Source organism: Panicum virgatum, chromosome 1K, assembly GCF_016808335.1.
Source record: "Panicum virgatum strain AP13 chromosome 1K, P.virgatum_v5, whole genome shotgun sequence".
NCBI classification, from domain to species: Eukaryota; Viridiplantae; Streptophyta; class Magnoliopsida; order Poales; family Poaceae; genus Panicum; species Panicum virgatum.
This window is the reverse complement of record NC_053136.1, coordinates 363,503-433,282: the sequence shown is the minus strand read 5'-3', so window position 1 is coordinate 433,282 and position 69,780 is coordinate 363,503. Positions and strand designations below refer to the sequence as shown.

The following is a 69,780-nucleotide window of genomic DNA, read 5'->3' as shown; positions in this document are numbered from 1 at the left end:
GACGGGGCCCACTCGACGGTCCACCCAGGAGGAAGCGGCTGTCCAATCCAGGATGCACAAACCTCCTCGAAGTCAGCGGGAACGCAACCTGCTTAGAAGGGTTACAGCAACAACCCTGAGTATACTAATACTCAACAAGGCTTACCCGACTTTGGGTATACTTAGCCCATTACCTAGACATGCAAAGCTTTTTGGCTCTGGAGTTCTTTTGCTGAAAGGCTGCTAGAAGTGAATCCTTACTTTCAATATTTTAGCTCCATTTAGTATACCAAGTATTAACTAAATTCGCCTAATCATCTAGAGCACACATGGTGGAACAGATTATCTTTCAGTAACTCCCAAACCAGCCTTTTCCATTCCGTTTTCATTCCACTTTCTTACTACGATGTGACAAAGTGACCAAGGCTCTCATATCCGCGAGTCACGGCGAATCGATCCGATTTAACCTTGCAAGGTGGACCTAACTCACACGACACGTGAAAACCCCGTCGGGCCACACACGTCAACTGTTCCCATCATCACCCCGACGTCTGAATCACGCCTGCCAAAACCCGGGTGAAGGGTCCCTCACGACGAACTCCCAGAGAACCCGAAGGCGACATGCTCTCCAACACCCGCCATCATTCCACTCCCAGAGTAGCAGGTCGCGATTCAAAGTATCGTTGCAAATCAGGTAATTAGCTTACCGGTTTCGACTACCTCCTACTTCCGGCATGTGGTTAGTACTGTTCAATCCTCGATCAACACTGCCAACAATGGAACGGTCCTCAATCGACACAGGCGGAGAATTCTTTTCATCCCTTCCATACCATTAATCCAACTCATTTCCGCCCGGTCTCCATTTCTCTTTACTCAACAATTCATTTCAAGCCATTACTAAGGAAATCAAGGTCCTAAAACTCGCGAGTAACAGTAATCACTCGACTTTTACCGAGATCCTACTTAGTAAAGCATTGCTAACGATACCTGCACACTAGTATGGACTCACAGGTACCTAGGGAGAACATGCATACTAGGGTTTCAAAATAACTCCTAAAACTTAAATGCACAAATATATAAATAAACATTGAATAATTTAAATTATGGTTATGCTCCGGGGCTTGCCTTGCAGGTCAGCGGGGTTAACGAGGTCTCCTGGAGCGTGCTCAACGGTGTCCTCCTGTTGCTCTCCTGCTTGCAGTTCCTGGATCGGCTCGGCGATCAGCTCGTAGGCGGCTTCGTTCGCGGCGTCTACACGAATATAAATATGCCATGCAACAGTTAGGACACAGTGCAATGCATGAGTGCTTATGATGCGATTCCAAAGATCAACTCATTTTAGCCTGAAGTGTTTCCTTCAAAATAATAACTACTAAACTTGCTTAGGGTAGCAGGGATTAAAACAGAGGCTTGTTTTGCATGCATGAAACAATTAACTAACAACATTTAAAAAGAAAAGAGCATGGCTAGGAATAAGTTATAAGCAAAACCCTAACTTGCATACATGATCTAGCAACAAGAATTGCCAACTTAACGTGATAGCAGTAAAGCATGCCACCCAAATTTTTCCAACATTTATTGCTGCTAACAAAGCATTTAAATAACCCTAGCAAGGTAAGCGAAACATAAATAGATCTACACAAAAGTGCACAACACCAGCACATGAAATTTTTACAGTGGATTACACATGTAAGGAGTAAGCCACTGCGAATTTTTCATAATTTTTAGAGCAACAGAACAACTGGTATTAATTAAACTAGCTTAAACACAAACTGAATTTTCATCAGGGCAAAAGTGATATTTCACAAGAACAAGTATTTTTCCTCTGAATATCTTGATTTTATAAACCTAACAAAATTTGTTTGGTATTTTTCGCATTTTTCTGTGAATTTCTATGCAATTAAGAAGTTTCAGCCGAGATAATTAAAAGAAAACAAAAAAAAGATAAAGGGGGGGGGGGGCGCTGACAGCCGGGCCCCACTTGTCAGTGGGCACCGGCCCGGCTGCTTTCCCCCTCCCCTGCTTTGCGCTCGCTCGCGCGGCCGGCCGGCGGCGCTGCGGCGGGGCCCCACGGCCAGGACAGCAGGCGGGGTCGGGGGTGCGCGCGCGGGGCGGGGAACAGGGGCGCGCACGGTAGGGCGGCGGCGGCTTGCGGCGGCGGCGTTCCGGCCGCTGCGAGGCAAGGCAGCGGCGGGAGCGGGCGGCGCGAGCATCAGCATGGCCGGACGGCCACAGGGCGCGCGCGGGTTGGCGCAGTGAGGGCCGGCGGCGTGCGCAGTGGGGGCGGCGCACGGTCACGGCGACGCGGCGGCGATTCGGCAGTGGCGGCCGCTGATTCGGGTGGGGAAGAGGTCGGGGAGTAGGAGTAGGTCGCGATTGAGCTCACCGTGGGTCGATTTGGGGTGGAGGATGGCCGGGAAAGGTCGTCGGCGGAGAGGGGCGGAGCTCGGCGATGGCGGCGATGGCAGACGGCGTATGGGGCTTGATTTCGGCCGGGTTTGGGCACGGTTGCGCTCGTGGATGGTCGGAGTGGGTGGACGGCGAGTCTGCGCGGCTCCGGGCGCGACGAATTGAGGCGGGGTGGTGAGGGTTGGCCGGTGCGACGAGCGGCGGTGGCTCGAGCTCGACCTAGCTCTGCGCGAGCCCGAGGATGGGGATGGAAGGGAAGGACGGGACAGGACAGAAAGGTTCGAGGGCGTCCGCGAGGAGAAGAGCGGCGCCGGGGCGCGATTGCCGACGCGTGGCGTCGCTCACCGGCGGCCACAGCGGCGGTATGGCGTCGCGCGAGCACAGTAGAAGAACAGGAGAAGCACAGTGAACACGGTTGACGATTTTTGGCTCGAGTTTGACCAGTTGAAACTCCAAATTTCATGTAGGAACTTGAAATTTGGCCAAAATAAAAATTGTAGAGGAAGGAAAGATCTACAACTTTTGTTTTGGGCGAAAATTGATTTGAAGCTCGGATCGGTGACAAAAACGAGATCGAAAACGGCTAAGTAGATGTTTACTAAGCGAATGTGATTAGCACTAACGGCGAATTGAGTCCATGATTAGCGAGCATGATTAACACAAGGGTGTTACAGCCTTCCCCCCTTTAAAGAATCTCGTCCCGAGATTCAGGCATGAGAGAAATAAAAGGTGAGAAGGTTCGAAGATGAAGTACCTGGATGAGCGTTTAAAAAGTCCGGATACTTGGATCTCAGAAATTCTTCCTTTTCCCAAGTCGCTTCTTCTTCGGAGTGATTACTCCATTGTACTTTGTAGAATTGGTTGGTTGTGCGACGAGTAACTCGATCCTTGTGATCAATAATCTTGATAGGATGCTCAGGATAGGTGAGATCAGACTCTAATTGAATCGAGTCACTTTCAACAGCTTCCGTCGGAACTCTAAGGCACATTCTGAGTTGTGATACATGAAAGATGTTATGAACTGCAGAAAGATTTACTGGAAGATTCAACCGATAAGCCACAGGACCGCATCGTTCCACAATTGGATATGGACCGATGTAGCGGGGAGCTAGCTTTCCTTTTATTCCAAACCTTTGCACACCTTTCCAAGGTGAGACTTTCAGATAGACGTGGTCACCGACCTTAAAGACGAGTGGATCTCTTCTTTTATCCGCATAGCTCTTCTGCCGAGACTGTGCAATCTTTAAGTTGGCTTGGATAAGACGAACTTGTTCCTCGGCCTCTTGAACCATGTTGGGTCCAAAAATAGTTCTTTCCCCGGTTTCAGACCAATTGAGAGGTGTACGGCATCGACGACCGTATAATGCTTCAAATGGTGCCATTTTGATGCTTTCTTGATAACTATTGTTATAAGAAAATTCAGCTAATGACAAACATTGATCCCATTTCTGTGGATAGGTTAAGACACAAGCACGGAGCATATCCCCCAAAATTTGATTTATCCTCTTAGTTTGGCCGTATGTCTGAGGGTGATATGTAGAGCTACGAATAAGATGGGTTCCCAAGCAAGCATGCAATTGCTCCCAAAAACGAGCAATGAATTGAGTTCCAAGATCAGAAATGATGGTCTTTGGCACACCATGCAAACAAAGTATGCGATTAATGTACAATTCCGCATAATGCTTGGTCAAGTATGTTGTCTTAACTGGGAGGAAATGTGCCGACTTGGTCAGTCTATCCACTACAACCCAAATAGAGTCGTAACCCTTTTGAGTTCGAGGTAAGCCGACGATGAAATCCATACTTATATCTTCCCATTTCCATTCAGGAATACTCAAAGGTTGAAGAGTCCCAGCTGGTCTGAGATGACTGGCTTTAACCCTTCGACAGATATCACACTCTGACACATACTTGGCTATTTCCCTTTTCATCCGAGTCCACCAAAATCATTGCTTCAGGTCTTGGTACATTTTGTTGCTACCCGGATGAATTGATAACCGTGAAGTATGGGCTTCGTCAAGAATTTGTTTTCTGAGCTCAAAATTCTTAGGCACCACTAATCAGTTCTTGAACCATAACACATTCTCAGTATCCTGGTGGAAGCAATTCACTTTAGGATCTCCTTCTGATAGTCTTCTCTAAATTTCCTTCACCCCTTTATCTTGCTTTTGTGCCGTGATGATGAGATCACGAAGAGTAGGAGTAAGCTCTATATGAGCCAATGTGCCATGTGGTACAATACTTAAGTTCAGTTTTTCCATTTCAAAGCAAAGAGACTCGCTTAATGGTATAGCTGAAATGCAATGACAATGAACTTTGCGACTTAGCGCATCGGCAACCACATTTGCCTTTCCCGGATGATAATGTACTTCGAGCTCATAATCTTTAATCAACTCAAGCCATCTCCTTTGACGCATGTTCAAATCAGCTTGAGTGAAAAGGTATTTGAGACTCTTGTGATCAGTATAGATGTTGCACAATGAACCTAAAAGATAGTGTCGCCAGATCTTCAGCGCATGGACCACAGCTGCTAGTTCAAGATCATGAGTGGGATAGTTTTCTTTGTGCCGCTTGAGTGATCGAGAAGCATAAGCAATCACTCGGTTCTCCTGCATCAAGACACAACCAAGTCCTGTGCCTGAGGCATCATAGTAGACATCAAAAGGTTTTGTAGTGTCCGGCTGGGCCAAGATTGGAGCTGTAGTGAGAAGTGTTTTCAATTTCTGGAAAGCTTCCTCACATTGGGCACTCCAATAGAATTTTACACCCTTCTTAAGAAGTTCAGTCATTGGCTTCGCAATTTTGGAGAATTCTGGGATGAACCGACGATAATACCCAGCTAAACCCAAGAAACTGTGGATTTCAGGAACTGAAGTTGGAGCTTCCCAATCGAGTACATCCTATACTTTACTGGGATCCACAGAGATGCCCTCAGCAGATATAACATGACCGAGGAATGGTACTTCCTTTAGCCAGAAGTCACACTTGCTGAATTTGGCATAAAACTGGTGCTCTCTCAGACGCTGAAGTACTATGTGAAGATGATGAGTATGTTCTTCCTCATTATTGGAGTAGATCAAGATATCATCAATGAAGACCACGACGAACTTGTCTAACTCCGGCATGAATACCGAATTCATGAGATACATAAAGTAAGTGGGAGCATTGGTTAATCCAAAGGACATCACCAAATACTCGTAGAGACCATAACGAGTAGAGAAAGCTGTTTTTGGTATATCTGCCGGTCTGATTTTGATTTGATGATAACCAGATCGAAGATCTATTTTTGAGAATACCTTAGCTCCAGCTAGTTGATCAAAAAGAATATCTATACGAGGAAGTAGATATTTATTTTTGATGGTGACTGCATTCAGAGGTCAATAATCCACACATAGCCTCAGCCCGTGATATTTCTTCTTTACGAACAGAGCCGGGCAACCCCAAGGTGAGGTGCTCGGTCGAATAAAGCCTTTATCCAGCAACTCTTGCAACTGGATTTTTAATTCAGCTAACTCACTGGGAGTCATTCTATATGGCCTTCGAGATATGGGCGCTGTGCCAGGTTGTAACTCAATGACAAACTCAATATCCCGATCGGGAGGCATGCCTGGCAAGTCCTCCGGAAACACATCGGGGTATTCACAAACCTACCGGAATTACTTCTAGAATTTTTCCCTCAAGATGGTATATGACAGTGGCTGGAATTGCATGCTGGGAAAGATGAATATCCGTAGAACCATATGTGGGGGAGTTAATCCAGATGACACGAGAGGAAGTATCGAGGATAACACAGTGTTCCTTCATCCAATTCATTCCAAGTATGATATCTATCCCTTGGCTTGGAAGGACAATGGGCTTGGTTTGGAAGATTTTTCCACCCAATTCAAGGGACACACTCGGAATTATTCGATGGGTGTGCAATCGTGCACCCGGTGTACAAATAGCATAAGGTCTTTTTATTTGAATTTCTTGCAAGTTGAGTCGTTCTACGCATGCTTGACTGATAAAGGTATGGGATGCTCCCGAATCAAATAGCACAGTAACAGGGCAGTGATCAACGGAGAACGTACCCGCCATCACTTGGGTGCCCTCCGGAACTTCTTCCAGGGTGGTGTAGTTTACGCGACCAGTCTTGGTAGGTACAATCTTCTTTTTCTGATCCTTCTGGCTGGAACCTTGACTCAGCGCAGGAGTCTTGTAGTTATTCTGCCGAGGTGGCAGACGACAGTCACGTGCAAAGTGCCCCAGGTTACCACAATTGTAACGTGGGTAGTTGTTGGGGTGAGGACCTTGTAACATTAAAGGCCTCTGCTGCTGTGTCGGAAAACGGGGTGCCCACTGCTGCTGTTGCTGTGGTGGTCTAGCGACCCAACGGCCCTGCTGCGGAGGACGGTTTGAAGCCTGCTGATTCCCTGTCTGAACCAGCTTGTACCTCTGGGGTGCATTGCTAGAGGATCCAGCAGGTGCCTTTCTCTTCTTGTCAGCTTTGTGAGCCAGCGTGGCATCTTCCTGAGTAATGGTTTTATTAACTAGCTCGCTAAAGTTGTTGCAAGTAGTGAGAGCCAGTTTGTCCTGAAGCTTTGTGCTGAGTCCCCTCCTGAAGCAATCCTGCTTCTTTTCATCCGTATCCACATGAAAACCGCCATACTGGGATAACTGATTGAAAGTCTGAGCATACTGTAGAACAGTGTTGTTCCCTTGCTTCAGGGCTAGGAACTCTGCCATCTTTCTCCTCATTAAGCTTGTAGGGATGTGGTGGGCTTTAAAAGCTGCCACAAATTCATTCCAAGTGAGACGCGTATTGGCGGGAAGTAAAGCCTTGTGATGGACCCACCATATTTTTGCCGGTCCTCGCAGCTGTTGCGCTGCAAAGGCGGTTTTGTCCATATTTGCGCAATTGAGGATGCTGAACTTATCCTCAATGGTGCGAATCCAAGCATCAGCCTCAAGGGGATCATCGGCCTTATGGAACAAAGGAGGCTGGGTGGCCAGAAAACCGACGTAGTCAGTTTCTGCTGGTGGTGGCGGGGGAGCGTGTCGACCTCTGCCAACATTGGCTTGAGCTTGCACCAATTGCCTTATCAATTCCGTCTGCTCGTTGCGGTCCGCGATAAGAGCCGCAACAGCTTGAGCCAAAGAGGGAGGTTGTTGGGGCAGTGCTTCGTGATTCTCATTGTTATGGTTATCGCCCATCTGCAAAAATAACCATTCCCCTGGTTGGCCATTTCGCTATCAGGACTAATCCATGCAATTAAAGACTGTGCATATATAATATGAACACACGACATGAATCATTTCCCCCGCGATCTGGTTCACCAAGGGAAATAAAATGGCTTGCTTCGGTTGAAACCGCCTCAACAAGATTTCAACTTTGAAGATAACCAAAACACAGCTCATCGGTGAAATTTCACACTACCGGCATTAACGAACTAAAGCAGCAACTAGGAAGATCATTAACATAAACAAATTACATTATGCAGCCACGCTGCTTAAGCTGGTTCAAGGTTCATTACATTACCACAACTCTACTGCGAAAAACAAACTAACACTAGAGAAGGGTTCACAAACGACCCGACAATACACACTACGAAAGGAGGGGTCTTACACGACCCGGCTACACACCACACTAGCGAGGGGTTATCCTACATGACTCGAACTACCGATCCACAAAAGAATTCTCAACCCAAGGTTAGCCTAGAGCACTATGTTGGTCATCCTACCCAACTATCCTACGGTTAGGCTACACTGCAAGGGGAGAATCAACACTATCCAGCTACGTCCTCACGGAGTCCCAGGTCCCGACTCGACTCCAGACACTCCCTCGATCTCCTCAGGGTCTTCTTCTTCTTCCTCTTCTTCTAGCTCCTCCTCGTATGCCTCAGCCTTCATGTCTGCTGCTGCCTGCACCTGAGCCTGGACGTCCTCCATCCACTCCTGGGCCTGCTGAAGCTGCCCCTCAAGATGCTGCACCATCTGAGTCCTGTTCTCCAGCTCCTCCTGCAACTCTTGAATCCTTATCTTTCTAGCTCTGGACTTGGCCTTCAGAGTCTTGATCTTGTCTTGAGTACCAATCATGTGCTGCTCATGGAGGTGAGCCTCTCGAGCTTTGCTCCTGCATATCGCATTTTCCTCGCGAAGCTGCTCATACATGTTAACCATAGCTGAGGAGTAGCTGAACGAGAGGGCTGTCCTGACGTTGTAGTCGGGCATCATGTAGTTCATGTTGCGGTTCACCCGATCTGCATAGGCCTGAGTGGTCTCATCCTTCAAAGAAAACACACTGTAAGGAGTATCCATGATCTCAGCACTATGCTTCTCTGAGAACTCCTCAATGGCCTTCCTAGTAGCGATCTCCCAGGAGTCTGCTAGCTTCCTACCATAGACTGTGAGCTGCCACGAGTCCCATTCCAAGCGAGCGGGGCAAGCAGGAATCTTCATGATCATCTGACAGCGCTCGGTGCCCAGCAAGCTAGACTCGTGTCCTGAGTACTGTGGGGGCTCAGTGTAGTCAAACGCCCTGAGCATCTGCCACAGCAGACGAGGAAAGTGGCCGGTGTGGAGGGCATTGGAGTACGCCCAACCCACAGCGTCCACGATCACGTGCGTGAAGCTAGCCATCTGTAAGAACACATAGCGCTAACGTAAGCCACAATTTTCAAAAGAAAAGAATTTAACTGGCAACGCAACATAAATAAATTTTTGAAGAAGGCCTAGTAAAAACATAGCGGTCCAATAAATTTCTATGAAGCGCAACCGTAAGCAACAAAACAATCAATCAACTCGGTTATGCAAGATGCAAGATGAATGCACATTCTAGCGTTTCTCACCCAAACAAGTACCAAAATATGGTATACGAGGGCAATCGGTGGCACATTAATGTACTCTCCCTATATATAGACTAGTCGTTCCTACGATCAAGGATTTTATAACGCACTTAACGTGGTTAGTTTCCTACAGAAGAACACAGAGACAGATATATAACCACTTCTGGACCCTTCGTGCCTAGCACTCACGAACGGCCCCCATGTGTCCTACGCCACACGGGTAACGCATATGCAGTTTCCCACATATTCACACATACATTACCATCCACTATAGAGATGGCACCCTAGACGTTCGACGCTGAATGGGCAGCGCTGCATATGTCATAACAACGTATTCACTTCCCGTACACTCGCCTTACGGGACATCCAAGGGTAGACGTGTCCCAAGGCTCACGGTCATGGCCAACCGCATGACAGGTTTACATCTCGTAACATTGCCTTACGAAATGACCGTGATCACAATCACACGGTATGAAATCCGCACTCCATATCAGGCAGGCAGATAGCGACAGGCTCGTTTGAATTGAGCCTTATCACCTCCTCGTATGCTCATCATACAGGGACCCGCGCACGTATGAAACACATGGGCTATTCTAAAGGACTACCAAGAATGCTTACCTTGCTTACCTTAGCGGAGGTGCGTCGTTACAGAAGTAAGGTTTAACAAAAAGTAAAAGCTGGAAGTGCTGAAATAAAATAGATACTTAGATGCCACCTAACTTATGTAACATAATTAGGGCATACGAACTATCTATCCTATTCCTTAGCGCATCTAGCGTCAACTTTTCGAAAAACCCGAAATCGTCACAAGGTAAGAGTTACTTAACGTAATTAAGCACGCCAGTAATCACCCCAGTGCAATTTAGAGCTCTGATGCCAGCTGTAGCAGCACCGTCCAAATTAAACCGGCTTAAATGCACTAACCATCATCTTAATACTTAATCAAGTTACTGTGCACTTAAAACGGTGTAACCTGACATGCTGTCGGGTAAAATCCCGATTAAACTAATGTACTCCAGGATAACAATTGCACTTAGACCCGTACGAAGACGAGCACAAGGTGATACCAGCATACAGAAGTCTTCAAATTGATTTACAACACAGGTTTTACATAAAAGTCTTAATACAAGCGACAGAGTTTAAAACACAGCGGAAGTTTAAAACTGAGTTCGAAATACAATACGGTAACCACGACGATGATATAAGGTGAGCTCCACATCCTGCCCACCGATGTGATGCCAACCTGCCCAATCTTCACGGGGAAGACGGGGCCCACTCGACGGTCCACCCAGGAGGAAGCGGCTGTCCAATCCAGGATGCACATACCTCCTCGAAGTCAGCGGGAACGCAACCTGCTTAGAAGGGTTACAGCAACAACCCTGAGTATACTAATACTCAGCAAGGCTTACCCGACTTTGGGTATACTTAGCCCATTACCTAGACATGCAAAGCTTTTTGGCTCTGGAGTTCTTTTGCTGAAAGGCTGCTAGAAGTGAATCCTTACTTTCAATATTTTAGCTCCATTTAGTATACCAAGTATTAACTAAATTCGCCTAATCATCTAGAGCACACATGGTGGAACAGATTATCTTTCAGTAACTCCCAAACCAGCCTTTTCCATTCCGTTTTCATTCCACTTTCTTACTACGATGTGACAAAGTGACCAAGGCTCTCATATCCGCGAGTCACGGCGAATCGATCCGATTTAACCTTGCAAGGTGGACCTAACTCACACGACACGTGAAAACCCCGTCGGGCCACACACGTCAACTGTTCCCATCATCACCCCGACGTCTGAATCACGCCTGCCAAAACCCGGGTGAAGGGTCCCTCACGACGAACTCCCAGAGAACCCGAAGGCGACATGCTCTCCAACACCCGCCATCATTCCACTCCCAGAGTAGCAGGTCGCGATTCAAAGTATCGTTGCAAATCAGGTAATTAGCTTACCGGTTTCGACTACCTCCTACTTCCGGCATGTGGTTAGTACTGTTCAATCCTCGATCAACACTGCCAACAATGGAACGGTCCTCAATCGACACAGGCGGAGAATTCTTTTCATCCCTTCCATACCATTAATCCAACTCATTTCCGCCCGGTCTCCATTTCTCTTTACTCAACAATTCATTTCAAGCCATAACTAAGGAAATCAAGGTCCTAAAACTCGCGAGTGACAGTAATCACTCGACTTTTACCGAGATCCTACTTAGCAAAGCATTGCTAACGATACCTGCACACTAGTATGGACTCACAGGTACCTAGGGAGAACATGCATACTAGGGTTTCAAAATAACTCCTAAAACTTAAATGCACAAATATATAAATAAACATTGAATAATTTAAATTATGGTCATGCTCCGGGGCTTGCCTTGCAGGTCAGCGGGGTTAACGAGGTCTCCTGGAGTGTGCTCAACGGCGTCCTCCTGCTGCTCTCCCGCTTGCGGTTCCTGGATCGGCTCGGCGATCAGCTCGTAGGCGGCTTCGTTCGCGGCGTCTACACGAATATAAATATGCCATGCAACAGTTAGGACACAGTGCAATGTATGAGTGCTTATGATGCGATTCCAAAGATCAACTCATTTTAGCCTGAAGTGTTTCCTTCAAAATAATAACTACTAAACTTGCTTAGGGTAGCAGGGATTAAAACAGAGGCTTGTTTTGCATGCATGAAACAATGAACTAACAACATTTAAAAAGAAAAGAGCATGGCTAGGAATAAGTTATAAGCAAAACCCTAACTTGCATACATGATCTAGCAACAAAAATTGCCAACTTAACGTGATAGCAGTAAAGCATGCCACCCAAATTTTTCCAACATTTATTGCTGCTAACAAAGCATTTAAATAACCCTAGCAAGGTAAGCAAAACATAAATAGATCTACACAAAAGTGCACAACACCAGCACATGAAATTTTTACAGTGGATTACACATGTAAGGAGTAAGCCACTGCAAATTTTTCATAATTTTTAGAGCAACAGAACAACTGGTATTAATTAAACTAGCTTAAACACAAACTGAATTTTCATCAGGGCAAAAGTGACATTTCACATGAACAAGTATTTTTCCTCTGAAGATCTTGATTTTATAAACCTAACAAAATTTGTTTGGCATTTTTCGCATTTTTTTGTGAATTTCTATGCAATTAAGAAGTTTCAGCCGAGATAATTAAAAGAAAACAAAAAAAAAGATAAGGGGGGGGGCGCTTACAGCCGGGCCCCACTTGCCAGTGGGCGCCGGCCCAGCTGCTTTCCCCCTCCCCTGCTTCGCGCTCGCTTGCGCGGCCAAGGCCGACGCGGCACTGGCGGGCCGGCCGGCGGCGCTGCGGCGGGCCCCACGGCCAGGACAGCAGGCGGGGTCGGGGGTGCGCGCACGGGGCGGGGAACAGGGGCGCGCACGGTAGGGCGGCGGCGGCTTGCGGTGGCGGCGTTCCGGCCGCTGCGAGGCAAGGCGGCGGCGTGAGCGGGCGGCGCGAGCATCAGCATGGCCGGGCGGCCTCGGGGCGCGCGACGGCGGCGCGCGGGCTGGCGCAGTGAGGGCCGGCGGCGTGCGCAGTGGGGGCAGTGCACGGTCACGGCGGCGCGGCGGCGATTCGGCGGTGGCGGCCGCTGATTCGGATGGGGAAGAGGTCGGGGAGTAGGAGTAGGTCGCGATTGAGCTCGCCGTGGGTCGATTTGGGGTGGAGGATGGCCGGGGAAAGGTCATCAGCGGAGAGGGGCAGAGCTCGGTGATGGCGGCGATGGCGGACGGCGTCTGGGCTTGATTTCGGCCGGGTTTGGGCACGGCCGCGCATGTGGATGATCGGAGTGGGTGGACGGCGAGTCTGCGCGGCTCCAGGCACGACGAATCGTGGCGGGGTGATGAGGGTTGGCCGGTGCGACGAGCGGCGGTGGCTCGAGCTCGACCTAGCTCTACGCGAGCCCGAGGATGGGGATGGAAGGGAAGGACGGGACAGGACGGGAAGGTTCGAGGGCGTCCGCGAGGAGAAGAGCGGCGCCGGGGCGTGATTGCCGACGCGTGGCGTCGCTCGCCGGTGGCCACAGCGGCGGTATGGCGTCGCGCGAGCACAGTAGAAGAACAGGAGAAGCACAGTGAACACGGTTGACGATTTTTGGCTCGAGTTTGACCAGTTGATACTCCAAATTTCATGTAGGAACTTGAAATTTGGCCAAAATAAAAATTGTAGAGGAAGGAAAGATCTACAACTTTCGTTTTGGGCGAAAATTGATTTGAAGCTCGGATCGGTGACAAAAACGAGATCAAAAACGGCTAAGTAGATGTTTACTAAGCGAACGTGATTAGCACTAATGGCGAATTGAGTCCATGATTAGCGAGCATGATTAACACAAGGGTGTTACAGCAACAGAGAAGTATTCATAAACATAGTCATCCATGTGGATCTCTCTACTAAGTTTTGCAATGAAGGCTAAAGCATGTCTACAAGGTTTTCCACTAACTTTCCAAGCCCTGCAGCTGCATGTTTTCCACTCCAAGTTTACTGCATACCTGAAAAGTGCTCCTGATTTGGTAGGTACACTTACTTCAGCAGTGCCATGTCCACACCTTAATACTTCACAGTCCTTGATAGCTTTTCTTTGAGCCGTAAGAGCCTTAGTAATAGATGGAATTATTTTGCCCTCTATTAACTCAGCAATCTTACTCCTCAGTTCAAACTTGGTTATGATCATTCGTCTTATATTGTCATGCATCTCCAGAATCTGCAAGTCTTTTACTTCTTTGACCCAGTTGTTGAAAGATTTAGAGAGGTTGTTATTGATGTAATCAACCTTGCAATGATCAGAAAATTTGCTTCTACTCCATAAGTAGGGATGTTCTCATCTAAGTATGCAATGGCATAATGACATTTTTCTTGTATCCTAGCCATGTGCCAGTTGAACTTTTCAATGGTGTAACTCTTGGCTGCTGGCCACATATTATAATTGAGCAACTCCCCATAGTAGAACTTTTTAAAATTCTTCCACAAATGCCTCACACATTCTCTATGCTCCACACCTGGATACACATCATCCACAACCCCCTCAATTCCTTTGCATGTACCAATAGCAATCTTCAAGTGCTGGATGAACCATGTCCAACTCTCCTTTGACTCAGTCTCAATCACTCCATAAGCAACAGGAAATAACCAATTATGTCCATCTATTGCAACAGCAGCCGCCAATTGGCCTCTTGACCTCCCTGTCAAGTGGGTGGCATCTATTGCAATGTAGGGCCTGCATCCTTGCAAAAAACCATCAATGTATGGCTTGAGAGCCACAAAAAATCTCCTAAAACACACATCCCCTTGGTGCTCTTCTGTGTCCAACTCAACAACGCTTCATGGCACTGATTTGAGTAGTTCAGCTCTATATGTGGGCAGCAGGTCGTAACTGTCATCCCACTTTCCATATATCATGTCAAGTGCCTTCTCTTTGCCCCTGAAAACCTTATCATATGGAATATCCATTGAATATCTCTTCTTCAATGCAGCTTGTAACTCCTTTGGTCCCTTTTTTGGATCCTCCTTCAACCAATCAACCACCCTTTCAGCTACCCAATTATTTGTGGCCATTGTATCACCACAGTTATTGACTGAACCACAATTGTGAGTTGGCCCATTCTTCTTAACCTACAACAAAATAAAGGATCTCTGTGTAAATATACAAGATGAAATAGAGCAACTTTATGTGATGCATAAATATACAAGATGAAATAGAGCGAGTGTTAGTGTACCTTGCATCCAATGTATTTCTTCTTGCTGGTAGATGCAAAAAAATCCAGTTGCAGCCCTTATCTGCTCTCACGCATTTGGCTCGAAAACGCTCATGGTCTTTCTTCACAGTGCGAAAAGTATAATCATTCAATATTGCATGCTGGGTTAATGCTGATTTGCATTGTTTCACATCAGGAAAGACCACACCAATATCAACACATGGATTATCAACATCATAAGAAAAGACAGAAATATCATCATCTTCATCATCATCAAATATTTCAACATCAGGTTCATACTCAGTGTAAGAGAAATCAGATTCAGAAGATGTAGCCATGTCAGAATCATAACTACTATCACTTCGTGCAGCAAGTGATTCAGTGTCAGAGTAGTTGCCCTCCTCATCAACTCCAACTGGCTCTTCATCATCATCTGCACGTTTTCTCTTGTTCTTACTCCCTTTCCTAGTGGGTTTATAAGCTGTGGGTGTCTCATATGTGTTTGTGGCTATATCAGTTATGGGCTCCCTAACATCTTGAGTGGATTGTGTTGGAGCAAGAGGAAGATCCAAAATAGTAGGTGGACTATTAGGAGATTGAACTAGTTTGTTTCTCACTGTAGGGTGACACCTTCGTTTTGTGGGTGAGAACTGTATTGGCCCTTGAAAGACATCGATCTGGGCATCAATGTGCACAACCCTTCTCTCTTGGTTGAGTTCAAACCACTGTAACAGTTCTTCGTCACTTTTAATCTCGATAGATGCATTTTCTAGAGATCGCCAAAAAGAAATGTACTGCTTCGAACCCCACACACAACGCTCACCTACGAAATCTACTAACTGAAGAAAGCCATAGCTATGTCTATCAACAATTGCAGTCACCGATTCCTTCCTTTTAAATGTCTTTGGTCCACTGTCAGGTAAGCTCCAGTGTGACCGGATGTTAACAACAAGTTCTAATTCACTGTGATTCAGCCTACAAATCATAGCATTCAATTTATGGTAAGCACAATGCTCATCTAATTACCATTCCTTCCAGCCTAATTGGAGGAGAAATTACAGAGATTGAGTTTGGGGGGAGAAATTACCCATCATGTCGAGCAATGGATTCCATGGCCACCGAGTCCCCGTGCTGCACGCCACCTGCGAGGCGCGCTGCAGCCCCAGCCCCATGCGCCGACCGGCCGCGAGGCGAGGTGCAGCCCCAGCCCCACACGCTGTCCCCCGCGAGGGCACCCGCGCCGGCCTCCCCTGCCGCCCCCGCAGTGCTGGCCGGCCCTGCTACGCTGATCGCCGGTGCGCGGCCGCGAGGGACCGCGCCGGCCTCCCTACCGGCCCCCCGCAGTGCTGGCCGGCCTGCAGAGCGCTGGTGCACGGCCGCGAGGGGACCCGTGCCAAACTCCCCCTGCCGACCCCCGCGGTGCTGCCTTGCGTCGGCACGCCGCCCTCTGCTAGCCGCCGACCTGCCGATCTGCAAGCTGCCGCCGCCAGGGAGGGAGTAGATGGAGGTCACGGGAGTCTGGGAGACTCTAGGGTGGGGGGGGGGCTCTTTAGATAAGGCAGGGGCAATATGGTCATTGCATATCCTTTTCTTTTTTTGAAAATCTTTTTTTTTTCTTCCAAACAAACAGACTAACGGGGGCAAATATGCAAAGTCTAAAAAAGAGGGGTAATTGTGCAGTTGGAGTTAGAAACGTGGGCAGTTTTGTAATTTACCCAAAAGAACAAACGCCTAGAGAAAATGACAATAATGCCCCTAGCCTTGTCTCCTTGCACCATGGATCTCAGAGACAATCGATCGCTCACATTCCTTATCTGATACGGCGGTTTGCTAGGTTTGGAGGGCGGCTGCACTCGGCGTGTGGACCTGGTGTTGGCGAGGACCTGGCGCGCACCCGCCCGGCGGCTGCACTCGGCACGCGGAGCCCGGCGCACCACCGAGTTCCTTCAGCACGAGGAGGAAGAATGCGGTAGGGCACAACACGAGAAGCAGGAGAAGCGGTGACTGGCGCTGCGCCTCGGCCTCCAACGTGCAACAAGTTGCCAGGGATACCCACCACCCTTACCCAAATCTATACCCGTTGTATTTGGATAGGATATAGATTATCCATCTCAATTTGGATATGGGTAGAATATATATGAATAATACATGTTTTACCCACGTACCCGTTAGTTAGTTCTTTTCTATTCTCTCATATTCCGTAGCTCCGCTCTTTGACGTGGGGCCCACATATATGTGTAGCCACACTGCTTTGCACAGAGTTGTTGCCGGTTAAACTAAGTCATCTACAACAAATTTCAGTCAATTTTGATAAAATTTTATAGTGTGAAGGCGAGGTTTTATTTTCAGGGTCCGGCTCTTGACGTGGGACCCACGTGTAGGTCTAGCCACACTGCTTTGCACAGAGTAGCTGTCGATCATACTGAATCATTTCCAACAAATTTCAGTCAATTTTGATAAAATTTTATAGTGTGAATGCGTGGTTTTATTTTTAGAGTCCGGCTCTTGACGTGGGGTCCACGTGTAGGTCTAGCCATACTGCTTTACACAGAGTGGCTGTCGATCATACTGAGTCATTTCCAATAAATTTCAGTCAATTTTGATAAAATTTTATAGTGTGAATGTGAGGTTTTATTTTTAGGGTCCGGCTCTTGACGTGCGGCCCACGTGTAGGTTTAGACACACTGTTTTGCACAGAGTAACTATCGATCATACTGAGTCATTTCCAACAAATTTCAGTCAAATTTGATTAAATTTTATAGTGTGAACGCGATGTTTTATTTTCAGGGTCCGGCTCTTGCCATGGGGTTCATGTGTAAGTCTACTCATACTGCTTTGCACAGAGTAGCTCCCGATCATATTGAGTTATCTCCAACAAATTTCAGTCAATTTTGATAAATTTTATAGTGTGAACACGAGGTTTTATTTTTAGAGTCCGGCTCTTGATGTGGGATGCATTTCATCCAACTTCACTTGCAGGTCTATTGTCTACCCATTAGATTATCTGTACCGTTGGGTAATTATCCACTCATTTGAATTTAAATTAATTGGAGATGGGTAATATATAGGTATGGGCGTGGATAATCCACTCCCTCCCCAACGGCAACGTGAAACCTGCTGCCCTCAGCCTCCGATTCCTTCTCATGACGTCCCCTCCGCCTGGTCCGGTCGTTGGGCCTCGATGAGATCCCATGCTTCTCTTACGGTACTTAAAAAACCAAATGAGACTTAATAAGTTACCTGACTTGTGAAAATCATATAGGGCCTTAGACTTAATAGATTCATATCACAAAGTAGCTTTCATTTATATAATTGGTTTTATAAATAGTCTATATTTAATACTTTTTATTGGTGTCCAAACATTCAATGTGATAGAAACTAATTAAAGTTTAATCCCTCCATCCAAACAGAGCCTGACACTGTAGCTAGTAGTTCCTCTTGTCTCTACCTTCTCGAGCCAAAGCATGCATCATACCCAATTATTATTACATCTCTATATTACGTACTACGGACATATTAAACAAAAATGATTAATTAGCTAGCTGGATTTTACTATTCCTTGTCCCTACTTTATATTTGTGCCACGTCGCACTGCATAATTAGTAGCTCATCTAGAAAAAAAACTTTTTAGCCCGCTTTAAGGCCTTATGGCGTGTTTGGTTCTCTTAGGCTAAACTTTAGTCCAAAATTAGCCTCTTGAAAGAAGAGCTAAAGTTTAGCACCTTTTGTTGTAAGTTTTTATGGACTAAAGTTTAGCCCAAAGTTATACAAAAAGATCTCTATAGCCCTCGTTAATGATGACTTCCCCTCGTTAACAGGTGGGGAGGAGAGACCATAGTCACAAAAATCGGGTTTGAGGGTACCATTCCTTGACCCGGAAACATCGATCCCGTTCCGAAAACATGGGGTCATTTTCGTCTCCGCCTTGTAAAAACTTCTCACAAAGACCGTATCCTGTTCCTCGACCCCGTCCCTTGATCCCATCGACCCCGAATCTTTGTGACTATGGAAGAGACAGAGAATGGGGTAGTAACTGTCTTTTGGAGGGGCAAGACCAATTTTAGTCCTCTCTCGCCCATCATGGAGGAGTTAAAGGGCTAATGGGTGCTAAACTTTAACAGTCCCCTTTTAGTAACTTTAACAGTCCCCTTTTAGTCTATCTGTTTGGATCACCAATGGCTAAAAAAATGCTAAAAGATGAGATCTATACTTCATAAATAGTAGGAGTCATACGTATGACTAGCGCGGTCAAGCCATCACATAAGGAGGAATATTTGTTTATATTGCTGAAACAAATATTCCAAATTTTAAAAAATGTTCCACAATAAAATCATGTAAGTGTGATTTTATTTTGAAGATTTCGTCGCAAGAAATATAGTAGTGCAGTTAGATTTTAATTTAAATATACGATTTTGAAAAATATGACTGTAGTGTTAGTTACACGTGATTTCTAACGGCTCCCGCTAAACTATAGAATTCCACACATTGCGTTGCAAGGACGTACAAGTCAGCGGCTCAAAAGAAACATGACTAGCTATTTGCTAGCTATATTTGAAAACGATACGAGAGTTTCAAAATAATGTACGATTGCTATATTTCATGAATGAATATCTATACCTGGCGGGCCCAGGATTTCAAACCCGGGTATTCAAAATCTTGAAGAGCAATTTTTCTACAACCTAAATTCTAGTTTTTTTTGCGAAAAAGGATGCAACCATGTATTAGATGAAAGTAAGCATAGTACACCCCTTTCTTGTGGAAAGGACCCTGATGAAACACAAAATTACAACAAGGCCCAACCAACCGCTACTGTTCTTCTTCTTCGTCGAAACTGGGAGCCGTCGGTCTTCCGAACGCAGCGAAGCGCACCACAGCAACCAACCACCATCCGCAGCCATCCAGAACGAGGAACGGACACCAAATAAAAGACTGCAAGAGATCCTCGGTAGTAGCCCATCAGTTGTCGGAACCATCGAACTGGAGCAACCCCTCGCCTCCTCGTGCCTAGTCGCCGCAGACCGCCGCACCAGCAACACAGAAGTGCCCGAAAGCAAACCCAACAAAGACAAAGATGGAAGAACCAAAACCACCACCGACAACGGTCAGCGGTGAACTCCTGTACAAGGCGAACTCCTAGACCCGACGCCAGCACCAGAGCACATACCGGCGAAGGAGAGAGAAGTCTGGAGTACCTTATTCCACAGAAACGACGCCAACTCCCACATCCAAGCGCCGCCGGGAAACCCTAGCTCCACCACCATCGCCGGCGACGAGCGAACCCTAGGACTAGAAACTAGCTATCCTATACTAGTCCGCGCGTCGATTCCCCCGTCCCCCTTCCTCTCCGACGGCGTAAGCCACCGGAGAGGAGGAGGGACGGCGGAACCGCGCCGGAAGAAGCTCCGCCTCGCGCTTCGCCTTTGTCGCCCACACAGCACTGTTGGGGAAATAAGGACGGACGCGAGAGGAATGCTGCCCTCATTGGTAACCTAAATTCTAGTTTTTAGCATGTCAAATTGATTATAGCATAGCTTATGCAACTGACATACAAGTTAGGTTAAGAAGCATAACTAAATTTTTGAACAACCACAAACTTAGAGCATCTCTCCAGCAGTCCCCCAATAATCCTTTCCCGATAACTGGTATCGGGAGATGTCCCTATACAAGTTTTAAGATTATTGAGGGACTTGTTTTTGCAGTCTCCCAATAACTTTCTCCCAATCCAACTATTTTATTGGGAGAGTCACAACTCTCTCTTTATTTAGGGAGAGTTGGGGTGAATTATTGAGTTGTTCCAATAATTATTGGAAAAAGAGAAAGATTTTGGAGACTACTGGAGAACTATTTTTTTATCTAGTCTCCTAATATGGTAGTTGGATTGAGGATTGAAAGACTACTGGGGATGCTCTTAGAAAAAAGAAAAAGAAGGAAGAAGAGCAAACCACTCGCTGATGCCCTGTCGCTGTGCGCTTGTCGATGAGCTGCTCCTCACCGCCGCGGAGGCGCAGCGCCCCTGCAGGCCCTCGCCCTGCACGCACACGTGCTGGCGCGCTCAGCCGCCACCGGACATTGTGGAGGCGCGGCACCCTTGCATGGATGCGCGGCTGCCGCAGAGGTGCGGACTCAGCCACCGCAGGCCGCTGTGAAGGTGCGGACTCAGCCGCCGCCGACCAACGTGGAGGCGTGGCGCACCTGCAGGCCAACGTGTGCACGCGCGGCTGCCGCCGGCCGCCGCGGAGGCGGACTTGGCCACCGCTGGCTGCCATTCACTGCTCGGTAATGCCTGCGCGCCGCCGTGTATTCAACGATGGGAGCTGGGGGCAGGGGCATGGCCGCATGGGGAGCAGCTGGGCTCTTGGTGGACCTGGTGCAAAATTGAGCCATTCTGGGCAGTCGTGTAGGAGAGGAGGGAGATGGAGACAGTACTCCCTCCGTCCCAAAATATAAGCATTTATCGACTTCCGTGATTCACCTTTGACCATTCGTCTTATTCGAAAAATTTGTGAAAATATTATTTATTTTGTTATGACATGTTTTATCATCGTATATATTTTAAGTATATCATAATTATTTTTACATTTTCATAAATTTTTTTGAATAAGACGAATGATCAAACGTGATCAGCAAAAGTCAACAAATGCTTATATTCTGGGACGGAGGGAGTACTATTTTAGGGCCGGAATAGAGGAGGTTGACAATCTGTTACGTATCTTTTTCATATTTTGAATACCTAGAAATGTATATACTATCTATATATAAAAAATTGCTCAAAATAAAGGGTATTCAACTGAATACCCTTGAATTAAGGTAGGCCCGCCCTAACCAAGTCAAGTTTGTAAAACAAAATAATAGATATTGGAATGCGGGAATGCCATGTGCTGGGCCATGCAGAAACGGGTGCATGCCGCGGTTTTTTTTTTTACAAAAATATATTTTCGATTTGGAAATTTACAGAAATATACACCGGCCGCCCCGCTGCCGGGCGGCCGGGACCTGGCCGCCCGGCAGCGGGGCGGCAGGGGCATTTCTGAAAAAAAATTCGCAGAGAAAATTGTGCGCAAGTCCCTGGGGGCCGGTCGCCCGGCAGCGGGGCGGCCGGCCCTAGCCGTCCAGCCGTGGGGCGACCGGTCGTAATTTTTGCAATTTAGCCCTTTTCGCGAAAGAATTTCACATATATGCCCTTTTTGTAACTTTTTGCAGAAATAGACCCTGGGGGTCAGCGCCGAGATAACACGTCTTGGCACCACAGATCACGGCGCCGAGGTGCCACGCACGCACAAGCAATCTAGTGAATCTTCGAACTTGCCTTTAATATTTTCGGACATTTTCAGGAGACTAGAATACTGTGAACCACACATCAAATATAACGGTAAGAATTAAGAACTAAAAACTGCATTACACAATGTAAACTATAAGAATTACATCATAATACAACGTTAATGAAACACACATCAGACATGCAGTGGTATGGCAGAACCCATTGCAACTACGGTGGAAATAAACAAAGCCTCATATACAGGGGTTGCATTTGCATTTCGCAGAGCTGTGATACTGAAACAGCCGGAGAGAGAGAAGCGGTCCTGCTCGTGGTTGGTGTGTTAGAAATTCAGCATCACAGCTTCACCTTCACAAGTTGAGATCTCCAGCTCCGATGGACCGAAGAAGGGTAACTGATGATGGATCGGACCGGACGATGAGCAGGGAATAAATGAGAGATCCAAGGCACACCAACCTACCTGCTCTGGTTGAAACGGAGTACGTGGTGGGGTCGACCAAATCAAGCCCACGCGGCGCTACTCTCAAGTCTCAACACATCGCGCCACGCAATGCACGCAGGCAGCAGGACGACGACTATTCAGCGTTTCAGCACAGGGTCACCATCCATTCGTGAATCTCAAGGCCTGCGCCGCCCTGCCCCTGCAGCTGCGAGGCCGGTCGGCCTGCAGGCGGGCGGCCAGGTGCCCCGCTGCCGGGGGGCCGGTCCTTCAGGGATCTCGGCGTAATTTTTTGTCGATTTTTTTTGCAGATAAACCCCTGCCAACCGGCTGCCGAGCGGCCAGGTCCCGGCCGCCCGGCAGCGGGGCGACCGGGGTATATTCATGTAAATTTCAAACACGAAAATATATTTTTGTAAAAAACGAAAATAAAAAATAAAAAATAAAAAAAAAACCGCGTGCATGCCTCCTGGAGCGCCCAAAGCCCACTGCGGCCTAGGTAGGAAATCTGGCCCAGCAGTCAGAGTGCATGCATGGAATATGATTTGCCTGTTGCTGCTGAATGCCATGTGCAGTGCAGCCAGCAGCATACTTGCCATTTACTGTAGGATCCAAGCCTAGCAAGAAAGACAAATTCCACTCCCTAACCAGTTTGGATCTAGTAGTGGACTGGAAGAAGAAGAAGCAGCAGCAGTAAATCTGAATCTGATATGCAATGGCCGACCTCACCTTTCAGCCCAGCCCAGCCGGATCCATATTTTTGTTCAGGGATGGGACGGGGTGGAATCAGATCGGAGTCTGTTTAGTTCATTTTGCAAAAAAATTTCAAAAGAATCTTGGTCATTTGAAGTACTAAATAAAGTCTATTTGCAAAACTTTTTGCATAGATGTGTCGTAAATCGCCAAACGAATCTAATGATGCTAATTAATCCATGTTTAATCAATATTTAGCGGATGGTTACTGTAGCATTACTGTTGCAAATCATGGATTAAGTAGGCTCATTAGATTCGTTTCGCGATTTACAGCCCAACCATACAAAAAGTTTTATAAATAGACTTTATTTAGTACTTCAAATTAGCAAGATTCCTTTTCACTTTAATGCATTTACGGGTTTTTTGCGTTTACATGTAAAGAACTAAACAGCGCCTATATGAGATGAGATCGCGCGCAGGTTGCAGTCATGGCCTGCCCTGCCCCCGGTGAATGGAATGGCCATCAGCTGCAGCTCCAAGTGGGTTATTTTAAGGGTCAGAGCAACCAGCCAGCTTAGCTTCCGGAGGGAGGGGAGTGGTTCCCACGCAGACGCAGACGAGGGGGATCAGTCAGAGCACACAAGATGAGGAGCTCGGTGTCGGAGCGCAGCCTCATCATCGAGAGCGACGACGACGACCACCCCCAATCCCAGCAACCATCCGCCGCCGCCGGCTCCGACTCCGGCTCCGACTCGTCCTCCCCCTGCGCCACCCCGCGCGTCCCGCCCACCGCCTCCTCCTACACCCAGCAATGGCCGCAGAGCTACAGGTCCGCAATAATCTTTCCTTGCTTCTAAAATCTCTATTATGCTTTCTTGGTATATACTGTACTATGACGCCACTTGAATCACGCATTCCATCTCCTTTTGACTGACGTGACAGGCAATCCATCGACATCCTTAGTAGCGTGCAGTGCAATCTCCAAATCTCAGCTTCTTAGGGACCCCAACTCTAAGCAGGCTCTCCAACTCCTTCATCACCAACTCTTTCCGGGGTAAAACCCCTGAAATCATCTCTAATCTTGTCAAGCCACTCCTGCGCCCCACCGCAAGTGATGATCGCCTGCAGCAGCAGCAGCAGGAAGAAACGCAAAAGAGTTCCCTGTACCTTCTGCCCTCGAGGAAACCGTCCTTGCAACAAATCCCTGAGGATCAAAAGCCACTGCTGGTTGCTCATGAGGTGTCTCCTTATCAAAAGTGCTCTTACACCCAGGCAGTGGTCAACGGTGAGCACCTATATTTATTTATCATTTCCTTGCATTGTTTTCTGAACCCAGCATCAGAATTATTCTTGTCATGTGCCATCGTTCCGTACTGGATTTACTGAACCTCTACTCACAGTTCCCACAGACCAAACGAATGCACTGATGCTGCATCCAAACGTTTGTACTTTCCTGATAGCTAGCTTCTGATGTGCCCGTAGCTTACACATGCACAAGTTCAAGGCCCTGCAATTATTATCTTCTTTTTATTATCCGAAAGCTCTAATTTTTTCAGATAGTTGAGGCTTCACATTCTGTACCATTTCGTTTCATATTAAGTACTGAAGCATGATGGGATCACCTAAACAATTGTTTACTTCAGCATATGTTTGCATCAGCTCTACTTAGCCATGTGGTTCGCGGTCTTAAGTGCAAAGCATAAAGACTTGTCAATTGTTTCCCCCTTAAAAAATGAGTTGTCGATTAACTTTTATTTGAAATGTCTAGACTAAAAGTTTGGTCGGTCTTTTATCAATAATGCCATTTTGTACTTTATGTCCAATAGTTTGTTTGGGCTATTTCTTTCTGGTGATGGTTCATGTTGGGTTTCACCTCCACCCTACCCCAATACGCTTGGGACTCAAAGGCCTTCTTGTTGTTTGAATTTTTGGTAATAAATGCATATTTATCCTGAATGCTGCAATAGATATGTCCTACATCTCTGAATGAGAAATTCCTCTTGTTCTTTTCATGGAGTTCGTACCATGCTTTTATGCAGGAATAAATGTTCTTTGTGGAGTGGGAATCCTATCAACGCCTTATGCCATCAAGCAAGGTGGCTGGGTAGGACTGGTGATACTCTGTTTATTTGCTCTTCTAGCATGGTATACTGGTGTGCTCCTGCGCCGTTGCCTGGACAGCAAGGAGGGCCTAGAGACATACCCAGATATTGGCCATGCCGCCTTTGGCACCACCGGCCGTATACTTATCTCGGTATAACATCATTCAGATTATAAATAATGGCCGTGATTCAATTTCTGCGCATTTTCAATATGCTGTGCAGTTGGGGAATGTTTTTTTGTGTGCTAATTTACCTTTTTCCTTGTTTGTTGCTTCGCTGTTGCAGATAATCCTGTATGTGGAACTATATGTAAGTGCTTATTGCCAACCATCTATCTCAATCAGAACTAGCCAATGCAAGTATGAACACTAAAGGCTACCACAGCACAAGGAAAAATAAATAAGAACTCCCTTCAGAAGAAACCAAAAAGATCAGCCTGGTTCAACATGAGGATTAGGTTATATTCATGCTAGTTTACATGCTGTGATAATTCAAGTTCAAATGCTAGGGTTAGACAAGAACCAAAACAATGCCAAATTCTTATACACTTTTTTAGAGTTCCAGGGACAGACCTCTTAGACACTTATAAGACCATGCAATGTAATACTGACATAATAAGTTGGGACCAGCCTCTGAAGGGCACAACGGTGTTCACAGTTCGCACACCTGAAACTTTTTATTATTTCAGTAAAATAGAATACACAGAATATGTATAGGGTTTTATGGAGGTTGCAAGTAAAACATAGTGTTTTTTTGCTTTCTAAAGACTAACAATCCAAATCTTTTGTGCAGGCCTGTTGCATCGAGTATCTGATATTGGAGAGCGACAATTTATCAAAATTATTCCCCAATGCACACCTGACCATTGGGAACTTGACACTGAACTCCCATGTATTTTTCGCAATCTTGACTACCATCATAGTCATGTCGACCACTTGGCTCCGTGACCTTAGCTGCCTGAGCTACCTTTCAGGTATCCATTTGCGTGTTGCTTTGCCTTTTGTTTGGCTATTGCATGCCACACAGTCAGTGTGTATGCTCTGCATTTATTTCAGTATGCACTCTACATTCTCTATGTACCACATGTTGCTCCTCATAACATTGATGTGTCTGTAGCTGGAGGTGTCATTGCATCAATCCTTGGAGTCATCTGCCTGTTCTGGGTAGGTGCTGTTGACAATGTTGGCTTTGAGAACAAAGGAACTGCGCTGAACCTCCCTGGAATCCCTATTGCAATTGGATTGTATGGTTATTGCTACTCAGGGCATGGGGTGTTTCCGAATATCTATTCTTCTCTGAAGAATCGCAACCAATTCCCTTCAATCCTTTTCACTTGGTAATTAGCTTATCGATATCCCATATCTTTATTTGAAATGTAGCACTCATATTTGGTTTATTTTCTTGTCAGCATTGGGCTTTCTACCATTTTGTTTGCTGGTGCTGCAGTGATGGGATACAAAATGTTTGGTGAAGCCACAAAGTCCCCAGTTCACACTCAACTTACCAGAGAATTTAGTGGTTTCAAAGGTTGCTGTTTGGACCACGGTATTATTGCTGCCTAAACCATTTAAATTCCCTTTCTAAAAAGTCAAAAGTCCTTAAACCTTTGGTATGCTTAGTGTATGGGATATTAGGTCCTTATCTGATATTCGGATTTGAGCCGTTTTATTGAAACGTTTGATACCATCTTGCTGAACCCTGACAATAATACCACCTCTCGATTCTTATTGCAGGTGGCAAATCCAATAACCAAATATCCTTGGTGTGTCAATTATTTTATTGAAAGTTGTGTAGTCGCAAAAAGGAGCAGAGGAAGTGTGTTTCTGTAACTATTTGCTCAGTATATTTCAGAGCATTCTTTTAGGCATATATATTTAGCTAGCTCAAAACAAGGATTCTCCAAAATACATGTTTTTTTATGATATGAATATGATACATGATTTATTATGTTCTCAAACTACAGCTGTCCTTAACGAATAACCACATATGCATTAACCATAATCCCCCTGGCTATGAGTTTGGAGGAGTTGCTGCCACCAAATCAACAGAAGTACTCAAACATAATCATGGTTAGATCATCCCTGGTGGTGTCAACCCTCCTCATTGCTCTATCTGTACCCTTCTTTGGTAAGTTCATGGACATATTTGGTAGAACCATAAGGCTCAATCTGTACCCTTCTTTGGTAAGTAACCTCTGTTTTTTGAGCTTTGACAGGACTCGTGATGGCCTTGGTTGGTTCTTTGCTCACGATGCTTGTGGTAAGGGATCTGTATATATATGTTAACTCAAGAGATGTTTGAATGATTCCTTGCTCATCAATCAGTGAGGCTAAAATTCTTTTTCATTGTATAGACCTATATCCTACCCTGCGCTTGCTTTTTGGCAATCCTTAAGAGAAAGGCGACTTGGCACCAGGTACGAGCATATGCAAATATTACTTACCATTTCATGATGATATGAGCAGAATTGTCAGTATCCTTAGTGAAGTAGCATAAAAATCAAGTAGAGGATATGAATATGATTTGCCTTGCTTTGAAACAGGGTAGAATAAGACATTGTAATCCAAGTCCCTCCTTAAGTATCTTACTATTACTAATTGGAGGCTCCTTTTGAAGCCTACAAGTGAAGCCACCTAGGATCCTAGGTGGGTAGTCTAAAAAAATAGAGAAATTCTACAAATTCTCACAAAAATCAGAAACATCCGGCCATCAATTCGGCAACTCTAATCATAATAGCCATTGGATCTGTTATTTTTTTTAATAAATTACTCACCTTTGCCATTATAAAAATAAACTAAAGTAACCCCTAAACATATATCAAAATTACCCACATCTGCCATTATAAAAAATAATCTAAAATAACCCTCTAAACATATATCAAAATTACCCACCTCTGCTATTATAAAAAATAATCTAAAGTGATCCCCCTAATCTTCATATAAATTACCCACTTATGCCATTATAAAATAATATCATATAACCCCTTAAATTACCCACTTATGAAATATAATAAAAGTTAAAATAAACCCAAAATCTGAATCAAAATTATATTATTATAATAAAATCTTAACGTGCATCAATATAAAATTCTAAATTACTATTTCTATCATTATTAATATATTATTTATGCTATTATTTATATAAAATATTAACCATAATGTGTGTCACCATATATTCATGTATAAGAGAAGAGATAAGAATACCAATTTTCATGCTGTTCACATAGCTCGAACAAAGTGTTCAATTGAATATATATCAAACACATATGGATGTGTGATGCAACGTGAGAAAAAAAATGTTAGTAACTAAATCTATCACATTTATTATAATTACATAATAATAAATATGTATCTTTACAGTACTAAATTAGTATATTTAATTGGTTAAAAAGAGCGTGAAATAGATAATTATTAGATATCTCTAACTAGCCCGTGCGGAAGCACAGGTTGATAGACTAGTGTATAATAATCAGATCTATTTTGGTTCACAGGTAGCAGCTTGCTCATTCATCATCGTGGTCGGGGTTTCCTGCGCGTGTGTGGGGACATACTCGTCCCTGTCCAGGATAATCCAGAACTACACCTGACTGTACATGATGCAGTTGTTCCTGTCATCCTCCATATGCAGCTCATGCACGCGCGACATATACGAGCCAAGCACATACAAGACAAAATTTTGCCCAGCAATTTATAGTAAAGCTGATGCATAATAAATTTGTAACATGTCAATGCTTGCATCTTGGTGGACCAACAAATATATACCAAGGCTTTTAGGTTGTATGATGCATAAATAACGATAGTGTTTATGAATTGATACGCAAAAGATCAAGTTGATTCAGTGTTTTTCATTTTTAGTCATCGACATGTGGACCTTGGTCCATCCTGTATGCGAGTCAGATTAGCTCTCTGTCGACGACTCGATCACTTAGACGCCTAGAAATTAATGCACGGGCATCTATATATATTTGTTAGTTATACAATCTTTGTCCATAGTAACGCACGAATATATTTGCATATATATATATATATATATATATATATATATATATATATATATATATATATCTCTTGGTAGTAGGGGCTGTTTAAACCTTTGCCATGAGCATGAAAATTGAGGGTTTTGAAAGGTGACGAGGTGCCTTACAACGATGAAGGAGGAGGCTGCCAAAGGAGAGCGGAGGTGGCGGCCGAAAAGGAGAGCGATCGGGGAGGCGGCAAGAGGCGTGCGGGAGCGGCCGAGCGGGGATCCGGCCAGCGGTTTTCCATGGACAAAAAAACTACCGGTGAAAGAAACAACTCAGTAGTTGGAAAGACAAAAATTTCTCATTAGGTGGAAGACTGATCTTAATTGATTCAGTTCTTAGTAGTCTGCCTATGTATATGATGTCTTTTTCGCAATTCCGAAAGGCATCCTCAAAAAACTTGATTACTTCAGATTTCGTTTCTTTCGGCAAAGCAATGAACATAAAAAGAGGTACCGTTTGGCCAAATGGGATATCCTGTGTCAGCCTAAAGAACAAGGAGGCTAGGAATTCATAATCTGGAGACAAAAAAATACAGCCTTGCTTAGAAATGGTTGTGCCGTTAGCTAACCACAGATGGGATCTAGCGACAAATCCTAAGGAACAAATACTTGGGAACAAAACCACTTGTGCAAGTACAATGGAAAAAGTGGTGACTCCCATATGAAGGTCAAACGGGAATTTCTACAGTTTGGGACATTTATCATTAACGATGGTTCATAAATTAGATATTAGGAGGACAAGTGGTTAGGCAACAGGACACCGCGAGAGCAATATCCTGGGTTATACAATATCGCCCGTTGAAAGCAGGATATAGTGGCAAATGGTTTATCTACTAACCCACCAAATATCTCCTGGCAAAGAAATATAATTGATAATAATTTATTGATGTGGAGTAATCTACTTCCACGCATCACTAATGCCACTAAAGACCGGTGAGGTAGCCGCATAAGGAGAAGGGATCCACATAAGGAGTTTCGTGCACATAATTAACATGCCACTGCAATTTTGCTGATTTAGCAGTATCTTTATGAGGAGAGATGATTGAGAGTTTTATGGAATAAGAGAGGAGTTTTATCCAATCATCCCCATGAAATCCAGCCGGTATACTTACTAAGTTTATAGTCTTAGTCACAGTGCAATAAAACTATGCATTGAGACTGGCATAATCTAGAGAAAATTCTAGGAGGAAAATTAAAAGGACCGTAGAATCCGGCAGCGCAAACCACTCGTATATTATCCCATAGAAAATCACTAATGAGTTATTAGTTTTTTTCAAAACTCTAGTCGAATTCGACACGAAATCTTCAAAATAGTTGAATAGCTCCATAGAGCTAGAAGCCCATAACCAAGATGGTCATGCTTCAGGAGGTGCGAAAAGTCCAGCCAGCAGCCATACTACTACTGGGCTACTGGCACATGAACACCACAGACACACACACATTTTGGGTGGTGCATCGTTGTCCCATACCTCCATGACCAGGTTTGGGTTTCACAGGCTGTGTTTAGATCAAGGATTACATCAGACATTGTGGTATATTGTAGTATTTTTCGTTTATTTGTGGTAATTGTTGTCCTATCATGACCTAACTAGTCTCAAAAGATTCGTTTCGTCGTGTACATCAAAACTATACAATTAGTTTTTTTATTTATCTATATTTAATACTCCATACATGAGGCAAAAGATTTAATGTGATAGATGAATAGTAAAATTTGGAGACAGAAATTTTGGAACTAAAGTTTGGCCAGTTGCTTTGGCTGCTGCTGGACGTCACGTCGGCCGACCCGGAGGAAATGAAAAGCCTCTGCACGCGTTGCCCCTATACGTCAATCAGGAATTGCCGGCAATGGGGGGTCATCCTACTGTTCCTGTCCTCACAGAATCTTGGGCCGTGTATGGTTACTACAGCAGATTTTACGTGCACGTTTTACGAGAAGAAAATCTTGTATGCATGGAGTATTAAACGAAGTTTACTTGCAAAAACTTTTCAGGGACGGGTGTAACTTTTCGCGACGAATCTAATGACGGTAATTAATTGATGATTTGCTACAGTGATGCTACCGTAATTATTCTCTAATCATGCGGTCAAAAATCTCATTAGATTCGTCTCGCGATTTACACGAGGGGTTGTGGAGGTTGTTTTGTAATTAAAGTTTATTTAATACTCTAAATTAGTTGGTCAAAGATGTAAAAAGTTTCCATGAAATTTTTTACTCCCCCAACCAAACACAGCCTTGGATGTGCCATCAATCTTTGACGATCGACCACAGGACCGGCCGGCCATCAGATGTCAGTGCAATGTTTGACTGGATCATCAGTTCCATTTGGGAATCGGGATGAGCATTCGTTTTCAGTTTTCACGCATCGGTCGAGCTCGAGCAGAGGTGCTGCAGTTTGTTATCCAGGGAAAAGATTAGATTTCCACGGCTCACCTTTGACAAACGAGAGTCGAGGATACCGAGGATGAACGAAACATGATCCATCCGGTCTACAGTATCACATGAATGAATGCATGATCTTGTCTACAGTGCCGTCATCTGTTCGATCCCGGCCCGGACTCCCTCGCACTCTGCCTGCCTGTGTCTGTATACTGTGTGTGTGAGAGAGGGAGACAGTCCAGTCAATGCAGGTCCAACAACGCCATGATAGCAGTGCTGCTCGATCAGTGTGTAACAATTCATGCATCTCTGACGAATGAATGCCATAAACGTCGTAAACGCAGAAAAAAAAAAACATCACATCGAATATTTCGATACATGTATGAGATACTAAATGAAATCTATTTACAAAATTTTTTATATGGATGGGCTGTAAATCCCGAGACGAATCTAATGAGGCTACTTAATCCATGATTTGCAACAGTGATGCTACAGTAACCATCTGTGCAAAAAGTTTTGTAAATATGATTCATTTAGTACTTCAAATTAGTAAGATTTCATCACAAATTTTTTTTTGCAAAACATCTAAACACGGCCTATATATATGCACGAAACCACCAGAGCAAGACTGCAGTACAAATAGCTAGCTACCACGCACACGCACCACAATTTCATTCGTTTCACATCACTCACAACACCACCAAGCTAGCTAGCAGCCATGGAGAGGGAGAGCAATAAGCAGCAGCAGCAAGCAGCCATGGAGCTACACCAGCTGCGGCTTCATGGCCAGCAGCAGCAGCAGCTTCACTTGGCCGCCGAGATCCTACCCCTGCAGCTTCTGCAAGAGGGAGTTCAGGTCGGCGCAGGCCCTCGGGGGCCACATGAATGTCCACAGGAGGGACAGGGCCAGGCTCAGGCACGGCTCCCCTCCTCCGGCCGCTTGCCGCCCTAGCAGGGCACCGACGCCGGCGGCGGCGGTGATTCCCAACCTCAACTATCCGCCACCGCCGCCGCAGTACGACCATCGCCATGGCCCCGCCGCCAGCACATCAATAGCGGCGGAGGTGAGCTTGGAGCTAGGTGTTGGAGTGGTGCGCAGCTGCAGCACTGCTGCGACTCCAATAACTCCAGGCGGCGGTCCGGAAGAGGACGACGGCGGTCTGGACCTTGAGCTTAGGCTCGGCGTCTCTTAGTCTTAGCTTGCTTCGACAAATTTATGCGATCAGGATGGATATGATGCATTGGATCATGTAAACCTGCATGCATGCTATTTTAATTAGTTTTCTTGTACCGTATTTATTAGTTCTCTAGTAATGTAACCTGCTAGATGGCTTGCTAGGGTTAGTTAGCCCACGCAGCGCAAGGAGCATGTAGGCATCTCTCTTTGTTCATGTACAAAACTTTGGCTAGCTATTTAATTTGTGGCTTATTGCTATATTATGTTATATTATTGTTATGTCAATTTTGAAGTGGTCTAAAGGTACCGTCATTGACCTGATCCTATCTACAATCACTAGCAGTTACTTAGACGCTCTCCACAATATGTGCAGAGAGTGATGCTTAAATACTCTCTTTCCATTTTAAACACCGCTCTACGCACCGGAGGAGCATGCAAGTTGAGGCTCCGGTGCCCTGTTAATAAAAAATTTATTTTTTAGCATGTCAATAAAAAATACCTTGCGCAGCCCTATGAGAGCATATAAACTTCTTTAGAACGTCAATAAAAAAATACCTTGTGCAGCTCAACCAGACACAAGGGCGGCGGTCGGGCATCGTGGCAAGCAGGGTGGCGAGGATGCAGGCGCAGGCGGGCGAATGAGGAGCCTATCACCGTGGGCGGGTCAAGCACAATAGATGAAGAAGGAGAGGGTTAATTGAAGAAGATCTGACAAGTGGGTCCGTGCCCGCAATTCCTCTTCAAGGACACATTTAGATCCTCTTCTACTATACTAGATAAAATATTTTTGTAAAAAATTTATTGAAAGAGGGAGAGAGATGAGAATAAGATGTGGGCCAGGAGCGAGAGAGGGAGGGAGGGAGGGAAGGGAATAGACTAATCTTATCTTATTCTGTTTCGCAAAATATTCGGCATCCGTACGGCAGGCGAGCTGAGCGGAGAGAACTGTGAGTGTTGATCGCTCCGGACTTGTAGCCTGGCTCCGAGGCCCACCTGCTAAGCTATCTTTCCAACCACGGCAAGGCAAAAAAGGAACAATATTGCAAGCAAGGATTAGGCTAATTTTACTGGATGATTTTTGTTGTTGTTTTTAAGAGTGTCACATCAAAGAAACACAAATGAAATTATAGAAGAAACTCATTCGGCAATGTATTGATTCATATTTATTATTTCATATACTCTCATTGTCTCATCACATTTAATTCTAAAATTCATCAAAAGTTGGCAACCGTATGTACATAGTTTCATCTAGATGAAATCTATTTCATGTCTCTCCTTATTAATCCAGCATTACATCATTTAAAATGATCATATCATTCTATTTTTTTATGTGCATGAAACTCATATAAAACCTCCACTGGAAATAGCCTTAGTTTCAGCAACAGAATTCCCATGCCTGCGACGTCTTTGTATTTGCATGTTTGTGATGCCATTTCTCATCCGTCCATAGAATTTTTGAGTGAAGGAAAAGGCTCGATGAAATTTTGACCATCGGGTCAAATTTACGGATCCGTCCGGAGGCGGACCCGGCCAGACTGGGGCAGCTGGAGTGGGCGGGCCGGAGGGGTCCGGCCGGATGGAGGCCGGCCGGAGGGGGAGTGGGCCGGAGGGGGGAGCGGGCCGGAGGGGGGCGGCCGGCGGCAGGGCCGGCCGGAGGGCGCGGCCAGCGGCGGCAGGGGGGGTGGCGCGTGGCTCTCCTTATCCGATCCGATCAGGGGGAAGGGGGAGGCTGTTTTTTTACTTGGGAATATGAGTAAAGAGGTACCTAGGGGCAATGGGGTCATTTTCATTGTTGAGTCCCACCTGTCAGCGCTTTGCTCCCATTATCTTCTAATGGCACATGGACGAAGGGTATAAGGGTAAAGATAAGTTGGCGGTAAAACATACATGTGCGACTAAAAGAAATAGGGATATGACGAGGTCAAGAGCACTTAACATAAAGGTATACAGGTTAAAGTCTCAAAAAAAAGAAGAGGATGAGATAGATCGAGAGATGAGAGAGAGATAAGTAGTGGGGAGGCGTGCGCGGAGAAAGAAAAAAAATGTATCCCATTTTGAGTCCCGTGTATGCCTCAGACCGGGACTAAGGCCTTGTTTAGTTGGTGAAAAGTGGTTGGTTTTGGTACTGTAGCACATTTTATTGTTACTTGACAGATAATGTCTAATTATGAACTAATTATACTTAAAAGATTTATCTCGTGCTAATTAGTTAGACTGTGTAATTAGTTATTTTTTGAACTACATTTAATGCTCCATGCATGTGTCTGAACATTCGATGTGACGGGTACTGTAAATTTTTTTTTGAAAACTAAACAGGGCCTAATACTCCCATTTCAATCCCGGTGCATGGCTAGAACCTGGACTAAAAGTTCCGCATTTTATTGATCCCGGATGGGACCTCCAGCCGGGACCAATGAGTATCCTTTAGTCCCGGTTAGAATCACCAACCGAGACTAAAGTTCCTTCCCAATCTCTTTCTGTCCTCTAACTGTTGGACCCGGGACTAAATCTTTCATTGGTCCCGGGTCCAATAGTGGCCGGGACAAATGAGCAGGACCAAAGACATGTTATGTAGTAGTGACTCGCCATGGTTCTAACCGCGGTTGGGGTTTCATGCAGCTCAACGACGAGCGGGCAGATGTGAGCAAGCTGCTTGCGAATAATTTCATAGCAAGCTTTTTGCACGAGTCTAAAGAGGTTCATGTCCTGCACGCACGACGAGGACAAAGTAGGCGACTCGACGAGTTCCGTATGTACTTCCTTGTCATTACCGAGCAACATGTTGTCGCCCACGTAGATCTCAACTCTCGAGTTGCTCCATAGCTATGGGGCTAAGTGGCAGGTCATCAACTGATGGTCCCTCTAGTAAGGTTTAGCCAAAGGCTGTGGTGTTTGATATATATTGAGCCCCTTGGGTATATCATGTGTTGGGGATAAGGATAACGGGTACCCCAAACATAGTCCATTAGAATAATCAGGCCGAATAATAATAATAATAATAATAATAATAAAGGCAATATAAAGCAACCAGAGCCCAGCATAACGTTCGACGGGCCAGAAGACCCAGCATGGAGGGAACGGCCCACTCCCCTCGGGAGGGTGCCGTCTCGCCCGATGCCCGACCCCCAAAGGAGGGGGCCCATCATGGCTGATCTCTGCGGGAGGGTTCCGCCTTACCCGACCCTCACGCAAGGGGTTCCACCTCGCCCGATCCTCACGCAAGGAGTTCCGCCTCGCCCGACCTCCGCAGAAGGGCCTGCATGACCCATGGTCGTGGGTCTCTAGGAAACCGGAAGTCCCTCGGTCAAAAGCTGGTAGCCGGTGTGGCCCTGGGAAGTCAGGGACGTGACCGTCCTCCACTCTTGTACGGAAACAGAGTGGGCGGCGGGTCAGCCCGCGCCGTCTGGGCGGAGACACGGTCTTGCCGCTCCGACTGACGCCATCAACAGTGACAAAGGGACGTGCGCCACGTCAGGTTGGGATGGAATGCCAGCCCCGCAATGGGGGACGCGGCTACTAGGCGGGAATCCGGCTGGCAGGCGGAAATCCCGTCTCCCACGACGCTACAGTGGATACTGTGTCAGAATGTATGGACAAGACACCCCCAACAGCTCAAGTCAAGATAAGTCAACAGAACCCACCATTGAGTTAGCAAGCGAGGGTCGGGAGTCACCCGAACCCACGTGTCGGGTACCACGATTAGGGACACCCTAATCGGGGTACTAAGATCTTCTTAAAACGCAAACACATGCTAAGGCAACTGGGCCCACGGAGGCCCACGATCTGCTTCCCATTCGGAAGAAAGGAAAGGACTCAAAGAAGCCCAGCGTGCGGCCCATTCACATCCCCCTCGAACCCGCGGAACGATCTCCGCCTCGCTCGTGGGTCCCTCTCGGGCCCGCTGGACAGTCTCATCCTCGCTCGAGGGTAGCGGATCTACCCTCGAGCGGGTAAGCAATCTCCGCCTCGCTCGAGGATAGCGGATCTACCCTCGAGCGGGTAAGCCATCTCCGCCTCGCTCGAGGCCACCCCTCGGCACAAGGGACAAACGGCCCTGCCGCCCAACCACTCGCCGTACGAAGGCATTAAAAGCCAGCTACTCCGCCACGGCGCCCAGGACAGGCGGCGTCAAGCCGCCACTCCAACAGTTGATGTGATCGGGGTCCCATCCGCCGACTTCGGTCACCGCTCCGCCATCCCGGAGGCTGTAGCAGCACTGTGGGACATGCGACGCGGGACAAGACAGGCTCGGCACTGCTCCCGTTACTGTTCTGCCGACACCGACCATCCGGACTCGCCTCCCACTGGGGAAGGGGTCCGGCGACATCACGTGTCCTTCCGAGAGGGGCGCTCAGCACGCACGGACGGAGCCCCGGCCCTCCCCCCTAGAGGAGCCCGGGACCTCCACGCGTCCCCCGGACCTCCTAGTGTGCACGCCCGCACTCCGACCAGGGGGTCCGGGGCCGCCGCGCACCCCGCTGTCGCTGGCACATGCAGGACCCTAGTCCGCAGGGCCCACCGAACGCCACTACGCCGTATATAGAAGACCATACATCAGCAACAACCACGCCGCCTGCACGTACACTGCAGGACGACCGGCGCGATCTTCGCACGACCAAGGACGATATCCAGGACGACTGCGACGCACGCCGCCTTCCCACAGTGTACTTTCTACAGTGTCCGACCACTGTACCCCCGCGATTCAGGGGAAAACAACGACTTCCATGCCCCACTCATGTGCACCGCCCCTCCTTGTAACTATAAAAGGAGGAGGCGGGCTTCCTTTAGCAGGACTCTCTGGTTTTTCTCTGGTACTAGCACTCTCTCTCTCTCTGAGGACGCTCAGACGCTCCCAGACGTGATCCATCATCGCTTGCGCTCCGGCATCCCTATTCGCCATGTTCAACCCCTCTTCTAGCAGAGACCTGGGAGCCTTCCTCCCTCTCTCGCCTCGCTTGTATCCCCTACTACAAGCACTCCGGGTGCAAGATAATACAGTGCCCTCGCACACCCCCTTTGCTGGACGTACGGCCCCGCGGCCGGAACCAAGATAAACCGTGCGTTACTGTGTTGCCTCTTGCATCATCATCTGGGACGAGGAATCACGCAGCATTTACTAGTTGGGATCCGGCCCCCTCGGGTCGGGACACCGACACCACACATCTTTCTTCTCTCTGTGTGTGTGTAAATCCTCACCCCTTGGGCTATAAAACGGGGGAGGCGTACCCCTTGCAGGAAATCCGAACATTCACACTCCCATCCGCACTCTCTCTCTCTCTCTCTCTCTCTCTCACACACACACACACACACACACAACCAAAGATTTTGGACCCTCGCTCTCTCTCTCGCCCGTTTGTACCCCCTACTGCAAACAATTGAGTACAAAAGCACGAGAGCTCGAACTGGACGTAGGGACATTCTGCCCGAACCAGTATAAAATTCCGTGTCTTTACTTGTATTACCATCCGTTTCTGTAACGCGCACACAAATTTACTAGCCGGTGACCCGGAACACCGGCATCATGTCTTGTTTTATCCCATGTACATGATGACCGCACATAACTCGTAAGAAACTCTGGCTTGGATGGGATTTTGCCCAAATTGATGGACTGGGGATGATGGACGTGATCTGAGTCGTGAACTGAGGTCTGGTCCGGCCGACTCACACATACGGGATGAATTAAGTCTCACTTGTCAATGATACAAGACGGCCAAACTAAAAATCTAGACATACTGAATCAAAAATTTAGGTGGAAACCTTACTCGCTTTAGAAATAGATATAGATATAGCTACTAGTATTCATTCATCCAATTCCTTGTGTTAGCATTGATTTGTGAAGGCTTTATTCAAAACCCTCTTGAATTTAGGCAACACATCCATGACAATGTCGTCGTGGTATCATTTCATTGGTGTACCAGAAGTACCACCACGTATGTACAATCCCCATTCCTATATATCAGCCTGAGGGCATGCAGCACTAGCTAGCTAGCTCGGGCTCTGCAACTTCAGCTAGGTCTCACCCAAATTTTCTATGGATTCATGCGTCCCAAATGAATCCTAATCAATTTCATATGATGCAATCTTTTGTTCCAAGTGTTACATAGAAATTTACTGATGAGATTGCAATCCTTCAAAATTTCTATGTTTTTTGCTCATCTTTAAGCCTCAAAAATTGAGAAAGTTCTAACTTTTGGCAGTGAAGTGCTGGCTTGAAAACCAACTCGGGCCACTCTGTTCTGCTGGTTGTGGCTTATGGCTGGTGATGATTTGCTGAGAGAGAAAAGTACTGATGGCGAGCTGGTGGCTGGTGCTGATTTGGTGTGAGAGAAAACACTGCTGCTGGTTGCCAATAGAATAGAGTAAAGAGGTGCTAGAGATCATCCATACATAACTAACATATGTGCTAAAACTTGTTTCATCAGAAGAAAAAAAACAACATGTTTCAAAATAGTTTGGCAAATATTCTATTTTCGCGGATATATACCAAACATGTTTTGCGGGTCCACATGGCAGGCAGGGTGATTTGATCCCGATGCTCATCCATCCATCCATCCATCCATCCAGATCCAACGGAGGAGGAGCGACCCCAACGGCTATCTCTTCGTCTTCTTCCTGGTGCAGGCCGCCTGGCCGTTCCCCCCGTTCCCCCTCCCTCCAACTCGAACAGATCGGCGGTCAAAACCCTAACCTTCCCCGGTCAAACCTCCCTCGGGTAGCCTGGGATCCCCGATTCGAGCCCCCAATACGCCTTCTCGCTACTCTAGGAACCCAATCCCATCCGGATGGGCAATGGCGTCGGCGACGGCGATGCTGCGTCGGGGAGGAGGTGCCCCAAGCACCCGTCGGAGCCGTCCTTCACCGGCTTCTGCTCCGCCTGCCTCCTCGACCGGCTCCACGCTACCAATCTAATTGGTGTGGCCTCCCCATCCCAGCCTCCTCCTTCCCTTCCCTTCCACCAGGACGACCTGGAGGAGCCGCCGCCTCCTTGCTCCACAGAGGCAGCGGGGAGGAGGATAGGGGCGGAGCGGACCACGCTCCTTCGCCTCTTCCAGCTAGAGGACCAAGGACGAGAGGAGCGGGCGGAGGACACCAACGCCGCGCCGTCCACCAGTGGCGGCGATGGCCAAGATCCGCCGCCTCACCTGCAGCGCAAGCGATCCCTTCGTCACTCCTGCAGCGAATGGATCGCCTGCTGCGACGCCTCCGCTGCCGCCAACCACTCCTCCTGCCTTCCCTCCCGCCAGTCGCTTGATGCCTCCTCCTCCACCACCTCCGCTGCTGGTGGTGTGGCGCCTGCTAATCCCTGCCCCAACGACGCCGCTGCTTCTTCTTCTGCAAGGAGCAATGGCGTCGCCATGGTCGAGAGGAGGACGGGGAGCCGCAGGTGGAACGAATTGTGGGCAATCAAGGGCCTCCTCGCCAAGCCTGCCGGGCATCTGCTCGGCAGGTCCTTCTCCGAGTCCTCCAGGTCAAGGTACGCCCTCCACCCCGGCAATGGCACTGGCAACATCGCAAGGTCGTCCTCATCGCAGTCCCAAGGTATTCGCCTCAACGGCAGCCGCTCCGTGTCTTCAGCTGGGAATGGCATGGACTCCTCTGAGATATCACTCCCCGGTGATTCTGTTGGACATGCTCATGTCCACCGTAGCCAGCCTCGCCTCAAGGACAGGCTCCGCTGGCTTCGCCGCAGCCACAGCGTTCACTATTCTTCACCTACCAGAGTTGTAGATGCCGGTCTCACTCCTTTCAGAAGCAGAAGCAGCAGCACCGGGAGCACGTCGCACAAGAACCACCACAGGTTTGCTGCCGGTTTCTTTGCTGCCCAAAGAAATCGACAATGACAAGTGCTGGAGCTGCTATATTGTAGTTGAATCAGTAACTAATATAAATTACCTCAAGATTGTAAACTAGCATGGTAAGCTGATAATATGTCCTCATTCTTTTTTGTAATGTGTATGTTGAAGGCAGAATAAATTGCAATGTTCATTCCTCGCTGTCAATCTGCCATGGCTAATGATGAAGCTATGTGATGTAGTTGAACTAATAATACCAAGTGATTCCATACTTGAGCTACTTGCAGCTCACTGTCAATGGAGTCTTGGAGCTGAGATGCGTATTGTCACTCAGATATTTTAACCAGATCTAAATGTCACTGAGCTTTTTGGTAAAGTTGCCATATATACTGGTGAAGACCATTTGAATATGTACGGATTCTAGTAATTGGGTGAGGAATTTCGGTTGTGGCACTTTCTTCTTATTCACTCTGTTCCACTGGTAAGTATTTTTCTCTCATATCAAATTAGCACCAGCCACCAGCTAGCCAGTATTACTTTTATCTCACAGCAAATCAGCAGCAGCCATCAGTCACAGCCAGCCGAACATAGTGTATTGCAACTTGCCCCCCTTTAGCTTGGCTGTTTGTTGGCTGCTGTTTCTTCTGATTTTGAGCTTGTAGGTTGCTTTTTGATTGGGGGTCTTGAAATGATGATTTTCAAGTATATGTTAAATTGTTTCGTTTTAAATTGAGACTATTACGAACATGCGTGCTCACCAGCAATCCACTGTGGTGCTTCACTTTTTTGGGTTGGATCACATTCAGAAAAGCTTGGCTTTCTTTTTATTTGATCATATGAGGGCATGACCACATCAGTTTGCAGAATGAGCTGACTCTGAACGTTCTAGCTCATTCATTTGACCAATAGTTACCTTACCCAGCTGCATGATCCGCATTCCCTGGGGGCATGACCCAGATTTTAGTCCTTGATTTGTTTGTGTTTTTCAGCGAGCTCTGAGATTTCGACATTTTGATTTAGTTAGGGTGCTCTGATAAAGGCAATAGGAAGGTGGGCACAAATATAGTGCAAGTTCATAAAAAAGAGTTTTGGTGGTTGATTTGCCAAGCCTATTTATGGTTGTATATAAAAAAAAGGCCATTTCTCTTTTGTCCATTAACACTGGACTTGGCCTTACTCCAGCAAGCATCAAATTAGTAATTACTAGTATAGCGTGCAAAGAGAAGAAAACTCTTATATTTATTAAAAGTTTCAATATTCGAAAACGATACAAGTAACAGAAAGGTAGTTCATAATGATACATATTTTTTTATTGAAAGTAACAGTGATCAAAGTTACCATGTGGAGGCCTGCACTGCAGCATCGATGTTTATTCCATTCGTGACCGGCGGAGGAAGGACTAATATCTTGGATCATGGTATTGATGCACAAGAATACTCGTATATGTGCATGATAATTTTTTTTCAAATAAAATTGTTTGCAAAAAGAAATATAATTAAATATATGCGTGGCCGGATGATGCAATAATAATTAATATATGGTGGCGATGGGGATGGTGGCTCATTATTCCTCGTTCTGCTGGTGCTGCTCTTCGTCGTGACCAATACAAGCAGCAGCTGCCTTGTTGAAGAGCTTGCGGTCGAGGTGCTGCCTGAAGGTGCGCGGCGTGAACCTGGGCGCGTGGTCCGGCGTGACGAGGTCCGGCAGCGGGCGCAGCAGCACGGCGTCCGGCGGCGGCTCGCAGAAGACGACCCAGGAGACGCGCACGGCGTCGCGGTTGACGAGGCCCCGGTGCAGCACGCTGGTGTAGCGGCCGTTGCTGAGGATCTCGAGGGCGTCGCCGACGTGCACGATGATGGTGCCCGGCTCGTCGCGCGCCGTGACCCAGCGGCCGGCGTGGCGCACCTGCAGCCCCGGCACGCCGTTGTGGAGGACGAAGGACAGCGCGCTCACGTCCGTGTGGGCCTCCACGCCGACGGCCAGCTCCGGCTGCGGGCACCGCGGGTAGTAGTTGATCTTGAGCTGCAGCCGCAGGTCGTCGCCTTCCGCGCCGGTGAGCTCCTTCTCCAGCGCGTCCCCGCGGCCGGGGCCGAGGAGCCCCGCGGAGAGGATGGCCAGCAGCGCCGAGGCCAGCTCACGGATGCGGCGGCCGAACTCGCGCGTGGCGGCGACGTAGCCCGGCGGGTGCGCGGGCCAGAGCGCGTGCTCGGCCAGGGCGTCGGGGTGCACCAGGTGGAAGAGGTAGTCCTCCCACTCGCGCTGCCCGCTGGCGTTGGCGGCGAGGCGGCTGCCGTAGCCCTGGAGGCGGCCGGCGGCGGGGTCGTTGGCGTAGGCCTCCTTGGCGTGGATGGGGAGGGCGAAGAAGGCGGCGCCGGCGGCGCGCAGGCGGTCCATGACCTCGGCGGGGATGCCGTGGCCGGCGATGTGCATGACGCCCCAGTCGGCGGCGGCGGCGCGCACGGCCTCCACTACGCGGTCCTCGTTGTCGGCGCGGAGCAGGAAGGGGGAGATGTCGACGACGGGGATCCGCGGCGCGGTACCGGTGTCGTCGCGCGCCAGGACGTCGAAGGCGTCTCCGAGGTCGGCTCGCTCGTCGGCGGGGCGGACGTACTCGGGCGGGATGGCGGAGAGGCCGCTGAGCGCCTCCACGCGCGCCGGCAGCTGCAGCGTCGACGCCATGTCCATGGATCGGTGACTGGTATTGGTATCAACTATCTATCAATGGTTTGTGTGTTGCGGAGAGAGAGAGAGAGAGAGAGAGAGAGAGAGAGATAGATTATACGTATTGTTTGATGGATCCACATTCCTTTATACAGAGAGAGACAGAGGAGGATCATCGGAGTTGCTGCAGCTAACTCATCATCAGGAGGAGCCTCTGCTTGTCTGACAGTCTCACTCTGACTGGTAGGTACGGTATCAGCCAGAGGAGAAGGCTGACCGGTGGATGGACTGACTTGTTGTTGAACGCAACGCATGCAGCAGCAGCACGAGCCACTGCCACCAACAAGAAGCCTCCAGTATAACTAGAACATCAGGCGCCGCCCTACAATGATTTGGGGGACAAATATCGATTTGAAAGATAAATATGGCTAAGATACTACGCATAATCGTTGTCATTATCATGATAAGCATCAACATGTGAAATTACGAATATGAATATATCATGTCAACAAATATATCACAAAAACTTTGAAGCATCCACATATAGTACACGATCGTATGTCATCGCAACCATTATATTTCTGTCAACCTTTGATCAAGATCTTTGAAAGGTCAGAATATGCTCTATGACAACCATCATTGCATATCGTTAGGCTTACTCAAGCACACAACACCAGCCGGTTGGAACTGGGACTCTCTCAACTTTGGTTGGTCAGATAGGGTCATCGACACGAGCTGCAACAAAAACTCCACCCGGTCGGATCAGGACATCGACCCGGGCCTCCGCGAACACTGCCCGGTCGGATTGGGATGTTGCCAAGAGCCACCACAACCTACAACATGGACATGACTTTTTTTAAAAAAAGGGAGAAAAGAGAGAAAAGCACCCTCACCGTAGCAACCCATGCCGAATGAACTATACTTGACCAACGCCCAAGCCGATAGCCTCCGGCAAGAGCCAAAGTCAGAGCCAGAAATGCTCGACGTCGCCTTCAGGAAGGAAATGACACCAACGGCTCCATCAACGTCATCTCAGGAAGGATGGGTTTTCATTCGCATCATCAACGCAGTAAAAAGAGTCGGCCAACGTCACTAGCCCCACCACCATGGTGTTATTGGTGAGCCACCACATGGCCGCAGCCAACGCGGCAACGTTGGCATACGGCCAAGCCAACCATTGTTGGCGCACGCCACCATGGCGCTGCCAACTCACCACCATGCAGGTTGACCAGACGTCGCCAGAAGCAAAAGCCGGGCTGGAGCAGCGTCCGCCGCAGTAGGTCGTGGCAGGCGCAGGTGCGGCCGCCGCTGCCACAGCACCCCAGCGAGCTGGGGGGGGCAGCAGCTGCGCCACCACGGCTGCCTAGGCCGCGCACGTTGCCGTCGACGCTGCGCGCCGGCCGCATAAGGCTCCGCTGCCACCGTGTCCCGCCGCACCCCAGCCGCGGGTTCTGCCACCGCCTTCGACACGCCCCACCGCAGCCGAGGTCCAGGGAGGGCAGATCCGGCGACCGTGGCCGCCGCCGCCCCGCCTCGCCGCACCCAAGCCACGGGCATAAGTTGCAAAACTACTTTGCGCACAATAACTACATTGAGTACCAACCTTTGTTAAGTAGTTGTAGGCTACCACGCCTACTTGATACTAAGAGATCTACTTTGTTGGGTTTAGTTGTAATTTTTAAGAAATAGAAGAGCTTTTTTTGAAAAATAGCGACACGGGTCGCCCTTTTTCCCGTGCAACGCGGGGAGGAGAGCAAAAGGAGGAGATTTTAACCATTCTGATCGGCCAATTGGGAGATTTTAACCATTCTATCGGCCAGTTGGGCACAGCAGAGATTCTTGGTAAAGCAACAGCAGCTTACATCACATTACTGGTTCATCATATATAATTTGCAATAATCACATCGATAGCTAAGGTAATCATAGGACTTGGGTGGCGCACTGGGAGGGGGATGATGATGATGACCCTTGCCGCTGCTGCTTCCCTGGAGACGACGACGGCACCACGGCGGCGACGCAGTCCACGGTGAGCCCATGCCTGCCGGACACCCAGGACGCCACCTTCCACCGGAGCTGCCCCTCGATGCGCACCCTCAGCAGAGCCTGCGCGCCAGGAACCGGCCTCCACGCAGAGGGGGGCGAGGTCGACGACGTGAGCAGGGCCGACAGCACCGCGTCGCCCTGATCCGGCTGCTCCAGCGGCGGCAGCGGCGCGCAGGCGCCGAGGGGCACGCCGGCGTAGGAGGCGGTCGCCCGGAGCTGGCCGTAGAGGGCTGTGGCGTGGGCGTTGGGGTTGTGGGCGGCGAGGGCGGCGTCCACGACGATGCTGGCGGAGGCGGCGGCGTCGTCTACCGTGGCCGTGGCGGCGAGCAGGGAGAAGCGCGGGCTGGAAGGGCGGAGGGTGAGCCACAGGATGAGGGCAAGCGACGCCAACGACGCTACGGTCGACGAGGTGGCGATGAGCACCCGGCAACGGCGGCGGCGGTGCTTCGCGGAGGAGGATGATCTGGACCTGGAGCAATCCCTGGGGGACTGCTCCTCAGGATCACCCGAGATCAGAGACATCCCTTCCGATTGCCGGCTGCCGTAGCAGCTGCTAGCAGGCTGCATCAACCCATCAAGTGGAGCCAGGGACGACGAGATGCATGAGATGCTGCCTTAAGTTTTTTTTTAAAAGATAGAGATGCTGCCTAAAGTTCAGTGGCATTTGAGTGATACACGGAAGATAATAAAGCAGCTACATTGCACACTGTAGTCAAGACCATTTGTGTTAACAGCAGCTAACAAGTAGCAACACATACAACAAGAAGAAGATCAAGTCCCTATCTTCTTTTCCAAAAGGAAAGCTGGATTCCTTGTGTGGATTGAATTGTGAGGTATTCCCATTGCAATCGTGTAGGTATAATACGCGCTGCACAAGAGAAGATAAAAGACAAAAGAAAGCACACGCACACGCACATACACATACCAAGGCGAGAAAAAGCTAGTGGAATCCATCCGGAACATTCACTCTCTCTACTCCGTTCCCATCTACTATATATATACTACTGTATTATTGATCCATCCCGGATCATGCCTGGATCAACTAAATTTGCTTTCTTCTTCGTTGCTGCTTTCTTCCATGGGAACTGGACACCAAATGAAAAGGATGGCAATAGCTTTCTAGATCCACCATTATATTGTTCATCAACCACGTTCCAAGCATAAGATCATGTATCATGCACACACAAACCCAAACAATCGACCGCCACCTTAAATTCACCACCAGCGCATAGGCATTCCATAACTCAGCACGAGACATTAACTGTAATACCACCTCTGTCAATCATTCCTGTATCTCTGCTAGTCGTAGGCACTAACCGAAGTGAGCCCACTAGTGTATTTCATCACAAGCTCAGCGCACCTCCAGATGCACAGAAAAAAAAAACCCACTCATGTTCTTCATCACAAGCTAAACACACCCAGATGCACAAAAAGGGAACACCTGTTGACTGTCCAAGGAACTTTTGCTTGCTGCCCACAAAACCTGACTGGCCCACAACTTTCACTGGGACCCACTGAACTTGGCCATCATCTTTGCTATGATAGGGCCCACCTTGGGATTCGCTTGGTGCTTGGCAAAGTTGGCAGGATTGTTCATCACTGCAACCAAGGATTAAAAACACTGAGTCCAATCACCGAGCTAGCATGCAGATTCTATAACCAAGGAAAACAGGGGCCCGACCCAGCTTCATGTAAACATATTGCTGTAAGCTTGATTTCATCTGGACGTGCTTTGCAAGCTAATATCTACTTGTGCTTGGATAGGAACCATCATCCTAACTTTTAGAACTACCTTGGACTGTCAAGGATTACTATTGCTATGAACACAAGCCACTGTCACTAACTAGTACCGTATACAAGTAGAATAAGACATGTCGGTAACAAATTCTTCTAAAGTCGCAACCAAACCCATCATTGATTTGCACTACCAATAGCCCTTGCTAGCACTATCTATTCTGTTGTAGTATAGCTAAAATCAGTGTTTAACACCAGAATTGACCAAGACAACTAATCCTATTTTGATGCCACAGAAAATAGGAAGCCAAACTTGAATGGTAAACTAGCATCACAAGATTTGTGCAGGAAGCCAGAAACATACCATCTTGTAGAGCAGCCATGACCTCTGGGTCACTGAATGCCGCCATAAGGTCAGGGTCCTGGTACACAAAGGAAGCAGGAAGGTTTATGTGCCACCAAAAGCTGATCAACAATCAATATAAACGAGAAAAATCAGCAAGCTGTTAAGCACTTACATTCAGGATTTTACTCATATCGACATTACCAGGACCACCCCCAGGGAAACCCCCCGGCATGGCACCTCCAGGGAAACCCTCGGGCATCCCTCCAGGGAAAGCTCCTCCAGGCATTCCTCCAGGGAAACCTCCACCGGGCATCGCTCCAGGGAAGCCTCCTGATGAGCGGCTTGACGATTCCTCCTTCCTCTTGGCTTTTTCATAAGCAGCCTGGTAAAGTAATACACAAGGCACTAGTTCAGATGCAAGTAGTAGCTTTCAGAAGTAAATACCTGAAGGCCTGCCTTAGTGTGAAATACCTGTGCCTCTGCGCGTCGACGAAGTCGATCACGCTCAGCCCTCTTTTCCTCCCTCTCTTTTCTCAGCCTCTCATACTTCCTGCGATGCTCCACTATCTTGTGTGCATTGGGTTCCACCTTCAAAATTACAAAATACAAGATAATGAGCTTATAATAGTGTCATGTAAATAAAGAACCTAGTTCTAAGAAAAGTCCAGGCACCCGAACTATCAATACTGTTTGCGTTTTGAGCCCGGTGCCAGACTTTAGTGGTTTTCAAGTCACTTCCTTCAAGCTAGCCTTTGAAAACAGGATCAGGGGTAAACATTGAGGCTATTGGTAGTTGAAGTACCATACTAAATGGTTCAGTTGGGGTTAACAAGAGACAAAATGAACTGTTGAGGGGACAAGCACGGACTTGTATATTCCAGAAAGAGAAACAATCACCTTCTTGAGCACAGCATTGATCTCCTCATCGTAATCCATGTTAGATGCTGTGTGCAAGTCACGAGCAGCTTCCTCCCATTTGCCAAGCATGGCATAAGCCATTCCACGTGTTTTATAGCCTTTCGCAGAGTCTGGGTTAATCTGGGGGGAAGAAGCAAATAAAATGCATGTTAGGTGTGTCACGTCCAGTATGTTTAACAAGAGTAAATGCTTTAACTTTTTAGGTCTCAATCTCCTAAGCATGTGCAAGCAAGCATTTGCTTGAGCAAAAAAAAAAAAAAAATTGAAATACACTGATGAGATAAAGCTATCACCTCCAGAGCAGCATTTGCATCACGAATTGCAGCAGTTGGTTTCTTCATCTTTATAAACACGGATGCTGGATAAACATATTATGAATTCCACAACATGATTAGTACTTGTCACATGAGTAAGTCATCATGCATAAACGTTAGCATTTGATATGTATGGAGCATAAAATGTCTGCCGCTTACCTCTAGTGCCATACATGATTGCTGAGAGCGGATTCAGCACTATTGCGTTGGTAAGATGTTCAATAGCCTCGTCGAGTTTTCCTGTGATGATAAGACCAGCAATGTCACAGATTGGAGAATCAAACATGTCCAGGTGTTGAGCAAAGAAAAACATCAATGTGGGAGAAAACAGAAGTACCTTCTGACATAGCCTCCATAGCCTTCCCTTTGGCTTCTTGAGAGGCATCACGATTTTCCTCAGTTACCTCAACTGAGGGATCTCCCATCTGCCACAGGAAACACGGATTAACACATCTCCTTTGTGGCTGAGGATCCAACAGAGGGAAAGGACCCTGGTGGCATAAGAATTCTACCTTCTGTGGTGGGTCATCATGGTCAGATGGTAGTGTGTCTTCTTCAAGCTCAAGATCAGACTCAACAATCTCTTCATCGAGCTCATCTGGCTCAGGAGTGGCATCCCTCATATCCAGATCTTCATCTTCATCGTCGTCATCATCATCAATGTCGTCCATGGAAGATCTCTGCAGCGTGCATATTAAGAGCCTTGGAACGGGAGCACAAGGAAAGGGGCATTGGAAAGAGCCATATGTGTGGTGTGACAGCCACGGAGTAATTCCACCCGAAGTGCCATTATTAAAAAAAACACAAATTGTCTGCAATGAAGAAAATTCTTTACTTTTGTCTGCAAAACTTCAACTAAGAGGAGAGGCTGCAGATTTCATTTATATTTTCTTTTCGTTAAAAGAAAGAAGGATCGGAGCCGGTACTAGGGTTTATATGCGAAGTGGAATCAGACACGGGTTGACAGCAGTCGCAGAGACGGGATGGGTAATATTAGTTACCTTGGGCTTGTCGAAGGAGGCGGCTTTGGCGGCGGCGGGGATCTTGGCACCCAAACTGCAAAAAATAAAGGCATCAGATGAGATGCATACAGATCCAAGGAACCGGAGGAGGGAGCTGCTGACCAGACCTTTGGAGGTAATCCCTGAAGAAGGCGAGGTTGGGGTCGGCGAGGAGAGAAGGGTCCTTCTTGCAGGCCTCCACGAACTCCCGGAGCTCGCGGGCCTTGGAGGCATCCATCGTCTTCCTCCTCCGCTTCCCTAGGGTTTTGAGAGGGGAGGAAAGTAGGGGGATTGCCCTGCTCGGCTCGGCTGCCTCCTCTTCTAGTGCCTTCTGCCAGTTACTGGACTGGGCAGTCCGTGGGCCGATTATGGGCTCCGTTGGGCCACTGGCGCCCTGGGCTGGGCCGGGGAGAGGAGTGAGGAGTCAGTCCAGTCGGTCGGTCGGGCACGTGACAGGCGTGATGATGAGTTGACCGATGCGATGCGAGGGGATGACCCGCCGGCGACGGCGACGGGGAGCGCAGCGCAGGGGACTCCCATCCGTCTCCACTGCTGGATCGAGAAATTTCTCGCCGGATCTCCCCCCTGCCCTCCCCTTTCTGCCTGGGCCTGGGGAGAGGGCGGCCAGCCATGGCCATGGCCCCTCGATCTCTCGCCGCTCTCCTCCTGCTCCTCCTCTTCGCCGCCGCCGCCACCACCAGCAGCAGCAAGGACGAGGAGGAGGACCTCCAGTACCTCATCGACGACGCCGGTGACATCCCCGACAACGGCCCTGACGGCGACGGCGACTACGACGACCTCTTCGAGGACCAGGACCTCCCGGACCAGCAGCCGCACATCGACGAGACCCACGTCGTCGTCCTCACCGCCGCCAACTTCTCCTCCTTCCTCGCCGCCACCCGCCACGTCATGGTCGAGTTCTACGCCCCCTGGTGCGGCCACTGCCAGGAGCTTGCCCCGGACTACGCCGCCGCCGCCTCCCACCTTGCGGCCCACCACAGCCAGAGCCACCTCGCCCTCGCCAAGGTCGACGCCACCGAGGACACGGACCTCGCCCACAAGTACGACGTCCAGGGATTCCCCACCATCCTCTTCTTCATCGACGGCGTCCCAAAGGACTACAACGGCGCCAGGACCAAGGATGCCATCGTCGAGTGGATCAACAAGAAGCTCGGCCCGGGAGTGCAAAACATCACCGCCGTCGACCAGGCCGAGAGGATACTCACAGGGGATGACAAGGCCGTCCTTGCCTTTCTCGACTCGCTATCTGTACGAAAACACACGCACTCTCTTCTATTCATTCATTTCTAGACTGATGATTTCTCCTCTAGCCAGTTATCTATACTAATTTCTGCCCAATTCAACCTGGTCAAATGCTACTGTCGCATGCAAAGTTCCTACACCTTGAGGAGCCAAATGAGGGTAGAGTACCTCTTACTAAGTTACTAGTTAGATTTTCGAATATAAAACCTTTTCCCCCCCTTTCAAATCGACGTGGTCCATTAGCTACACAACACATTCCAAACATGAAAGGCATCAAAGCTATTTTTCTTATGCTATTCTTTTAACACCTTCTATGACTGCAAGTTAGGATTACATGTTCTACTCTTTATCTAAAAAAAAATGTTCTACTCTCATATCTCCGGATCAAGGGTGATGGTTGAACATGACTTGCAAGAGAAATGCATGCTGAGACCTTGGGTCCTATTTTAACTCTGCTGCCATCTTTTCAAATTCTACAGGGTGCTCAAAGTGATGAGCTTGCGGCTGCTTCAAGGCTGGAAGATAGCGTCAACTTTTATCAGACTTCAAGTCCTGATGTTGCTAAGCTTTTCCACATTGACCCAGCAGCAAAGCGCCCATGCGTAGTATTGCTGAAGAAGGAGGAGGAGAAGTTGACCTTCTTTGGTAGGTGTCTTCATCTCTAAGTTGTTCTAGATTTCGGTACCAGCCTTCTCTTCCAATTTTTGTGCAGGTGTTAACAGTTTTAATCCAATGTTTTCATGCAGATGGGGAGTTTAAAGCATCAGTGATTGCCGATTTTGTGTCTGCAAACAAGCTTCCTTTGGTTACTACGCTAACTCAGGAAACTTCCCCTTCAATTTTTGGCAATTCAATCAAGAAGCAGGCATGTTATGTTGACTACAATAGGATCCCTTTTATTCATTCTAACATATTTTTTAATCCATGTGCTATTCCTTTGCTGAGGCTCTGTATTATTTTACAAATCAGATTTTACTATTTGCTGTTGCAAATAAGTCCTCGAAATTTCTGCCCATCTTTAAGGAAGCAGCAAAGTCATTCAAGAGAAAGGTAATTCTTTCTGTTGACCCATCCAATTTTGTTTGAACTTCCTATCCTTATCAATCCTTTTCTTTGTTCCATGTTCTATGTTCAAATTCATATCCTACTCATCAGTTGTTTTCCTTTTTTTGCTCTTGGTTACTTCTTGGTGTTTGTGTGTTGTACTAAACTGATGAGTGTGTTGACGTGCAGCTATTATTTATCTTTGTGGAGCGAGACAATGAGGAAGTTGGTGAACCAGTTGCCAACTACTTTGGTATTACTGGACAAGAGACCACTGTAAGGCCTCGTTGTTTTTGGCATCATTGGCTTTCACTTCATGTATTTGTGTTACCATTTGGTAAATTCCGTTTGCACGCCTCTGCAGGTTCTTGCTTACACTGGGAATGAAGATGCTAGGAAATTTTTCTTTGATGGTGAAGTGTCACTGGACTCCATTAAGGTAATTGCTGAAATATGCCCATAGTTCTGCACCATATGAGAATTAAGAATTCAACTATCGCCAATGGTTAACAGAAAATGTTGGTTATGCTACTAATCTGAAGCTGACTTGTGTGTTTCATTAACCATTACTTGACTTTAGTCTTTTCTTTCCATGTGTTTTTCCGTTGATAAAAGGAAAAAGTCCATTTTACTACTCTCACCAAATCACTTTGTCCGCTTACCCCCCCCCCCCCCCCCCCGAGCAAATTCAGACTCGATTTACTTAAACTATTTCAATTGGTCCAATCTACCACATAATGGGATTTCTCTTTTTTGTTTCTCCGTTTACGAGTTGAGTTTTAAGTTCAAATTTTACAAGGTGACTTATAACATGATATCCAATGTTAGAAACATATTTTAAGAATTTTTCGTGGTTACTTTCATGCAATTTTGTATCATTAGGATAAATTTTATATTAAACATTCCTAACCTATGAAAATAACCATGTAAAGTTCTTAATGTATTTTTCTAACATAACGCATCATGTTCTCCATCCACTCACAAAGTTTAAACTTAAAACTCAACGTATACATGGAGAAACAAAAAAGACAAATCTCATTAGGGGGTAGATTGGACCAACTGAATAGTTTGAGGGAGTAAATCGAGTGGGACGGAGGAAGGGAGTAGGTAGTCTGTAGTGCACTTTAAGAAGCATGTGACATTTGATACCCTATTACATATGGATCCATATTAATTTTGAAGACTTTGGCAGTCCATTGAAGAGTGAAGAGTGTGCTAATCGACTGAGCTATCTATTTCTAGCATAGAACATGTACCTGCCTATATGGCACACCAGCATGGCCCTCTCCCTTGGATAGGCTAGTCCAGTTTGAGGATGGTGCATTTTTTATACTTTTCTTTTAGTCATAGCCTCATAGGCTGGTACATGTTTAAGAATGGTGCATTTTTTGCACTTTTCTTTTAGTGTTATATTATATGCAATGCTTCAAAATACTCTGATAAACAGATTGCAATATGCCTTTATCAAAATTACCACTTCACTGTATGATAATTTCTTTTTTGTTCAGTCTACTGGTGACATTTTGGCGAAATTTCTTTAAGAAACCCCATCTATTTAGTACCTCCAATTTTTTTTTCCGGCTCTTGCACAGGACTTTGCTGAAAGTTTCTTGGAAGACAAGCTCACACCATTCTACAAGTCTGAACCAGTACCTGAATCTGTGAGTGAGTCTTGAGAATTATCTGATATCCCCTTTCTACACTCAGAATACTTCACTTAGACATTCGACATTGTGTTGCCATACAGAATGATGGTGATATCAAAATTGTTGTTGGGAAGAATTTGGATCTGATAGTTTTGGATGAATCGAAAGATGTCCTTCTGGAGGTATGTTCTTGTTTCAGACGTTTAAGAAAGGGGTATTTTGCAGGGTTGGACCCCCACCCCAACCCCTGGTTTGAGGGCCAATTATGAATTTCCTTTTTTTAAAAAAAAACTTCGCACCATTATCCCATACTTTGCTTACGAACCAGGGGCAACAGTTTAACATGGAAAAAAGGAGTGCAAACTCATAGTTATGCCTCAAGGAGGGGACATCATGCAATCATGTCTTTAAGAAAGTAGATTTATTTGTCGTCCATAATGATGTGCCATTCTGGATGCAGATATATGCACCGTGGTGTGGACATTGTCAATCACTGGAGCCTACTTACAACAAACTAGCTAAGCATCTACGTGGCATCGACTCCCTTGTGATAGCCAAAATGGATGGAACTAGCAATGAGCATCCACGTGCCAAGGTATGTATTACTGCCTTTGTTGGTTGATTTTGGCTGACCATCAATTTTCCTAAAATGGCTATGGCTTTCCTCCTTTATATTTAACGTTTTTAAAACCTTATACGGTATCTGAGATGTGGCTTTGACCTTTACATTTTTGTAACTTATGTTACTAGGATTTATAGCTGTCGTGTTGTTGTTATGCGACTAGGATTCATAAAAATTGTAATACTGGAAACATATTTGTGATGAAAATATCTATAGGCAACTGAAACATTCTGAACATATTGATTCACAGTTTGTCTTGTACTGCACGGATTCGTTTGCATGCAATAAAAGAAAAGAACAGTGGAAGCATTAAGTTTGGGAGGCGTTGCAGTATACAAACTTTGTTGGCTATCCCACCAGTAGTCATGAAACCTATGCGTGTACACTGGAGTTGTCAGACAAATGAAAGTTACATTTGCCATTCTTTTTTTGCTCAAAGTTGCTCTCTCTTATGGTGCACAAAAGAATATGGATTTGAGCTTGGTCTGCTGCTGCATGCATGTCATAGTGTATTTACTATCTACTTCCAAGCAATGTTTGGGGAAGCTCGTGCACTTTGATTTTTTTGATTCAATGCTTGTGAGAGAAACTTGTCGTCGTGTTGGCACTATGTATTAAGACCTGTGATGCAACGTATCTGCTTCACTTGCCCCTCCATACATTGTCACAGCGGACTGTGGATGGGTAGTGTCTAGGTCGTAGATTGTAGTAGTGGTAGATGGAGGTCGCTGACCTGGACGCTTGAACTTGGGCGGCACCGTGTTGCGTCGCGCCCAAAGATGATGCTCAGGATATGTTGGGGGTAAATTCTTTCTTGGTTAACATGAATAGCTTAGGAGCATTATATAGCCCCCCGTACAAACTCCTTAACTCCAACTCAAGCTCCTATCCAAATTTCCTAACAAACACAGGTTTCTGACGTAAGACTCAAACTTCTATCTCTAAACCAATCTATGGTTTCTCACGTAAGACTCAAACAACTCAAACTCCACTACATGCTCGACTTGAACTAGGATTGGTGCTGGCCTCGTCTACACGTAACTGAGCATGACATCTCTCCCTCCCTTGCGAAACAGCTCGTTCTCGAGCTTGAAAGCTGGATAGCGAAGCTTGAACTCAGGTTCCCACGCCGGACTCGTAACGGCCACCGTCGTCAGGGTAGTTGAGCACGATGCGGAATAGCTTCTTGCACCTGTGCCCCGATAAAAATTTCTCACCACAATTATAGCACAAGCCCTTTGCGCAGCGATCGACCATCTCGTCAGGTGCTAGGAACTTCAGGCGACTTGGCAGACAACATTCCGCCGGACTCTGCTCCTGCAGAAAGACAAAGTGACGCGAACGCATATGGTGAACCTTTAAGCAAGGCTCTTATTGCAGATAATTTTTGCTATAGTAGTATAGTTTCATTAGGTTGTCTTCTTGAATGTCCATGCATGATAATTTGATTAATTGTTTTCCCATATGCATTAGTTTTCATGATACAGAATTGACACGTGCTTCCTGTTACAGCCTGATGGATACCCCACGATTCTATTCTATCCAGCGGGGAAGAAAAGCTTTGAACCTGTAAGTGCTTCCTGAACCGGGTATTAATTGACCAGGCAACAAGAAAGTGTATGGTGTTGTGTCTCCTAAGATATGAACATTGACTGATTCAATGTGTTAGTTTGTTTTTATTATACTTTTCAGATCACTTTTGAGGGGGACCGGACCATTGTAGAGATGTACAAATTCATCAAGAAGTATGCTAGCATCCCTTTCAAGTTGAAGCGCCAACAATCATCAACGGCGAGAACCGGGAGCACTCAGACAGAGGGTGTGAGGAGCTCGGGTACAAATCTGAAGGACGAATTGTAGGGCATTAAAGTACCACGCAACATAGTGCTGGCTGTTAGTTTTGAGGTGGATCCTCCCCTGCAATCTTCCCTTTCTGGAGGAGGGAATAGGAGAAGTTATCAATCAGGTAGAAAGTGGTCAGGTTGAGGGCTTGGACAAGTAAGACGGGAACAATTCGGGATACAATCGAATAAAAAGCAAATCCTTTCCTTTATATGTTTGTTTTGATTCCTTTACTTTTGTTTCAGTTTTGGGAAAAGAGGGATGTGGGTGCTCACTGTCACGGATTAGTACCATAGAATGATAGAAAGCCAGAAAGGACGGTTCATGCATACAACAAGGTCTCAGCAAACAAAGGATGAAGCTATATACAAACACAGCTAGCTGGAGGGGGAGCTGGTGCTGGACTGGAGAGGATTGGATGGTAGTGAAGTGAGCTACGAAGGAGGCAAAGCAATCTCAAGGTCTGCTGCCGGTGGCTCCCTGGAACCATGACCTCCTTCTCCAGTTGTGGTTGTGGTTGGCGATGCCACATGCCTGGCCCTCCATCTGAGAATCTGGAGGAGGACAGAGTTGGTGCAGATGGCCATGCTGAAGCTGGCGAAGGTGGACAGGATGATGGCGATCACAGCTTGCATCCGCACCTGGTTCAGTAGATAAGCGTGTTTGATGAGATGTGATTGATGTTTGGGTGGCCACAGAGAGGATCTTACGTATCTGTAGAAGAGGTGGGTGAAGAGCACAATGAAGAGGAACTGCACTGCAGAGTAGATCCACACATATCTCCTGGACACCATCTTTGTTGTGGTGAGAGAGGAGAAGAGGCCGAGGACGCAGGCGAAGGGCAAGGAGATGGCCAGAGCCGCGGTCCCATGGTCGCCGACCTGGATGTAGTTCGGAGGCTCATCAGTTGGATCTGGTAGAACACTTGACAGGATTATGCAATGGCCAGGTAAACGGAGAGAAGGTGCAGCAAGCAACCAGCAGCTGTTCCAGGAAGCAGAAGTAAGCGAGCATGCTGATAATCACGAGGATCGGTGTGCCGTGCCACACTCTGTAGCGACGGCCGCGGCTGCTGGTGGCCGTGGTGGTGGGATCTGCTTGCTGCTGAACACCCTGAGCCTGAATGGATGGATGGTGATGGAGGCGGAGCAGGGTGACGGGGAGGTTGAGCACCTCCTGGCTGCAGACGTCGCAGGTGCCGTTGCCCTTGATGCTGAACCACTTGATGGCGCATCCCCTGTGCGCCAGGGCCAGTTCACCCTTGCAGCGGCACTCCAGCTTGAGCACCGCCTCTTCCGACAGCGCCACCATGCAGATGCGGCACACCGCTTCCTCGGCCGCAATGTCTTCTGCGGCGGCCGCCGCCTCCTCCTCCCCGCCTGCAGCAGTGACGCTTCCCTCCGTTTGAGGAACAAGTGGCACCACTCTGAGGCGGAACACTCCAGCTGGGGCAGGGCCGAGAGAGCTGGAGTCCGCTACTCTCCTCAACCCTTTTGCCATCTTGAACCGCCTGCCGCTCGTAGGCATGGACTGGGAGCGGCGTATCTGCTTCAGCTTGTCCTCCTCCTTGGTGCTGCTGTTACCCTTGGCGATCAGGAAAGAGATTGGTTTGGTGGCGGTGGAGGTGGAGAAGAGAACAGCTGCTAGGGTCTCCGGTGCTTACTGGAGTTAGAGCAGAGCAGTTGCTTGCGGCGGCATCAGGATCAATTTGATCAATGTGCTCCGGGGTGGACAGTGATGACGGCGCCCTGGCCATTCTGAAGCTGAAGAGCTTGGAGAAGGACAGCGATCGGATGCAGAGATCGCCATCGGCTTGGCTTTGAGCATGAGCAGCAGGGGCAACGGCTGCTGTAGATCTCAGGCTGCGTGCTGGCAGCAGGCAGCTCGTCACCGACAGTGGCTTCTTTTGGTCCTCAGCAGATAGCGTGGTGCCGCCATGTTGGATCGGAAGCTCCGTGTCTTCCATTGGCAGAGTGGAGCTGCTGATGCCCGGCCCCTGCCCCTGCGTGCTGCTGCTTGCTTTCTGCAGCTTCCATGGTTGGTTAACTGTGGCGTGTCACGCGTTGCTGTTTGGTAGCGACGGATCAGACTGTGATCGACACTACTAGTAATTACTGAAGCTGATTGGACTGAATGGTGAGGTGGGAACGGAAGAAACGAGTAGCCCTCCCTGCTCACCAGTTCAGAGGCCGTGTTTATTTTGACACCGAGTTGGCACGCGACTGATGCGATGACTGACCTGCTATCTACAACTACCACCTCGATCACAGTTGCAGTCTTCACGAATTGTTACCCATTTTCTGCCTGCCTTAATTTTCCTTGATATTTCTTCTCTTCCGCGCCAGTGGTAGTCATTTGGAGTCACGTTGCTGTTGCTTCGTGGCTGCCCATCTGACTTGCGCTACTGTAACCCCTAGATTGGTCGGATTTAACTTGTCACAGATTGAAGAGCGAAATCTAATGATGCATGCTTCATCCAAAAAAGGCAGCTGATGCTATTTCCAACACAGATCTTACTACAATTTTTTCGACGGACAAAGTTAAATGACGGTATTACAGTGAGATCCCCTAACCAAGGACGGGTGCAATCCTTTCTCTACATTCATTTCTAACAAACATGGACTTTTTCGTGTGTTTTTTTTACCGTTTTCATCCAGAGCCGTTTTCACTCATGAGCCATCATCATTTGAACCTGACCACTCCCAAAACAAAACAAAACAAAACAAATGCACAAGCCATATAAAACTAGATTGTTTTATTTAACTAAGTTCAACATAGAGAATAAATTGCGGGTTCAAGGTGCCAGGAAAACCCACTGTTTGTATTCAATCTACAATACAATCTATGGGACAAAAAACCTGGCGCACAAACTACCCATATAGTACATAAAACAGTCTCAGAGTTCACAAACATTCCATAAGCCAAATACAAGTCTAAACAACCAACAACAAACGGATCCTTAGCTCATGTGACAGTAGTCGATCTCGTAGTGTCCATTTGTCCAATAATTGCTGAGGCAGAAATCCTTCACAAAATTGATAAAGTAGCGGAAGATATGACCCCAGCAGGGCTTAAACAACTAATGATGGTAATGCTTAACAGTAATTGGTTGGACTTCTTACCAGCAGGGTGCTCCTTGCCATCATGCAAACAAGGAGGCGTCCTAAAGGTTGGGACCACAGCTTCTGGCGTGGCCTCCTTGACAGCACCAGACCTATCATTCTGCAATGTCTGTGGCTGAAGACCTGCCCAGAAGTTGACAAAGGAGCATTATTTTCAACAAGGCTTCACCTAATGTAGATAATGATTAACAGTAGTTAGAATCCCTACCAACAGAATGCTCTGCACCATCATGTAATCGAAATACCAAACGAGGGGGTGTTCTAAAGGTTGGGACTACTGCTGCTGGTGTGGGATCCTTGATCTGATCCAACCACTCAGTAGTTCCTGCACTTCCTCCGAATCCTTTCAGTGGATTCCATAAGAGGTTACCATGCTTCCACTCTTGTTTGGGTTGACCTATCTTACTTGTTCTGCTCCAGACCAGTTCAAGTCTTGGCCCAGACAACAAGTACCCATCCTTTCCCTTGCTCCAATTCAGTGCGTGCTGCCTTGTTCCCTGCAAATGTCCAAACATCGCTTCCATCCCGTTCCTCTCTGCCCCCATGGCCAAATCCACTTTAGTTCCCTCAACTACAAGCACCATAGGTACAGTGCTATACAGTGGTAGCAATATATCAACCATTTCATTGTGCCCGTGTCAGAGATAATAGTACGTTCCTACAGACTTCTGTTCCCTGTCTTTTGCAGATTCCAATTTGTTTATTCGTGGCCAGAAGTTGGTCGGGTCTCTTCTAAAAGTAATGTCCAGATGCTGACAAAAAGACAATTACCAAAACAGAGAAAAATTAGTGCAGGGAAACAAAGATGTAGTAAATAAGTAACTAACTTGAGTCGGTATTATCAAAGTTTATAACTTGGTGATAACTTGCTAAGGATGATGGCAGCACTTACTGATAAGAATTTATTCATCCCAGATAGCAAAGACTGAGGTGAATTGGCAGTACAGTCAATAGCAGGCTGTCCCTCATAGACGATAACCTTGCCAGCTAAGTAGGTTGCCCTGATCAAATCATGTTCAACAATAAATGCAGTTTTCTTTGCATGCAGGATAAATCTTTTGATAACCTTTGAGGCAACAATATACGCTGCTCTGAATCAAGAGATGCACTTGGTTCATCAATCAGGTAAATATCTGCAGGCTAGAAAAACAATTTAAAGTTTAGTGTCCATAAGCTGATAGCATTTTCATCCCTAGTCTGAGTAAATACTAGCACAGATTCTTAGTCTGAATATTTCAACACTAGCATATGATTGAAAAGATATATAGAAGTGCGAAGGATCAGGTGCTTGTACTCAAGCTGCGAGATGTACAAATGGGTTGCGAGTCACGCATATTGGTATCCAAATCATATATTATGTGCTAGCATTTAAACAGGGGTAACATGTACAGTAACAAAAACAGTATGGATCTTTAAGAAACAATAGAGCATGCAAAAATTAACATGCAAAAATTGGTATGCTTAACATTGCAAAAATTACATACCATGGATCTTTTAGAAACAATAGAGCATGAATGCATTATATAGTAAATTCCTGTACATAGCATCCAAGTTCATAGACCTACTAAAGTGAAATTGAGGTAAAAGTAGAAAATACCTTTCCGAGACAAACGCATATTGCTACCCTCTGTTGCTGTCCACATGATAAATGCTGAACTTCCGGGTCAATGAATTGCTCCATTTTTAGTGGCTTTATGACATTGGACACAAACTGAGGGTGAGTGTATGAATCCCGTACTTCTCATGAAGAAATTGCCTCACTGTACCCGGGTATGTTAACGCAATCTTCTGTGGCTTGTAGGACACATAAAATTCAGGAACTTCAATATCAACTCCATCCACAGTGTCTGGCTTCTCCACCCCAGCCTGTCGAGACGTAACAAACAGTGAACATAGGATACCAAATGCTCCCTCGATCTACTGAGTGCAAATTAGATTGATAATAGTGTATGTCCAAATTAACTTCTTACAAAGTTAAAGAAAAGAATAAAGATATAGTATATCAGAAGGAACTTTTGTTGTCATCTGCAAGAAAAGTAAAACTCTCCTATAATTTCTTAACAAAACAGAATTCACACATAATTAAGAGAGCTGCTAGCAATATTGTAACAAGATTTTAGACCCCTGGAAAATATAGAAGAGAAAATTAAGTTACATTAAACCAATGTCAGCTTTGTCAACGAACAATGAACACCATTACGTCATCCAGCACCACTGGATTCGCATTGTCAAAGCGAAAAGCAATTTTTGACAAGTCGATCTATAAAATTGATGACATGGCAGGTAGAACATGGTGCATACCGATACTATAAGCAAGCCATATAACAGACGTCGGTAGTTGAAGGGCCTAACAAAACATGCATGTAATATAGTAATAACCAGTAACTACTCTGATTCAGGATTAATTATTTGGAATCTGAACAATATTAGCAAGCTTAGCTGTAATTTCTAGAGGTGGCAGAGATAACACAAGACACCGTTCGTATTTATTCCACCTTGTATAATAGTAGATAAATCTAGAGTGCAGAGTGTAGAGAATTGGGAAACACCACACACCCAAAGAAGGGGGGTGATCTCTATTATATATTGCCGTATAGGCTTGGAGTACAAGTAAACTCAATACAAGGAAATACAACAATATATCTCTAATACCCGCCCGTAGTCGTAGGCGGAGCTAAACGAAGACCAAGACTAGTCCTAAAATCAGTGTACAACTGGACTGGAAGTTCTTTAGTCATGATATCAGCATACTGATGAGAAGACAAGACATGCAAGACCCGAATCTCTCCCAAGGCCACCTTCTCGCGAACAAAATAATGTCAATCTCGATATGCTTCGTGCGACGATGGTGGATTGGATTAGCAGTCATATATACAACACTAACGTTGTCACAGTAGACAACAGTAGCCTTGGCGAGGGGAACATGAAGCTCCTGAAGCAACTGACGTAGCCAACAACACTCAGCAACAACATGTGCAACTGCTCTGTATTCAGCCTCAGCACTGGAATGGAAAACTGTAGTATGGCGTTTAGAGGTCCAAGACACCAAATTATCACCAAGATAAACACAGTAACCTAAGGTAGAACGTCAGAAATCTGGGCATCCAGCCCAATCAGCATCAGAATATGCTGTGAGAGTGTCGACAGGACCAACTCCTAAAGAGAGACAGTGTCCAGAGTGCCCTTGACATAACGCAAAATCCGCTTGACGAGTGCAAGATGTGGTTCCCTGGGATCATGCATAAACAAGCAGACTTGCTGAACAGCATAGGCCAAATCAGGACGAGTCAGAGTGAGATACTGCAATGCAACAACAATACTCCTATACTCTGAAGGATTCGCAGGACCATATGTAGCAGACAACTTGGACTTACTATCAACTGGCGTCAAGGTAGAGTGACACTCGCTCATACTGGCGCGATGTAGCAGATCCGAGGCATACTGTCGCTGAGACAAGAACTGATGAGGACATCACCATGCTGGACATGCGCAAACCGGCCTCATCACCAAGTTTCAAGTCGTCGCCGACATGGACAACGAGTTCGGTTCGGATTCAGCCGACATGCCTGCACCAAAACGGTGATATCTCCCTCATACGGAGTCGAAATAAGGCGTTCTTGGATGCGTTGGAATCGTGACGACGAGACGCTTCTTTTGGTTCTAGTCCTAGCTCCAGAATCCTCATGGATCATTCTGTGTGTCCATGGAAAGGTGCTGCATCACCTGTTTTGGGCTTTTTCAGGCTTTGTATCGTGTCGGGCCTTAAGCCCATGTTGTGGGCGCTCCCCTGGTCGCCCCCAACCAGCTCTTTTTCTATTATTTCTTTCTACGCCTAGGTCGCCCCTAGCTCATATACTCAGTAGCTGCCGCCATTTAGACTTGAGTTTTGTTTAGTTCTTGTGTTTTCCTTCGAGAAACAGAGATTGCATCGTTGTATCTGTGGCGACAAGTCCTTATACATTGATCTAGGGCCCCTGTTCTTGCTCTTCTCGACTGTGTCGATTAGTCCTTTCGAATCGAGTGCTTGAACCCCTCTTGTGTTTTGTTTCATTCATATTTGCAATAATCAGATTGCGCGTTTACATCTTCTTGCTTGTGTCCTTCAATTCGTTTGCACGAAAAGCCTTCTTGGCGAGATCAATCAAGTTGTGCTTGGTTGATAACCAATGGAGCAGCGGTGTAACGGTTGTAGGACTTCGAATCGTGCTGATTAGAAGCCCAGATCGTCAACGTCACATACTCCACCAATCGAATTTACCCTACCTCTCAGAAGATCGGGCCTAACCCTCATCAAGTAGTATCATATTTCAGGTTTCCCGTGAGGTATTACCCTTCGTTTATCCCCCTTAGATTCGTTTCGTGTCATATACCTAGAGTCCACAAAAATCCTACAAAAAAATCATCACTGTCCTAGAACCTCTTTGGCCTTTGCAATTTCATTTCAGATTCGCTTTGTTGAGTTTGTGTCCGTGGTCGAGTCTTGTTGCTGGTTTAGTGTGTTCGTGGTCGTAATTCAATCGCCCATTGCTGTGTGTTTGTTTCCGCTGCTATCCCATCCACCTTTTACCCAAACAACAAGTCGATCTACCCCATTACTCGACTTGCCCTCGCTAGCCGCCTTGCATGAACTCTCGTCGCGCCAGCCCTAGATAGGTTGCCAGCCACCTTGTGTTTTTCGCCTTGCATCGCATCCCTTCTTGATTTCATCTGGTGATACCTTTTGCTGCATATACTAGGGATACTTTGCCCTAGCTGAGAAGCTTTGCTCAGCTGTTTTGTGTGCCGGGGTCAGGGAAGCTTTGCCCTAGCCGCCGCCGGCCTATCTGCCAAGTTGTGCCTTTTGAAAAACATAACTCGAGTTACCTTCGGTAAAACAGGCATAACTTTTCTCTCGGTGCTCTGTTTTGGCTCAATTTTTTAAAGCAGAAAGATAACGAAATTCGCCATTTGGAGCCGATCTCAGAATTTTCAAAATAAAAAAAAATCAGAAAGATAGAGTTTTGAGGCATCCAAGTTGTTTTCGAGTTTTCAGGAAACGTTTCTGATTTTCTGTAGACCACATCCCACCTCTGTTTAAGGTGAAAATTTTTGTGGTTGGAGCTTGTGTTACATCTAATTGGAGAAAAATATAAAAAATAGTTCAAAAAATAAGAAATCTTGATTCCTACTAATCCTGGAGGAAATTCGGCAAAAAGATTAACAACAAGGGCATAGAGTGCTGTTTTGCTTGTTCTGTGAGTTTTATCCATCGTCCTTTGATCCCACTTGTTGTGCTACACCTAGGACACATCTTAGCCAGCAATTTTGACTTGTACTTTGGATACTTATTGAACTTTGCTAGTCTGCATTCGTTTTTGCTAATCCTTGCTACATATTGTACCTGTCCCAAAGCTCCACATATACTTCAGTCAGTATAGGTTCATCTTGCAACTGTTACACCCAGCTCGACAACAGATTGTACCACCTTATTTGGCTTTGGTAAGAACACTTGCAAGACGGTAGTAAGCTGCTTGAGATTTTGCACTCCACTTTCACCACCACCCAGTAGTTGTTAGTTGATAGGGATAATACTTTGGTGTTGTCTTGCTGTCTTCTAACCATGGCCAAAAAAGGGAAAGGAGCGGAGTCCCCTTCGGATTTCAATGAATGTGTTTCAAGGGACGAGCTTCGGAGACTTGTTGATGACCAGCGCACCTACATCGACGGTAAGTTTGAAGAGCTGATGTGCAATATCAATGGACTGGTCACCAGGATTGAGCATATTGAACAACGGCCTCCTCCATGCCGCCACCGACACCAGCCTTATGATGGTGATGAGGATGAGGATGGGGATGCCGACCTTGATGATGATGGTGCTCGTGATGCAGACCGTCTTCGGCGCAATTGTCAAGGTATGGGAGGTAATTATAATCGTGGTAACAATGATCCTTTTGCTAAAGTTAAATTTACCATGATTCCTTTTGCTGGTACTGCTGATCCTGAGGCTTATTTAGATTGGAAACTTGCTGTTGAACAAAAGTTTAATTCTCATTTGGTTCCTGCTGAGCATAGAGTTAGACTTGCTACTAGTGAATTTACTAGCTTTCCTCTTTTCTGGAGGAATGATCTTTGCAATGCTGGTAATACTGCTGCTGTACCTCAAACATGGCCTGTTTTAAAACAGCGCATGGAGTCTCGTTTTGTTCCTCCTTATTACCAATGTGATTTACGATTAAAATTGCAAACTTTAAAACAAGGTGATAAAGGAGTAGAGGAATATTATTAGGAATTGCTTATTGGACTAGCACATTGTGGTATTCGTGATGATGATGATGAAACTAGTGCTAGATTCTTTGGTGGTTTGAACCGTGATATACAGAATATTCTTGATTACAAAGAATGGACTCGTTTTTTCCAATTGTACCATCTTGCTCTTAAGGCAGAACGCGAAGTACAGGGCCGCCGCCGCCAAGATCAACCTTCTTTCAGGTCCAACAATGAGAGATCGTTTCAGCAGCGTTCCGACGTTGAGAAGCCCAAGACGCCTATTGCTAAGCCACCAGCAACACCACCATCTCCTGCGTCAGCTTCTAAGGTAAGCAATGTGTCTTCTGTGCAGCCCCAACAACAGAAGAAGGTTACCCCTACTAGTGCTTCATTGTGCCACTGTTGCACAGGAATGAGACATGTCATGAAGGATTGTCCAAGTGAGCTTTCATCGCTGCACCTGATGGTAATGGATATGTAAGTGCTAGTGATGTTGAGGATGATTTGGTTCTTGCAGCTACATTGTTGCAGATTCGGAGAACGAAGAGGGTGAGGCAATTGATTCATTAGCTGCAACAAAGGATCTTCCTAGTCTTATTGTGCAGCGTGCGTTGAGTTCTAAAGCGGAAAATGAGGATGAGGAGAAGCTCCAACGCAAGAATTTGTTCCACATGTTTCTCAAAGTCAAAGATTGCCGTGTTCTCACCATGATTCATAGCGAGAGTTGCAGCAACTTGGTGAGTTCAGATTTGGTCAAGAAATTTGGTTTGGCCACTCGTTCTATTCCTCAACCCTACCACCTAGAATGGTTCAACAATAGTGGTAAGGCTAAGGTAACTAAATCAGCACGCATACACTTTTCTGTTGGTTCTTATCATGACTATGCTGATTTTGATGTTGTACCTATGCAATCAACTTCGTTGTTGTTAGGACGACCATGGGAATTTGATAATGATGTTGCATACCATGGTAGAACTAATACATACACTTTTATGCATAAGAACAAAAAGATTACTTTGCTTCCTTTATCTCCAGCTGATATTAGGAAATATTTCAAAGAGCTTGCTGAAAATAATCTTCTGATGCTAAATCTAATGGAATTAAATTGAAAGAAGGTGTTTATATTGCTACTACATCTACAGCTGCTGCGTTATGTGATAACCCTGATGCACCTTGTTATACTATGCTTTGTCGGGATATATGTTTTATTAACAATGATCCTATGCCACGCGATTTGCATCCTGCTGTCACTAACCTTTTACAGGAGTTTGATGCTGGGATGGAGTCGAGGATGACTCCAATTCAAGAAGGGGAGGATGATGAGGACATCACCACGCTAGACATGCACGAGCCGGCCTCATCAGCAAGTTTCAAGTCGTCGCCGACATGGACAGCGAGTTCGGTTCGGATTCAGCCGATATGCCTGCACCAAAATGGCGATATCTCCCTCATACGGAGTCGAAATAAGGTGTTCTTGGATGCGTTAGAATCGTGACGACGAGATGCTTCTTTTGGTTCTGGTCCTAGCTCCATAATCCTCATGGATCATTCTGTGTTACTATAGAAAGGTGCTGCATCACCTGTTTTGGGCCTTTTCAGGCTTTGTATCGTGTCGGGCCTTAAGCCCATGTTGTGGGCGCCCCCCTGGTCGCCCCCAACCCTAGGTCACCCCTAGATCATATACTCAATAGCCGCCGCCATTTAGACTTGGGTTTTGTTTAGTTCTTGTGTTTTCCTTCAAGAAACAGAGATTGCATCGTTGTATCTGTGGCGACAAGTCCTTATACATTGATCTAGGGCCCATGTTCTTGCTCTCCTCGACTGTGTCGATTAGTCCTTTTGAATCGAGTGCTTGAACCCCTCTTGTGTTTCGTTTTATTCATATTTGCAATAATCAGATTGCACGTTTACATCTTCTTGCTTGTGTCTTTCGATTCGCTTGCAGGAAAAGCCTTCTTGGCGAGGTCAATCAAGTTGTGCTTGGTTGATAACCAATGGAGCAGCAGTGTAACGGTTGCAGGACTTCGAATCATGCTGATTAGAAGCCCGAATCGCCAACATCACATACTCCACAAATCGAATTTACCCTACCTCTCGGAAGATCGGGCCTAGTCCTCATCAAGAACAATCCATCTAAAGTGCGGATGACAGAAATCCCTAGAAAGTGATGTAGATCACCCAAATCAGTCATAGCAATAATATTCCAACAATCCCTAGGAAGAATTTCAAGCCATACTAGAAAAGCTCTAATATCATCTTTGATATACCAGCATTTGATGACCATCTAGAACTAAGGCTATATTTATTAACAACTATGCAATAGACTATGCCTTGAATTGCTAGTCTTGTGCAAAAATATTTCACTAGAGATCTACGCTAGTACTAGGCTGCATAAGCATCCCTGCGGTTTGAAACTTATAAGTCATACTCCATACCTTTCATGAGTTTACAGAGACCACCCAAATCTCATAGACTATGACCAGTAGTCAGAATCATATAGGTGTATTCGTTGAAGATGTTCTGTAGGACAACATCTTTGTTTCCAAGAAGCAACTTCATTGTTTGAGTGAAACTACTTGGAACACATTAAGGTATAAACCAACCTGCCATACAGATTAGAGGAGAAATACTCCTTTTAGCTTGAATGAGCCTTTTATAAAGGTTCTCTTCTCTCAGTCATACTATGGTTTGTTTAACCATCCTGCTTCACGGGATCTTCGATCGCACAGGACAGGTTGCCACTATAGAATGACTCACATGGGTCTCAAGCCCAGTTCCAAGGATGCATTGTCTATCACATTTCATGAAAGACTCTTTGCGAACTGATCTACCAAGTTCTTAGCTCTTTGAGCATAGTCTAAGGCTATAACTACAGAGTTTCAACTTCCTAACATATTTTGACCGCCTCTTTACACGGCTAGATGACTTTATGTTATCCTTTGAATTGTTCTCCTTGACAATCACAATTTGATTATCGCGGTTCATTAGGAGTTCACGAAGCCACTCTGCCTCAACAGTAGCGGTGTTTAGTGCTGTGAGTTCTGCTTCCATTGTTGACCTCGTTAACATTGTCTGCTTGCAAGACTTCTAGGAAACAGCGCCACCTCCAAGTGTGAACACATATCCACTTGTGGCTTTTATCTCATCAGCATCAGAGATCCACTTCCAATCACTATAGGTGTAGTGAATTCCATAGTCCATTGTTCCTATTAGATAGCACATTACTCTTTCAAGAGCATTCCAGTGATTATCTGCGGGGTTTGAAACAAACCGGCTCAGTTTGGTAACAACAAACGAGATGTCAGGCCTCGTAGCGCTAGCTAGATACATCAACGAACCGATAAACTGAGAATATCTCAGCTAATCTGTCATTACCCTTTTGTTCTTCCTCAGAATTATGCTGGCATCATAAGGTGTTGAGATAGGTTTACAGCCACCGTAACCAAAGCGACTCAAAACCTTCTCCACATAGTGAGAATGTGACATAGTACTCACTGTATTTTTAAAGCACATGAAAGTTATGGGAAAGTTGAACGAAGCTGAGCTTTTATAGTACTTTTCCTTTCTTTTCCTTGTTTTGTACACACACAAAGGCAGGGTTCAGTTGTCCTTGCACTGATAAAGGCTAAAGAACAAGTAGACACAAAACAACACAAGTGAAATTTGATGGTAGCATTTTTTTTGTCTGGAGCAACAAAGTTGGGTGAGATTCAGTAGCCATTAGTAGTATGGATGACTATATATTGACCGATATGCTATTGTTTTCCTTTAATTGCTCCTTTTGTTGTGCTCAAATAAAATCTGATACATGATGCTGTAGATCGATTACACTTCCTGCATTTTTTGTGGATTACTGCATTCCGTTGATGCGAATTACTCAACACATGGTGTCTAAGGCCACATGAATGGAAGCTGAAAGGAACCGAGTAGCCCCCCCGCTCGCGTCGCCCCGTGGAGACCCGGGCGGACCGCCGCCACCCACGGCCCCTTCTCCCTCCCTCTCTACCTCCTCGCCGCCGCCGGAGAGCCCCCCGTGCGGAAGTCCGCCCGGGCTCAAGGTTTTCCTCCTCCATCAGCTCGAAGGCATGCTCGGTGGCCGGGAGACCTCCGGCGCCGGCGGCCGGCGTTGCGGACCAGTGGGGGCCAGATCCGCGCCGTACCCAACCGGATCTGGTGCCC

The 69,780-nt window shown here is 46.7% G+C and overlaps 7 protein-coding genes and 2 pseudogenes across 11 annotated transcripts; 4 read left to right on the top strand and 5 right to left on the bottom strand.

Moving 5' to 3' along the window:
• Window positions 1–23,788: 23,788 nt before the first annotated feature.
• LOC120707552 lies at window positions 23,789–29,286 on the top strand (annotated as a pseudogene).
• Window positions 29,287–32,611: 3,325 nt separating this feature from the next.
• On the top strand, window positions 32,612–33,022 carry LOC120647557 (transcriptional regulator SUPERMAN-like). Its single transcript, XM_039924387.1, has one exon. It carries the CDS (start codon window positions 32,612–32,614, stop codon window positions 33,020–33,022), a length of 411 nt encoding a protein of 136 aa, XP_039780321.1.
• A 6,603-nt stretch (window positions 33,023–39,625) lies between these two features.
• LOC120706812 lies at window positions 39,626–41,226 on the top strand. Its single transcript, XM_039991809.1, has one exon. It carries the CDS (start codon window positions 39,789–39,791, stop codon window positions 40,845–40,847), a length of 1,059 nt encoding a protein of 352 aa, XP_039847743.1. The 5' UTR covers window positions 39,626–39,788; the 3' UTR covers window positions 40,848–41,226.
• Window positions 41,227–42,013: 787 nt separating this feature from the next.
• On the bottom strand, window positions 42,014–43,576 carry LOC120705980 (leucoanthocyanidin dioxygenase-like). The gene has a single exon (XM_039990856.1). It carries the CDS (start codon window positions 43,482–43,484, stop codon window positions 42,363–42,365), a length of 1,122 nt encoding a protein of 373 aa, XP_039846790.1. The 5' UTR covers window positions 43,485–43,576; the 3' UTR covers window positions 42,014–42,362.
• Window positions 43,577–45,210: 1,634 nt separating this feature from the next.
• On the bottom strand, window positions 45,211–46,218 carry LOC120705061 (NDR1/HIN1-like protein 26). The gene has a single exon (XM_039989790.1). The coding sequence runs from the start codon at window positions 46,068–46,070 to the stop codon at window positions 45,381–45,383; it is 690 nt and encodes a 229-aa protein (XP_039845724.1). The 5' UTR covers window positions 46,071–46,218; the 3' UTR covers window positions 45,211–45,380.
• Window positions 46,219–46,602: 384 nt separating this feature from the next.
• LOC120704241 (FAM10 family protein At4g22670-like) lies at window positions 46,603–50,151 on the bottom strand. Its single transcript, XM_039988921.1, has 11 exons — window positions 49,945–50,151; window positions 49,817–49,871; window positions 49,328–49,495; window positions 49,153–49,240; window positions 48,975–49,055; window positions 48,795–48,859; window positions 48,481–48,621; window positions 48,055–48,171; window positions 47,756–47,965; window positions 47,602–47,659; window positions 46,603–47,102 (listed from the first exon to the last, which is right to left on the bottom strand). Exons 1-11 carry the CDS (start codon window positions 50,052–50,054, stop codon window positions 47,005–47,007), a joined length of 1,191 nt encoding a protein of 396 aa, XP_039844855.1. The 5' UTR covers window positions 50,055–50,151; the 3' UTR covers window positions 46,603–47,004.
• A 122-nt stretch (window positions 50,152–50,273) lies between these two features.
• LOC120700499 (protein disulfide isomerase-like 1-4) lies at window positions 50,274–56,444 on the top strand. 4 transcript variants are annotated; one of them, XR_005686312.1, is made up of 12 exons: window positions 50,293–51,085; window positions 51,559–51,724; window positions 51,826–51,944; window positions 52,049–52,129; window positions 52,313–52,399; window positions 52,488–52,562; window positions 53,716–53,784; window positions 53,871–53,951; window positions 54,230–54,364; window positions 55,638–55,741; window positions 55,904–55,960; window positions 56,084–56,444. XR_005686312.1 is itself a non-coding variant. In XM_039985041.1 (11 exons), the coding sequence occupies exons 1-11, from the start codon at window positions 50,447–50,449 to the stop codon at window positions 56,249–56,251; spliced, it is 1,677 nt and encodes a 558-aa protein (XP_039840975.1). In that variant the 5' UTR covers window positions 50,274–50,446; the 3' UTR covers window positions 56,252–56,444. The 4 variants fall into 4 exon arrangements, 3 of the variants coding, with proteins under 3 accessions (XP_039840975.1, XP_039841464.1, XP_039842218.1); XM_039985041.1 differs by lacking the exon at window positions 55,638–55,741 and having other exon boundaries at window positions 50,274–51,085; XM_039985530.1 differs by lacking the exon at window positions 55,638–55,741 and having other exon boundaries at window positions 50,294–51,085; window positions 56,061–56,444.
• Window positions 56,445–56,497: 53 nt separating this feature from the next.
• On the bottom strand, window positions 56,498–58,655 carry LOC120702988. 2 transcript variants are annotated; one of them, XM_039987894.1, is made up of 4 exons: window positions 57,897–58,645; window positions 57,212–57,817; window positions 56,944–57,114; window positions 56,498–56,874 (listed from the first exon to the last, which is right to left on the bottom strand). In XM_039987894.1, exons 1-4 carry the CDS (start codon window positions 58,197–58,199, stop codon window positions 56,668–56,670), a joined length of 1,287 nt encoding a protein of 428 aa, XP_039843828.1. In that variant the 5' UTR covers window positions 58,200–58,645; the 3' UTR covers window positions 56,498–56,667. The 2 variants fall into 2 exon arrangements, with proteins under 2 accessions (XP_039843828.1, XP_039843216.1); XM_039987282.1 differs by having other exon boundaries at window positions 56,498–57,114; window positions 57,897–58,655.
• Window positions 58,656–59,571: 916 nt separating this feature from the next.
• Window positions 59,572–62,766, bottom strand: LOC120647548 (annotated as a pseudogene).
• Window positions 62,767–69,780: the final 7,014 nt, after the last annotated feature.

Excerpts from the sequence above, each read along its gene's own strand:
- LOC120705980 (XM_039990856.1), bottom strand. The coding sequence starts at position 43,484 with ATGGACATGGCGTCGACGCTGCAGCTGCCGGCGCGCGTGGAGGCGCTC.
- LOC120702988 (XM_039987282.1), bottom strand. The coding sequence starts at position 58,199 with ATGGAAGACACGGAGCTTCCGATCCAACATGGCGGCACCACGCTATCT. Across the intron at positions 57,818-57,896 it reads ACTGCTCTGCTCTAACTCCA|GGTAACAGCAGCACCAAGGA; the intron begins GTAAGCACCGGA and ends CTGATCGCCAAG. Across the intron at positions 57,115-57,211 it reads GCTTCCTGGAACAGCTGCTG|GTCGGCGACCATGGGACCGC; the intron begins GTTGCTTGCTGC and ends AACTACATCCAG.
- LOC120705061 (XM_039989790.1), bottom strand. The coding sequence starts at position 46,070 with ATGCAGCCTGCTAGCAGCTGCTACGGCAGCCGGCAATCGGAAGGGATG.
- LOC120700499 (XM_039985041.1), top strand. The coding sequence starts at position 50,447 with ATGGCCATGGCCCCTCGATCTCTCGCCGCTCTCCTCCTGCTCCTCCTC. Across the intron at positions 52,400-52,487 it reads TTACTGGACAAGAGACCACT|GTTCTTGCTTACACTGGGAA; the intron begins GTAAGGCCTCGT and ends ACGCCTCTGCAG. Across the intron at positions 54,365-55,903 it reads ATGAGCATCCACGTGCCAAG|CCTGATGGATACCCCACGAT; the intron begins GTATGTATTACT and ends TTCCTGTTACAG.
- LOC120706812 (XM_039991809.1), top strand. The coding sequence starts at position 39,789 with ATGGGCAATGGCGTCGGCGACGGCGATGCTGCGTCGGGGAGGAGGTGC.
- LOC120647557 (XM_039924387.1), top strand. The coding sequence starts at position 32,612 with ATGGCCAGCAGCAGCAGCAGCTTCACTTGGCCGCCGAGATCCTACCCC.
- LOC120704241 (XM_039988921.1), bottom strand. The coding sequence starts at position 50,054 with ATGGATGCCTCCAAGGCCCGCGAGCTCCGGGAGTTCGTGGAGGCCTGC. Across the intron at positions 48,622-48,794 it reads ATGCAAATGCTGCTCTGGAG|ATTAACCCAGACTCTGCGAA; the intron begins GTGATAGCTTTA and ends TCTTCCCCCCAG. Across the intron at positions 47,103-47,601 it reads CATGGCTGCTCTACAAGATG|TGATGAACAATCCTGCCAAC; the intron begins GTATGTTTCTGG and ends CCTTGGTTGCAG.